This window comes from Ciconia boyciana, chromosome 9 (genome assembly GCF_034638445.1).
Source record: "Ciconia boyciana chromosome 9, ASM3463844v1, whole genome shotgun sequence".
NCBI lineage: Eukaryota > Metazoa > Chordata > Aves > Ciconiiformes > Ciconiidae > Ciconia > Ciconia boyciana.
In genome coordinates, this window is record NC_132942.1 from 4,118,107 (window position 1) to 4,190,195 (window position 72,089).

General features: G+C 40.5%; 1 protein-coding gene across 8 annotated transcripts; it reads right to left on the reverse strand.

The window, feature by feature from the left end:
• Positions 1-6,406: 6,406 nt before the first annotated feature.
• On the reverse strand, positions 6,407-53,782 carry MACROH2A1 (macroH2A.1 histone). 8 transcript variants are annotated; one of them, XM_072872120.1, is made up of 10 exons: positions 53,659-53,782; positions 53,016-53,173; positions 45,223-45,423; positions 31,675-31,781; positions 29,961-30,158; positions 27,259-27,369; positions 20,662-20,761; positions 15,080-15,169; positions 11,713-11,887; positions 6,407-7,143 (listed from the first exon to the last, which is right to left on the reverse strand). In XM_072872120.1, the coding sequence occupies exons 3-10, from the start codon at positions 45,392-45,394 to the stop codon at positions 6,978-6,980; spliced, it is 1,119 nt and encodes a 372-aa protein (XP_072728221.1). In that variant the 5' UTR covers positions 45,395-45,423; positions 53,016-53,173; positions 53,659-53,782; the 3' UTR covers positions 6,407-6,977. The 8 variants fall into 8 exon arrangements, with proteins under 8 accessions (XP_072728221.1, XP_072728224.1, XP_072728222.1 ...); XM_072872123.1 differs by lacking the exons at positions 20,662-20,761; positions 53,016-53,173 and adding an exon at positions 19,073-19,163 and having other exon boundaries at positions 27,259-27,366; XM_072872121.1 differs by lacking the exon at positions 53,016-53,173 and having other exon boundaries at positions 27,259-27,366.
• Between the last annotated feature and the right edge of the window lie 18,307 nt (positions 53,783-72,089).

The following is a 72,089-nucleotide window of genomic DNA, read 5'->3' on the forward strand; positions in this document are numbered from 1 at the left end:
AAGAAGACTGCAATCAGTGCTGGCTCCCGTTATACTTGGAAGAAAAATCTGTTTTGCATATTCCCTGTGGCTTTAGGATGAAAGCTGTAATGTATTTCACTCTTAGGGCCCTTTCTGCCTCTTGCCCCATTGCCAAGGTGACCCCACAGCCTTCAGCAAGGCTTGGGCCATTCATCAGAGCTACTCGTCTCTCCTAAACTTTCCTGTATGCTCAGCAATTGCTGAAGCACGCTCAAGCCTCATGAAATGGGGGAGGAAAACCCAGAGTTGATTACTTTATGAAACATACATGTTTGTAATATTGCATACTGATAGGTTCATTATGAATTACAATTTGCTGAATAAGAGAATTCGCGAGGGAGGGATAGTGCACGGAGAGAAAAGAAAGAAAAAAGGAGGAGGGTGATTTTTATGCCTATAAAGGTGTCTCCTGGGCATAACTGGAGTTGAAGACCTACCATTTCCTTCTAGCTGTTTGGATTTACTTGCAATTAAAGCCTAGTGGAGCTGTCAGAGGCTGTTGACAAATATATTATAACCAACTTGGGTTAAGCGAAAGTTACTTAAAATTAATCCATCCCTGCACAATACTCCTGTTTCACTTCAGAAGAATGTGCCAGGAGGAATAAGTACAATCCTGACCATGTTCAGAGAACCTCCTCAAGGTGGAAATTTGCAAATAGGGCTACTGTAGTATGTAATGAGAAGCTGCAGGGCTTTCAATTATCCCACATAGTCTGTCTCTTTGCAACTTGACTGACAGCTAATTATACTGGTGCCATTTTTTTGGCAGTGGAATTTAATCTCCCAGATGGAAAGCAAATCAATCTGCCCATCGCTGCAGCTGAGGCATACTTTGGCTCAACTTTAATTTATTCTCCTAAGCCTAAGAAGGCTAGTCATTTCAAGGTACAAAAATATCAGATTTCTTCTGTTAACCAGGCTGGTGAAAAAGTGTGGAAGAGTTGGGATTTCATAGGCTACGCTGTGAAATGTTGTTGCTCCTTCCTTTGTATTAGGAAACAGCGGTATCATCTCCCCTTGATTCCTGTTCGTGGAATCTGACAAGGAAGAAGCATTTACGAGCGGGCTGCTAGTGATAATGGTTAAGCATGAGTTGTGGAGGCATTAAGTAGGATTCTATGGAGGAATGAACTAAATCTCTGAAGAACTCGACACAAAAAGGAATCGGTGGCAATTTTCAGGCACTTTAGCCAGTGTGCAATAGCCCAGTTCCCACTGGGTTTCACGCCAGGGATATAAACACAATCCTTCTACTTACCTGCACTCTTCAGGCCTATCAATTATGCTGCTTCCTCCGAGTTGCTGTTACAACTTCAGGTATTACTGTCCTCTGCAAAACCATCGTAGAGCAGAGTTTGTGACTAGTTACCACAGGCTACAGACCTGATTTTCAAGTACCTGGGCACCCGCAGCTCCTGTCAATACTATTTTTCAGGCTAGAAAACCCAATTTTAGCTAGGATCAAGGGGGGAAGGGAACTCACAAAAACTTGGTGTTAATGAATGCTGGAAAATCAGAGCCTTATTTTTCTGTAAACTTTTGCCTGTTTGGCTAATGCTGTTCCAGCCTGTATAGGGGTATCTGTTTTGCTGTGTTATCTTTCCTTTTGGGGTACTTTCTCTGAATTCTTAATCTCTTAGATTATTGGATGTATGTACTCTGTTTTTGGAGAGTTTACAAATAGGAAGGTTCCTGACTCCCCTTTTTACTGAAAAAAAGCATTTCTAAAAGTGCTTTCTTCGCACCTAACGAGTCTGATTCCAGCCTTCCTCGCACTTGTACAAACACATAGCCATTTTACTGACTCTTCCTTAGTACACATGGAGGCTGAAAGATTATCAGCTCTCCTATCTATTAATACTTATCTTTTTATATTCGCACATCATGCTTATAACTAGTTGATGCTGCTCCTAATGAGCCCTTGAATGACATTTTATAATTATGATGAAATCTTGTACATGGAAGCATTTGTTCATGACAACTCTCTGGGGAACAGATGTTCTGACACTGTCCCATCAGTGCATTCGTTACCATGCTGCACGTCGTATTTCTGCAGTGTGATAGTTAAGAGGGAGCCTACGCAATGCCCTCTTAATTTGTAGCAGAGAAATCATTCAATAGATGATGGGACTGCTAATTAATCTAGTCCGTGGGAAGAATGATCAATACCTGGGGAAAAACAGTGCAGGAGCAACTGAATGGGGGCTTGGAAAGTAACATCCTGTGTGTCTCGTAGCTGACGTTTGAGGTTATAATGCCACTTAGAGATGCTAGCTACAGGCATTTCTCTGAAAATGTACGTGTAGCAAATGGCAATCCAGCATAATCTGGAAATAACCAGCTGAATGAAGCACTACGAGGAAACCCACCATTCTCACCAGATGCCAGACCTCTCTTTGTAAAGTGCTGTAAAACATTGGCATGTCCTAACGGCTAGAAACTGGGACCTCTTCCGGTGTAACCTTGCCAGCAGGGCTTGCTTTACCCAGGGGATGAGTTTCAGGGCACAGTTGTAACAGTAAGGTGTAAGAATGGCCACCGCCTTCAGGGTAGGGACATGGGGCTCTGGGACTCTTTAGGTGGAAGCGATGGTTTGAGCTCGGTACCCGCTGGCAATCGGCACTGTCCATAAGGCAATAAAGTACGCTAATGGGGAGGGACCATACTTAGAACACAGGCAGCTGCATTAGTGGTCAGTTTCCAGATGGTTTAAGATTTATTTATTGAAAATTAGATCATTTTTAAAAACAAATCCATAATTTACTAGCCTTAAACAATTATTTGTTCTTAATTATCCTAGAAGTTTAAATACTGATGACAAAATGTACAGCAGAAGACCTAAGACCTCAGAGCCAAACGCAAGGACTGCAGTGCGATCCTGCCTATTGCTTGTCTGGAAGTGGGGGGCAATGGGCTCCCCAGGCTGCGAACGGGGATCGGAACGGGCACAGTCCTAACGCATTTCTGTACCTCCCATCAGAGATTGTCCCTGCTTGGCCACCTCACTTTTCCTGATGCCCCAATCTCTGCTGCAGTTGTACCTCTGAATTTGCCAAAACGCTAAATCCAAACTTCCAAAAAGTTGACATCCAGAAAGAAGCTGAAGGAAATGCAGCAGGATTCGTTAGTGAATCTTAAATTAATTGTGAAGTATGGGGGAGGGCTGATTTCAGTGGAATGTAACATGAGCCTGAAAGTCTAACCTGTCCATCAGTGCACTAATCATCCAGAAGACACATCTGCATTACTGTTAGCAAATAATCTGCCCGTCCCAAATTGTTTTAGAAAAGTAAAGGTTATACAAATGTTGTTATTCATTGCTCTCATTTTTCAGGATTAAAAAAACGGACTTCAGGAAACAAGGATTCAAAGAGGCAGATGAGCTACAGCGTGGGGATGAACTCTTCTTCTTCAGGGGTGGGAAATGACCCCAAACTTGTATTTTTGCTTACTTCTTCTCTGGGGCACAGTACCACTTCTGTCAACAGCTAATTGCAGCTATAACCCAGCCTGGCAACCTGACCACGAGTGGGGCGGGATAATTATACCAGCTCCAGAAATCATACAGGCTGACAATGTAGAATGAGAAAAGCTTTGGGATGAGGACAGGCTGTAAAATCAGAGGGCGCTTCTGAAGTTACGCAGTTTGATGCACCCTAAGGATGGTGTACAATGAATCTTCTCTTCTGCTGAGGAAAAAGTCAGTGGACTAAAAGCCGACTGTTAGTGGAGAGCAGGATTTGAAATGGGGAATTGAAAACACATTTTGGCCACAAAATGCTTTTAACCTTTAAAGTATTTACTTTAAAGTATTGAAACGGTTAAAGAGAGAATGTCCATTTCAACTGTTGTTTTCAGATAAGATCCATAACGGACTTGCCAATAAAAGAACAAGCTGTAAAGGCACTTTCACTGAGACTTTCCATACGTGGCCTTCCCAAAGTGTGATTAATTTATTTTTTTGCAAATGGAGCTTGCACATTCAGCTACAACAAGCGAAATGCTAGGGAGATTCCCAAAGCAATGTTGTCCTGGCCGCAGTGCACATGTCAGCAGGAATTTCTTCTCCTGTTTTTCCTGTTATGCACGTAACCTGATATGTTACCTTTTAGGTTCTTGAATATATGCCATAATCTACTCGGGCTGCCCTGTGTGGCTGAGTTCAAGCTTGCCCTGGGCTCTCTGGCTTTCTTGACAGAGCCTGCTGGATTTCAGGACCTCAGAGCAGAATTCTTCAGGCTGTGGGAAAGGTGGGCAAACGCTGAGAGGCAGGGCCGTGTCAGAGACCGGCTCGCTCCTCCTCCAGGCAGACTCACCTCGCTACAGGTGCGGTGGGGACCAGCTGTGCAGTGGGTCAAGGTCACTTGTGGAACAGGCTGGGTCAAAGCAACAGAATCGGGGTATTCTCTGAACACACTGAGGGTTTACAGGCTTTTGAATGGATAAGAAAGAGGGGGATGCTCTGGCATTTGTACAGAAGCAGAATACGGTGATGCCCCCACAAGATCAGGTTCAACACTGTTAAATGATTTTACACAGGAGCAAAACATGGTCCATAGTTACGAGTTAGAATGAGAAGAGAGACTTTCTGAAAGCTCTTGGGCTGTGGCCCTGCCTGCCACGGGAAGCACAGCATTCTCCTTGTTCAAGGTAATGTAAAAAAAAAATCCTCGATAACTGTTTTTGGTCACACTGGGCCATGGTGCTGAGAGCTCAGATTCTCGTCAGGTGGGAGATGTTCATTTTTTTTGCAGAAGGACCTGAATCCAAGCAAAGCAAATGGCACATCGCAAGCAATCCCAATGAAATCACGGGAGCTATTTATGGAGCCGGCAGCTGAATAAGCAGATGAGATGTGAGGCCAGAAGAAGCAAGTCCATGTGATTTGGATTACAGTACAGTTTGCTTTGGGATTTTCTAGTTGAAAGACAAAAGGTGGCTCTCCCAGCATGGTGTAACAGTGTAAAAGACACATTTATAAAATGCCACTGGAGGCTGTACTTTTAACTACTTTGAAAATCCTTGTGGACAAACACTTTTTTCTCTTTCCTGTTGCTGACATTAAAATTTTGAGACTTTAAAAAAGTGAGACTTTATGCAGTAAATACTCCAGTACAAAGAGACCAAGAAGCTGTAACCTGTACTCATTTTGATGTGTGCATTCCTTCTGTGTTAAAAATCCCCTTTGGTGCTGAGAAAATGAGGGCCCTTCTCACACCACGTGTTTCCTCAGGTACCTGCTCACCCATGCTTTTTTCTATTTTTCAGTCCTTTTAGTGACACCTAGTGAAATTTCTGGAAAGTGCAGTTTCAGTTTTCTTTTAACTGTAAGAATCAATACAACTGCAGTTCCACAGACTTCACAACTAAATGCTGAAGTACTGCACCTTATTTATTGCCACTTGAAGGGCTCTCCGAAGAATGATACCAGATGCATTTTGGCCATTGAAAAATGTTAAGTTTGGACCATACTATGGGCTCAATACCTTAAGTATTTGAGGCACAAAATAAATTTACTCTTTCCTCCTTCTAACTTTGTGTATGTGTTTAGAATAACACTGTTATTTTAAATTTTGACTTCTGTTGTTCGTCTACAGCAGTCCACTTGAAAGCTGCAAATATCTGGACTTCTACACAAAACCCCAAACTCTTGCAGGAGCTTAAGCTGCACATTTTTCATATTTGGAATTCCTGAGCTTACTGAAAAGTCAGTCAGATTTGGTCCGCTCATTGCTCTGGATCAATCCAGAGTGGATGCGAAGTACTCTTTCATCAGCAAATGACATTTTCAACAGAGATGGAAAACGTATGCTTACTATCTCGAAAGTAGGCTAAAGACTTCAAAGGAAGAGCTTCCTCTTCAGAGCAAGCATTCATATGTGATAGCTTTGAACATGTAACCTCTTCTTTCTCAAAGTACAAAACCAAGTGGCTTCCGTAAAGGTTTATGTTGGTATGGATTTCAGCTGTGCAAATGATATGGCAACCGATACAAACCAGGCTCATAAATATTTGGAAAAAAATACAAAATGGCTTGAAACAGACCAACATTAAATGACTGGAACTAGTTCAGAAAAAATCCTAGGTCTTGCTTGATCTAAAAGGCCTCAACCTCCCAAACTCAACAGCCAATTAAGTCAGATTCGGAACAGGAAGACCTGAAGCACCCACTGGAAAGTCTGAATGCTCACAGGAAAAAGATCTGATTGTGAGTTCCACGGGGCACGCACCCATCCAGCCAGCACAGGTAAGAGGCCCAGCATCTCCAAACACGTTTCCAGGCCACTGGTTCACGTCTGGTGTTTTATCATCCCCCTCAGAGCTAACTTTTCAGAATGTAGAAAATGAAGGCTTAAGGGAAAAATTAAAGTACACCACCAGCAACAGTTCAAACATTTTACTAAATCAATTCACACAATTTCAAAATTGTAAATATAATTAAGGACAACGGGGTTTCTGTATTTTTTCTTCCAGATTTATCATTAAGACAATAAACAAACACAAATTAGGTTTATAGCATCTGTTCTTTTAAAAAATGAAAGGAACGCCACTCGATGTATTGATAAAGCACCACAACACAGTTACAAAATAGGGTCGGCCTGTTTCTTTCACAAGTAAAAGACTACATACTCCTAACGGCTTTCTGCTTCAATCCATACTTCATTAAAATAAAACTATAAAATCTCCTAGATTACACTAAGTTCAGACGATGCCTGGTATACAGTGCATTAACAGCAGTAATGCCAACTATCAGTGCCAACATAAAACATTTTAGAAAGTAAAAACAAAACAAACAAAACCCCCCCAAAACAAAACAAAAACCAACAAAAATCCCACCTTTATTCCCCTAGATGAGCAAAATTTAAAATAAGGGATGCTCTGCTTCACAATGAGTTAAGGATTTGGGGAGGACGATGGGCAGAAGAGGGGGCTAGGACTGTAGCTTTCTAGGCTTAGTTGGCATCTAGTTTGGCCATTTCCTGCACATATATCCCTATACTCTCACTGTCAAAGAGCACGAAGTACACCGTCTTGATCGAAGAGGACATTGTTGACACAAAATAGCTGGAGATGGCTTTCAGGATCAGCTGAGCAGCCGTTTGCTTTGGGAAGCCATTTCTAGAAGGAGAGACAAAAAAAAGAATGGAAATCAAGACTTGCTGAACAAGCTTTCGCTGGTATAACCTTGCAGGGAACGCTCAGTCTTTTTTCTACCCCAGCACGGTAAATAAAGCTACAAAGCCAGTGTTTACAGTCTGAATTAGAAGCTACAAACTTGTTTGTTTAGGCAAGACTTAAAATGTTCAAACAGAAGAAAAGCATTCACAAAATATGAATACAGAGTCCACACACATTGATGGCTTGAACCTTACAATATCTGATGGGTCAATTATGCTCATTTAACAGACAAGTAAACCAGCGGCCAGTCAGGCTGAAGTGTTCAGGAAAGCAGCATATACGTTCAGAGTTGCAGAGTCAAACCCATCCTGAAAGCAAACTGACCATTAAAGAAAAATAAAAAGGGATAGAGAACTTGATATAGAAAATGAAGCATGAAAAGACACAAAGTACAAAATGGTTTTACCACCATCAATGGTTAATAATCTAGCACAAAATTTTAGAAGTTACTTGTACAGCCTTGCTGCAGACCGAAAAGAAAGAGAGAATGACTTCTGGTAGTTTGGTAGTGAGAAACGATGCTGGCAACACTCTTACCATTCCAAATGTGGTAGAAAAAGTGAAGCAGGCTGCATGAAGGTGAGCAAATCTGCTCTCCTGGGCCACAGCGAGCCTCATGCAGATGGGGTCAGTCTAACTTTACTGGGCTTGGAAAGCCAAAGTAGCTGTGTCAGGGCTGAGGACAGCCTTAAGGGACTCGATGGCTTTTCTAAGCCAGCCTCAGCAACACTTCCAACGCTCCTTACATCCTTTTTGATTACAGGCTGATTCAATGTAAGTACAGTCCTAAGAAAAATATCTTGAAAGACATCTGCCTGGTATCAACCAGAGAGATTTAGAAACCAGAGGCCTTTCTACTCCTCTAGCAATGCCTAAAGAGGGTCCTGCCTCCTTCTTCTGGAGAAGCCACAGACAAACAGAACAAACCCTGCTGCTTTCTCAGATGACAAAACTGCAAGACTGAATTTCAAAGCTCAGTGCCTCATCTGGGAACCCTTCTTACAAGCTTTTTCACATTTTTATCTAGCAGCCCTTGTCTGAAAGTGTAATCTAATCTTAAAACAGGTCAAGCACAAGTAGAATGGTCTGAACAAAGCCATGACCTGAACTGCGAGTTTTACAGGTCATGGCAAACTCCTGAAATTACAGCTGGTAACCACTTCGAATGTGGCCTAAGCTTTGCCGCGGTATTACTCGTGAAGTACTGCTACCCACCAAGACTGTGGTTTTGCCCTAGCCAAAGTCTGAGCACTCCCCGAGCCGCAGGGAAGCGTACTGCAGTAATCAGCCTGAAGGCGATGGGACACGATCACTCTGTTACGAGGAGGACCCAAACAGAATTTGAAAGAGCCCATTGAACATCACTTGGCTGCCTGACATGCACTTACAGATAAGTCAATACTCCCTGTTATAAAGTGTGTACTATTAATACTACTAATAATTTACGATTACATAGATGGCTGAGTTTCTCAGGAGTTTTCTCAGCAACGCGAAGAAGCTGGGCTAACTTCACCTCTGGCACTAACAGGTGCAACATCACTGAACATTTGCTCACTGAAGCACCAAGCTCTGATAATAGAATGCTGTTGTACTCTCCCTCTCATTACATGCTGCAAGACACAAAATGAGAAAGGCAACTGCCTGTGTCATGGCCCACGTACTGCACATTACCCTACCATAAAATATACTCCGAGAGCAATTCTGTGGTACTGCTGTCTGTAATGTGATATCATACATGCTGCCTGAAGATAATTCTTGTGATATTTCAAAAATGGTGACATGAAATAGCTCATGCTGTTTCTTTCTGTTCTGAAAAGGCCCAATTTTTTCTTTTACTGAAGAAGAATTAAAAAGGAAAAAGCATTGTGGAAAAAACCCTGTACTATTCCAAAGCCAAACGAGCTGACGAGGGAGAATCAGCTGTGTGACAAGTTAATCAACTGAGAGCGTAGTTTTGACATAGGAGCTACTTCCTACTGTCAGCTTACATAGAGAAAAAGACACAGACTCAGCGTGCCTCCACATCTGATCACTTGCTAGTTACTTATGAATGCTGCACCCTGGCATATATTGAACAGATCTTTGAGGAATTTTGCTCCTGAGCAGGAATTGTCATGCAGGCCAGCATCAAAATCAGGGTATACACCGCTTCTGAACTGCTCACAGGGGACTCTGAAGTCCTACAACTTCCACTTCAGTAGTGTTCCAGCAAGGTGGTCACAACAGGGCAAATGAAAGAAGAGCAGCCTGGTCAAAGGGAGGCATGCACAAAGGGAAGCCGATTAAAATAAATTGTTTAGGACCACTCCCCAAAAGAAAGGAAAGAGAGTAGAAAAATCAGAAGAAAGGTGCTGACCCAACGGCCACGTGTGGGCTGCAAGAAACAGAAGCCTCTTGCGTCTATCTACTGGTCTGAGATAAATTCTTGTGAAAAGGCAGTTTGAGACTTTAGCCAAGCTAGTGTCAATTCAGATCAAAGTCAGCACCTCAGAATGAAATCCCTACTCCGAGGATGATTTTATGTTCAATCCCTAACTCTCCTTTCCCTGTTCTCCTGCCGGCCCTACCCGACTGAACTCTAGGCTACCCCTGTACAACACCCAACTTGTGCTTTCCACAAATTGGCTGTAGCTGAGCATCTGGCCCACTGAAAGCTACAAGTATGCTATTTTATTTCCCCCCGTGATTTATTTGAACTGCCCTCATGTAATCCCATTCCTCAACTATAAAAGAGAATGAAACTGTTTATGTGGGTTTATTGGGTGATGTCTGCTTGACAGATGTCTGTACTAGAATAGCTGCATACATGTGGTGTCTTTGGCATTTGTTGTCTTTAAAAGCTTTACTTTTTTTTTTAACGCTTCTGACTTCATAAAAACTCAAGTAAAGAGTATTGTCAGACTATATTCTGCTCTCTCAAAAATTAATTTATGCTTGAATATCTCTAAGAGAAAAAAGGGAAAATACACGACCTCATGTATTTCTCAAGGCCTGTTGATTCCTCTCCATCTTTTAAAAGCACCACTTCAACTGGCTTGAGTGAGAATGCCGTGCATATGCCAAGCTGAGAACTCAGCCACAGATCTTGCCTGTCAGTAACCAGACTTCATAACAGAATGTGAATCTCATGATTATTCAGGGTTTCACCACCTTCCAACACCAATCAGCTACTTTGCAACAAGGGCTGGGAATGGTTCTTTGCTGGGAGCTATCCAGAAAAGAAAGGGCTCTGTGGAAGATACTGTACATAGCCTCGCTTTAGGCACCTACATAACCAGTTCTGTGGTCACTCTACAGTCCATGGAAGAATACAGTTTCTCCTAAAGAGCAATTCAGAGCTTCTCTTTGTACTGACTAGCCTGTGAACCTGGCAGCTAATTCAACAGGTTAGTATAAACCCTCCGCTGTATCTCTCTACCATTCCACAAAGTTTGCTCATGTTATCGCCTTAAAATGACACCCATGCAAATTAACCTTATTTGGAGCTTTGCCTGATGCAAGTCGCTTAAATTTATTATCCTAGTGAAACTTCTGTTTCTTTATTGTCGTTCACCCAAAAGCTCAAATAGCACTTCCTGCCCTAACCCACAGAATATGCAGGAATTAATCTAGTGTTGCAACACGGCACAATGGGAAGAATATTCTTGCTGTGCATCAGCCAACTTCTTTCACAGCAAATTCAAAAGGGGCAGTTGTTCAGGGTTAAATACACAACTGTGTAATTCAGCCTAGATTTGGCCCTTGGTCTTCATACTGAGCCATCATTACGGGCCAAGTGTTCCAAACCCAAGAGCCTCAGATTAAAAGCATAGTCCGTATTTAAACTCTTAAGAATGAGATCCAACTTTCAAAGGCACTGAGCATCCTGTACAAAGCCAAAGGACCTTAAGTTTAGACTTCGGCTTTCAGAAACCTTGACAAAGGCTTTTAAGGCCTTTTTTTTCTGAAAGAGTCCCATGATGTAAACTGCATGGAACTCAGCTTACGGTTTCGGGTGAAAGCTTGAAGTGACTCTGCAGATCCTGAGAATTCCACCTCAGGTTTGCTGCTTAAACGAACGCTAAGCCATGTCTTCCGGCCATCCTAAGACATGTTGTATTCAGTAAGTTTAAGTATGCACTAAACCTAGGTATAATAGATCCCTTTTCTTCATGTTCTCCTCCACATCCCCAATTTATATGAACAAATTGATAGTCTGAAAAAAGTCTTTTAATATCCTCTTAAAAAGTTTGGTTTATGCTCTTGAACCTATTCGCATGCTTTAAGGTTCTGCAGGGATCACTACTAGACCTGCCAAAGTTGAACTAGTATTCAGGAGAATACTGCAGGCTCCATGCGCAGCTTGAAAGAACCTAGAAGAAACATTTCATTCAGGGAACTGATCTAAACACACAAGAATAAAGTCAGCATTGTAGCAATGGGTTCTGTACATGAGAAGGGACTGGAACACATGAGATGGCACTTAGACAATGTGACCTATTTGGCATCGGGTTTGTGTAACAGCCTTACCTGCCACTGCCAATTGAAGGAAATGCAATTGATTTCAGCTTCTTTTCATCAGCCAGAGCCAAGCAGTTCTTCACTGTCTTTTCCAGCAGCTCCTCGCATTTGTCTGAGCCCCAACCTGGGCTATTACAGTGGATCACAAATTTCGCGGGCAATCCGTGGCCAGCACTGACAACAGCTAGTAAGAACCGAAAGTGAAACATAATTGCTTTCCTCTCCTTAGGATTAAAAAAGTGCATATGTAATTAAAATAGCAAACAATTGACAGACATTCCTTTAGCCCCAGTGAATGTTTTAGATTACAAATCACACAGCCTTAAAACATAACAACATGATTACAGAGACTTTGTATTTTCCATTTCCAGCTGCACTTCGCTGTGGTAATTTATAAGTCATAGCTATAATCGAGCTTATTTTAGAGAGAGCAAGAATTCATGGCCGACGTCAAAGGAAACACACGTATATTAGGGATTGTGCAAACTTGTGTAACGTGTAAGGAGAAAGGCAAGTAATCTGTTAGAATGCAAACCCGTTCAAGGGATGGTCTTGCTTTGGTTCAGGTTATTGCAGAGCTACAGTAAATATCAGGATGCTAGACAGTCACACAGAGTTATGACTTGTGTGACCTTCAGCTACTCCTGCTAAAATCACAGTTTGTTTAGCGAGCTTCTGATCACACTGCAGCCAAACTGGATCAGTTCAGAGCTATTAGTGCTCTGCAAACTGGTAAGGAAGGCTAGAAAAGAGGTGAATTAAGATTTTTGCTTTATTTCCAGCTTTGTGTCTGAGTAACTGAAGTAAAGAAGACATTTTGTGTGATTTCAAGCCTTTGGGCCTGGTCTTATTCGAGCTTTTTTGTGTGGGGTTTATCCATGCCCACTTAAACAACGCTGGTTTTAGTTTATCTCCTTTATCCATTCTCGACAGACAGTTGAAGAGGATGCATTTATAGATTCACAATGTTTGATTCACACTGTTTATACCAACAGGCAAGGCCTCGTATGTACAAAGAAACGGAGAAGAATTTTTACCATGCTAAACGTATATTATCACCACGATACTACCATGGATGTGTGGGGACTAAGAGGATGCAGCACAGCCTGCCTACAAACTACTGACAGCCAGGGATTCTCCAGACAAGGGGCCTTTGCTCAGCAGGAGAACACATTCTGGGTTCACCACTTCCCATCACAGACCAACAACAGACCGTGCTCTGCCTGCCAGAAAACAGGATAAGAGGATCACTGCCATTTCTGAACCCACAGGTCTGTGGTTGCAATTAAAAGCTTGTAACTTTGGTTTGTTTTTAAAAAAAAAAAAAAAGAGGGAAGAAAAACACCCTAATCACAAGCTGAGGGAAGAAAAACAGCTAGTCGAAATCTCACAAGAGCATACACCGAACCTTCATAAAGAGTCAGTCCCCTAATATGCACGCTTTGGGATATAATCAGACGCAGCCACAAAAGTGTAGGTATAAAATGGCAGCTTATGTCTTCAAAACCAATAATAAAAATACCAGTAATTTTAAAAAAATGAAAAAAATCAGGTTTGTGAAGGTGCTTAGAGGCCAGAAATCCTCTACTCCATTCTGGAATGTTTATGAGGCATTTTGTTATTTAAGTATAGCAGAAATAACTCTTGGAGCACAATCATCACATATGGATACTATCCTGTAGCTGTTGCAGAAAAGAGAAAATAGACTTTGTCATATGGCATTGTGACCGGAGGTTAATCAGAAGAGTACATTTTGAAGGACAATGGAAGCACAAGCATTTATGTTCTTACGGGTTCATAGATTCTCAACATGTTGAATAGCCTCCGTGTTAGGCAATACTAATTTGTCATAATGTGCAACTAAAATGTTGGCAGATTCAGAATACATCATAAATCCAAGAAAAATCTATTAAAAGCAGCTGACATATCTCTAGTCAGATGTGAAATGTGGATATCTTCATTCTAAAAGAATAAAATACTGTATTGATACGCATCACCAACTTTAATATTTCTCAGGGAGTGTTCTCTAGGGTAGTCATTAATTAAGTCATTAGGATTCTGTTGAGGACAACTGTTAATTACCAAGAGCAGTTGTCCCTTACTTCAAATGCAAATGCTCTGACAGGGGAAGTAAGTTACGCTTTTGCTGTAGAAAAAGAAAGAGGACCATGGCCACGTTCTGTGCTAGTTACAATTATATTCCAGGTAAGGATCCTGGTTATTGGTAGATTAAAGGGATACCCACATAATTGAGAAATCTGAAAACTGCGTATCAGTATGATTGAGAAATTGATGTGCACCAATTCTTCTCTAGAGTCCTCCAACAAGTCCCTAACAGCCAGTTTGTGCCAGTGTAGTGTAGAGCTCCCCGCGGGGTAAGACTGCCAAGCAGCCCTCAGATCTGAGGGATGCACTGGCGGCTGAGAAAAAAATCTTTTCTCTCCAACTTGCAATCTATTTGTAAGCAGTTTGGTCTGGGCTGATAAAGAATACTGTACAGAAGTAAGCAAAAAAAAAAATGAGTAACTGGTTGTACATATTTTTGCAGAACAAGAATTCCAAGAAAAAGTTATTAAAAATTTTAAAAAGCAAGGAAAAACACCCCCATGTATTAAGCACCAGAAGTAAACAGTTGTAATTTTTCCTGTCAGAGCTGAAGTCTTACATCTCCTCTTCAGCTTTAGTCAGAATTCGTTTACAAAACTGTGCACACTGTATTTATTTTTATAGCATAAACACAGATGGCAGAATCAGCCTTCTATATGAACAACATGTATCAGCAATTTCACAGATGGTGTAAAATTATATATCGTCATTACCAGACTTTATTACTCACATAGTAGATTTTTCTCAGATATTACATAAATTTTGATAACTAGGCATCAAAAAGTCATAAGCTTTTATAGTGATGATTTTGGCACCGATTAAACAAAGTACCCAAGCAGATGCTTAACTTTAAGCATGTGCTTAAGTTCAGTGAAAGTCAGCGGCACTTCAGCAAAGCAGATGTTTAACAGGGTTGGACTCAACTGTTCTGAAAAGCAAGCATCTAATTAATTGCTTTTCTGAACTGTGCCCTTAATAATCAACATCCATTGTGTATGCGTGTACCTGTGAACAGACTGATTTTCCTTGTAATACTACACCACTACGCCATTTCCCAGATGCCTTGGTAAAGGTTACTTAAGATGCAACGCGTGTATTTTACCTTTGGAGAACACAAATATCGTGTAACCCATAAAAGTTGTCTGCAGACAGCATGAACCCAAGCGTTGTACTAGAACGAGCCTGGCTGACTGCAATGAAGACCGCCGCCGGCAGCGAAGCCAGTGCCCGCAGTGTTTTGTTTGCAGGTTTCCGAAGCGCAGAACCTCACCTCCAGCTATGTCCAACGGCCCGTTCTTTTTGCGAAGCTCAATGACAGCTTCCACAAACTCCTTGCCGCCTTTCTTTTCCAAAGTGCTCCCTGAACAGAGAATTGTTATTTTACTCCTCTGACCCCAGGTTTCCGCAGCAGACATGTGACTCGTCATTATTTTTTATTACATCATTCTAGAGTTTTCTGCCCAAACATTTTTTTGGGGACTGCAAAGTAAGATCTAAACCTTTTGGGACTTCAGAATTAGCTAGTCATTAAAAACAACAACAACAACAACAAAAAGAAAAAACCAAAAAAGACAACCCTAACAACCCAAAAACCTCACATTGGTATCCCTTGCTAACATTCTCAGACTCCGACTTTAAAGTCAAAACATCTGACATGACAGCCCTACCTCCTTCCTCACCATGAGCATCCGTTAGTGTGAAATGTTCCAGAAGAATGTGCTAGCTCAAGAGCGGTTGAAGGTTCACAATTCCTTCCCCTAAGGTTCATTTCCCCTCTCTCTTACAAATTGTTTTAAAGAGCCATTTGCCACAATAAGAATTTGAAACTCACCTGATCTTGGTCCCTGACCCCAACAGGTGGCACCAGGAATGAAACAGTCTCGTGAGTGCAGCGGGCTGCTTTACTTGGTAACTGCCCAGCTTGTTGAGCCACCTTTAACCAAGAGGAAGAGCCTCAGAAATAAGGAGAATCTCTAAGGAACATATTCCTCCAATGAACTTCTCTAACTACAGCTAAGGAGCTGGACAAAGTCATTCTGGGAGGAGAAGAGCTGTGCAGTGTTTCAGGGCAACCAAAAAGTATGCTGTTTACAAAGGCAGTCCATCACTAAATGGTTTAGATCTTATTTTGCAGCTCTAGTTTTAAATATTAATATAAAAAAAACAGCCCAAGAAAGCATTTTCCTAACTACATAAGCATCCCACATAATTTTGCACTGTGCGTATTAATTATAAAGGTAGATAAGTAAAAAGCAGTGGTATCATAAAGGCTCTGATTTGAGACATTACTTTGAAAACTGATTTCCAAAAATTCAGAACTAGGATCTCTAAAGATCTAGACATTTATTTGGTGAAACCCCTTACTTTCACTGACGAAGAAAGAAAAAACGCATTTTCTGATGGAAGTGCACATACTGTATGCTCAAGGAAGCAGAGCCCCTCCTCCAAGATTCAGCTTACTGAACAGGGTTATAGCTCTAAGAACTAAGAGGACTGCAAGAGATGCTTTTGTTTTGACACCATTGCTAAATTTCTTCCAAAATGAAGATTAAAAGTTGAAAACAATGCATTTGTTTGTTCATTCAAAAATGGACTCTGTGACCCTGCCTCTATTTTGCTATTGGCAGTTTATTGCTTTTGGGGTACAAAACCTGCCGACAATTAAAAAATGTACGCCTTTTCTTTTGCCTTTTTCGTAACCAATTCACAATGGGTGTTTGCCAAAAGCTGGATTGCAAGGCCAGGTTGTGTAGGTCAGAGTGTAATTTGCTCTTTGTGCTCATTCAGGCTTTTTTATATAAATACTTCGGTCTAAGTTTATTCAAACTCCTCACTAAGAATTTTCTGAAACTCAGAGTTACCTATCCCTGTGCAACTGAGCGGAAGGCACCATCTTACAAATATCTTGGAAAAGACGGTAATGGCTTTATTCGTAGCAGCAAGGTGTCTTAGGAGAGTGTGCTAGGAAAGGAGATCCGCCCCAGAACAGAGGTGCTTGGAAATGCGCTGCCCTTCAAAGGCAGCGATACGGCAGACAGCACGACACGCGGTGCCCTGTGCCGAACCCGTCTAGCAGCCGCGGCTGACACCAGGGTCTTTTAAAATCACTCTGACAGAGAAGGGATGGGAAGGAATAGTCTTCCATTCTAGTTATATTCTTGTTGTACGTATTTCCATATCATTCCTACTTATAGTTGTATATATTCCAGTTATATTCCCCCGGAGTCCATGAACTCAGATCAGTCCTAAAACCCATGACATTCATAATCCTTAATTTCTCTTGTTTCAAGGCAAAACATAATTAAGCCTTGTGCAGAACCCAGGAACAGAAAAGATCTATTAAGTAGGTCATTTCTTTGCCATTGCAAAGCTGTTGTACATTTAATGGAATTTAGCCTAGTTTGGTTTAATTCAATCCAGAAGGATCAGCTTTTTCCCTTCTACTGGGAATTAATTTATAATTAAAAGCAATGAACAACCCTGTCAGTTTATTTCACGGAGCTCTCTTCTTGCAGACCTGGTACAAAGAAGAGCAAAAGTAGTATTTGGTATGAACCAGTGAGGTTTTCCGCATTTACTCCTCAGTTATGTTCTTCTTCTGATTAATAGTGGGGGTTTATATTGAAATTATATTTCAGAACTACGTTGTAAATTAGCTTCATCTGGGAAAGGACATACTGTATTTAACCATTTTCCACTACATTAGCAAGTTTCTTGATGGAAGTCTTGCTTCACAGCTTCAAGGTTAGTAGCTTATTTGCTCACAGGCATAAATATGTGCCACTCCCATGAGAATAAGATCATTATCTCATGCTTTCCAAGCAGGCATTGGTATCAGTGTTGAAAACAGCGTTAGCAGAAATTTAGGCTCTAAAATTCTCAGGGTAAGCCCCCAGTACATTTAAATTGTTAGGGAAAAAAACAACAAAAATTAAAAAAAAAATTTAGATGGGTAAAAGTTAATCATTGGAAGCTAAGCATTTGTGCACTTCTATTCTTTCTTACAGCAGTCAGAGGCAACAGGAACCTACACTAAGGAACGAGCAGTGCAGCTTCGAGACACAATTTTCTTTGTAGGGGAGCAAAGCATTTCTTTGTCGAAGGGTAGGAGACAAGCACATTAGCTAAATGAGTCTGACAGACTTTAGAAGCATATTCTTCAGATACAGGGTATTACGACACTTTTATTTTGATGTCTCTGCATAATGTTTAGCCAGCCAAGTCACAGCTGTCCCTGCCCAACAGGCTATACAGAGCTACATTCGCCTGCGTGTTACTCAGAAAGCAGCCCCTTCAGAAAAAGCAGGCGTTGTAGGACATGCCAGCTCTGCAGCAGGACGCGTGTCCCTCCAAGCCGGTATTGAAACAGGGCCTCAAGCATGGAGGGAGACGATTCGCATAGCGATGATGAGGTTAAGATGAGATGTAGAACAGAGGCTGGGACCAGGTGACTTTTTTTTTTTAAGTACAGTGGGTTGTCACCCTTACCAGCAACTTCTGTATTCAGCCCAAATTCCAATTTGCCTTCTCAAACTACCAAGGCAGTTCAGTTAAAGTACTGCTACCCTGTTAGCAAATCCTTCAAAATACTGTACGCAGAGAGGGGTATCGCTAAGATAAGAGTTACTCAGGGGACAATTCAGATACTGAATTGAGACGTCTGTCATGTTTTCTACCATGCCTTCTCTCATCGGTGTAGCTTAGATGACCGACCGCCTGAAAAATGTATGTAGCGTCACTAGCTGTGTGCTTGTGGGTGTGAGGACCGTTGAGCAGGGCTATGAAGGTAATTGGTCCATAAGGTAAAATATGAAAAAACTAACCAATCTTAAGAGTTCAGAAAATACAGATGGGCTAGATCCAGCATGTCAGATGTGAACATCTGAAACTTGGCATGGAGAGGGTGTACTGGAACTGGTTAGAAATCTAAAGATCAAGACTCAAACCATATTCAAACCAGGCATTTAACATGTCAAACAAACAATGCCGTAATTCATTTTCCTTGCTCACATGCCTGCATTGAACGTACTGTTCCTGCACTTCAAATTTTGGCGGTGCATTCTATTGTTACTTCTGAAAGTCTGATTGGGTGATAAAAATCAAAAATGCCTACTGAGTTTGCAATTATTCATTTCTTTTTATTATCAGTCAGGACTGCTGGAAGTGAGAAATGAATGCAAATCTGCATAGCTACAACAAGCTTGTGGCTGCTGATTGACCATGCACACACATACAAACTCCGCAGCACTGAACTTTCCATTACCTACTTCACCACCGGTGTAGAAGTCAGAGTTTGTCGGGTGAACGACAGCATCACTGTCGATCGTGGCAATGTCAGCCTGTACAACTTGCAACTACAACAGGTAAACAGATGTATATCAACCACGTTGGACAGAGACCCAGCACAGGCTCTACATTTACACATGTACCAACGTCCATATTTTCCTACCTTTACATCTCCAAACCTTGCGCCAAAGGAGTATGCTGAGTTGTGTGTGCAGGTGTGTGTAGAGAAAGGGGTGTAGGGAACAGGAGGAGGAATATTGAGTACGACATGATCAAATAAATGTTAAAATGACAAGTCAGAGCAATCACATGAGATCATTTCCAAAGTTTTAAAATCAGCTAATACCCCATTTCACTTTGCAGAAACCTAGAACAACCAGTTCCCCACAGAGCATGACACTAAAATACGGAATCTGTTTAAAAAGAAATTCAGGATCATCAAGCCAAACAAAATAACTAGTTTCTCCATTTTGTCAGCATCAATAAGCTGACAGGCACTAATCTTCATAAGTATAGCGATTCATCATTTTGTTTCTAAAAACGACAGTCTCCTTCATATGGAGGAAACCATGTATTTGCAGAAAGGGTTGTACTGAATTTGCTTTAAAAAATATAAATGATCGATCTTATATTTTAGAGGTAAGGCATATTTTCTAATTATGTGTTGGAATGGCTGAGATGTTTGTAAAAATATACATACTTCTGAGAAAGGCTGATTTAAAAATTAGCCTTCTTAAATCTTTTTCTTGCTAAATTACTTGTGTACATTCCCATCGGAAATGCAGTAGTAGAATAATTATGAATTGTATTCCATTAAGGAAGTTTAACAAAAAGATGGCAACAGGTGTAATCAAATAAGAAGGGAATGCAGTACACAATGCATGAAAGTTAGTATTTCTTTTACTTTTGCTGAAGAACAGACTTCTGTTGAAGAAGGATTTTTTTATTTTTTTTTTAAATCTGGAACAAGACAGAAGCTTTAAAAGCCATACACCATCTATGATAGTATCTACAAGTTCATTGTTGGTATAATATCAGTATTTGTTTTCAGCTGAATGTGAAAGTGACAGGGAGTAACTGAAGCATAATGGAAACGAATTATTTGACTGAATTAAACATGAAATCAAGGTAGGAAAGATTGGGGGATAGTTCATTATTTAATCATTCCTCTTTAAAAATTTTATGCCTACTCTGGGTATCAGAAAAAACCCCAAGATTGCAGTTAGAATGGAGAAACTGCTTATTTTGAAAACAACCTGACAAAAAAGTATTTTAGTCCTCAAAGTATCCAAATAAGAAACCCCCCAAAATAGCTAACAGTCACATATGATCATTATGGAAAAGAATTTAAATGATTTGTTTTAACTGAAATCAACTTGAAGACTAGCAACAGCTGCAAGTATTCAGATTTGGTGAAAAAGTATTTTGAATATAGTTCTTCAACAAAACAGAACCTGCAAGATTTGAATTTCTGCTCTTATTAAATGTATGAAGCCCTAGAGAGTAAATTCTGGGTTCCATAATTTCCATGTGACCGTTAGTTGTGTCAACCCATGCCCCATTTACCTAGGTCATCTTTAAGGTCAATGTCAGCATTGGTAGGATTGATAATGGCCTCCACCTCGAAGCCGGCTAAATTACTGATTTCACTGTGAATAAGGTTCAGCTGAAAAGAAAAGCATGAGGTGGGAAATAACAGGACAGCTGGGAAATCACAGAGAAGCTGCAGAAAAGTGAGCTTTGCAACACAGATGGAGATAGCATCACTGCAAACAAATATGCAAAATAAAAGGCAGGTCATAAAGGAGGGTTATTATCCAAAAAAAATTCAAACACAAGACTCAAACACTGTTCCCGCTGGGAGGACATGAACGTATCTACTAACAAGCTCTATTTTGGTTTTATGCTGACCGCTATTTGGGATTCCTATTTTGGCATTACAAGAGGGTATTTGTTTCTCCTCAAAGTATAGATGAAGGACACCCTAATCATTTCTTAAGCATCAATTACAGGAATGTGCCATGACCATTCAGCACTGAAACTGCATAAAAGATGCTGCTTCTCCTTCTTTAAGCCAGCAAACATGAGCATATCTTTGAGAAAGCACACACTTGTCTCCCACGATTCCTCCCTCCTAACAAGGGGACATGTTTCTTTTTCTTTCCTTATTAGTGGTCACCGTATTCTGTATTGCAGGCGCTTCAGTTTTCATTTGCACAGTTCTGCTGCCTTTGTGAATGGCTGGTGAAGTACCGTAAGCAGGCACTATTATGTGCTTATTGCTTCTAGTTTTTATTTTATTTGCTTTAATTCCTTTTGTCATTTATGATAATAGATATTTTAACCCCACCCACTAATGCCCATTAACTCCTCTCATTAACACCCCTGTATTTAAAGCATGCTTCTCAATTGCTGTCTGAATCGTTACAAAATCAGGATTTCTTATGGGCATACAGTAAGGTGAGGAAGTTAGCACAGATATCTAGAGATTAACCTCACATCCGCACTACGTGCTCTTAAAAGAATAAAAAGAATTAATGAAATATGAGGAAGTGCAGATTTCAACTTCTAGCAACACATTTTGAACTTACAAACTAGTATATAAAATAAGAAGTCAATGAAAAGACCACCAATGGTAACAAACTGATCCTGCCATGCCATACTAGTGAGGATGTTTTTTTGGACGTGCTTAGAGGTGTAAAGTGATAGCACAATTTGCTTACTACTGACAGTTCGAGTGTCTCATCATAGTATGGGACCCACACCACAGAAACGACTCCGTACAATGAGGCAATTTGATGCGAATGCCAAACTTGGCAAAAGTCAAAACTGCAGTACGCTGACAGGTATGTGAGGAAGCTTATAACCAGGGGTTTGTGACACTGCTTTGTAGCCAACGTTGGGAAGTCTGATTTCACATGCACCAAGTTTACTACTGCCAAAACTTAAAATACTTCAAAGTGCAAAAAATTTTCCAGACTCTGTCATATGGGGTAATACATTATCTACATCATAAATGATGCTTCTATCTACAACATACATTTAAAATGATCATTTCAGTAGCTGATTTGGCAATATGGAAAGCAACTTTGAAAGAGAAAGTTCTCATTCATTTATGCAAGTCCTGAAGCCAGCTGCAGTTAAGCCAGGCTTTCCTTCTAATCCAAAGCCTGCTGGGTTCAACCTATGGAGCATAACATATACATTCAGACATGGCAATTAATCTAATCAATAACTGAATTTTGTCTCTTGGTTTGTAATCCACATTCTGTAAATGTTACTCTTCAAATCTTCTCCTTGTGTATGTAAGTTTATTAATGGAGAATATGAGCCAATTCATGTAACCAATACAAGTGAATGGGTCATTTAAGGAGGCCAACATCCATGTATTTAAGTTTTATGAAAAAATTATTTCCATTTCATTCATGTGATTATATGAATTGACCTTCTTTCTCTTCTTAAAAGCCTGCAATTTCATATAATTTGCATATGTTGCTTGAGTAAACTATGTTCCCTCAAAATAGGGTGATTTTGGCTAAAAATGAGTGTAATTCAGCCTTGTTTTAAGTATGGGTCTGTTCGGGAATTTGTAATAAAATCTAAGAAAGCTTGCTTTCCAAATAGCTTAGAATCCTTTAATACTTCACACGTGGCGAGTCATTCATACTTGAGTTTGAGTCTTGAGTTTGACTACAAGCAACTGCTGTTTAAAAAAAAAAAAGTCAACCCAAATCAAACCAAAATGTTAAAGAAACTTTATGAATTTTGAAATAAAAAAACAACAACAAAACACATGCACACACCAAAAGACTGTTTTGTGGAGATTTTAGTATGTTCCTAAGCATATATTGTTCATTTTAGAGGTGACTCTCTTTGATCCCTAATTCTGTATTCCACAAGTTTTTGCCCCAGATCTATTGGTTGCAGACCATTTTCATTCCAGACCTTTAATCTCTCTCTGCGCCTACTCATATATGGGATTTACATAGCAACCAGCTGGTAATTAAAGTTTCAATTTAACAGCAACAGCAAAATGCATAAAAAGCTGTCCATCACTGATAGCATGTGTTGGCAGCTAAGTATTATTTTGCTAAATTTTGCATTTACCTTTGCATTTACCTAAATTTTGCATTCAATGCACTGTTAGCTATCTGATTGCCAAAAACAATTAAAAAAAAAAATCAGAAGTTTTCCTGTAGAATTAAATCCTCCAATGAGTAATTGCTCAATTTTACTACCCAACAGTATGAAGCATGTATTAGTCAGAAGAAGTGATCCCCTAAAGGGACACTTTAAAAAAATAAATAGGCACAACTTGCATATACATGTGCAACAAAGAATGGACATAACTTTAGGTAACATTTAAATTAAATGTTAGTTAGGTAAAACGCAGATGGCACTTAGCACATCCATGAGTATTTTCTGAGCCAAGCCTTGCATTTCTTATTTCAGACAAAATTACCTTTAAAGTCTTGGAACTTTTTCTGGTATGAGTTTCATACAGAAAACTGAAGATGCCTGTTGCAGACAACAAGCTGAGGTCTCTCTGAAAGTCCAAACCCTAAGGCTTAGGCTTGAGGTCTTACAATTCTGCCTCTACTCCGTAATTGTCCCAGGAAAAACAAACTAGTTAATGTTCAGAATACCACGTTTCCATTGGGATGTCACTTGTAGGATGTGCAATCATTTACATACTAACTAGATTTTAATACTTAATTAATGTAGCACTAATACACTTCTACATGTATAACTGAAGGGTTCTTTGCCATTTCCTGACCTCTAAGAATTCCTAGCTGAATGTCAGCACTTACCTAAAGATATAATGCAATAACAGTACTTTTTAAAAACTGAACAATACCCAGGTTTGCAACACTCTCATTTGTGTTTTCAGTAATTAAATCTGGGGATATTAGAAGGATGAAGAGCCATTCTTGCAAATAAAACCCTTCCCTTTCCCTTCTGCAAACATGGAGCCAAGAAAAAGGTTTTTCCCATTAAACACTTACAAATGACGTGACACTAAAAACAGGATTATTTTCTTCCTTCTCTGTATCTAGTAAATTATTTCCTGATCTAGCAGATAGTGGTTTTGCAGACCAAAGAGACATGCTGTAAAGGTGTTCAAGGATGTCACAGGCGGTTTGAGAAATACCAATTGTTTGCTTGGGGTTTTCGGTTTCAGGTTTCTGTGTTTGCACTGTCGTCTATTAGGAACACACAGAATGTGAAAGTATGCTGAAAATCTGCACGTACAAAATTCAAGAAAAATCAAATAACTGTGATTAATATGAATATTTTTGCTTTGCAAATGGAAAAGCTCAAAATGTTTTAACATATTAAGCTTTCCTACCATCCATGTGAAGGGCGTAACTATCTCCATTTCGCAAATGGGGAAGGCAACAGAGAGAGAAGAGGTGATTTACAGTATCTCTGAATCAGCCAAAACCAGAAGCCAGGAGTCATGGTTTTCAGGTCTCCAGCTGAACCACCTAAACACACTGAGACTAGCAGATTTTTCCTTCCCTCAAAATGCTGTTTGAGGAGAGTGAGGCTATCCTGAATAGAAGAAAGGTCCTCCTCCAAACAGGCAAACACCTTCTGCCCTCATGTGCTTTGGAAAAAAGCAACATGCACGAGTCTAAGGAATCAAACTGAAACACTACTGTCCAGAATCACTAGTGAAGAAAATTCTTAGTTCATTATGTTTATGAATACCATGTGGCACTAACTTAAGACACCTATGACAAAACAGATTCTTTTTCTGTTAAGCAGACTTAAAGCTTAGATAAATATTTAAAAAATCAATATTATCTTTTTAAACAGCAATTGCATGTAGAAATAGCTAAGCAGAAGCATTTAACTGATTCAAAGTCACTAGAGTTTTTGTAGATAATTGTTGTATTTAATTGGTAAATTTCCAAAATAAATAGCAGTTATTTGAGACTTCCATGTGTCACTTAAATAATTAACAACCACCACCATCAATGAGATCGCAGTCTGCTAAACCTGCACGTAGCAGCAGACATCCTGTCACACTCAGGAGCCTCCTGGCCCATGCAAAACACACCTCAGGTTTAGGAGAGAGGACGCATTCAACTCCCATCGATTCCATGACTGAAAATTTTATCTTTGCCTTTTTTATCACAAGAAAATCAAAATTATTTTGATAATTTTGAAAATGCATGTTTTGAAAATAATTTCTGGGGAATGGTCCGAAAATATTTCTAGGAATAAGTCAGCATAATACTTTTTTGTTGTTGTTTTTATGCTAAATAAAATCTCTTTGATCACTACAGTGCAAAGTTTTGGTGTGGGTTTTTTTTTTTTTTTCCATTTTAAGCTTTTCACATTTTCAGTCTTAACAGAAATGCTTAAAATAATTTAGGTTGGTCTAAATGTGCTATTTTGGGGGTAAATCAGAACAAAGGTATATTAATATATTATTTATCAGCTCAAACAAGGCAAGATTTTCATTTTTAACTCACACATAATAGGACACAGAAAATTCTTCTATTTGTTAGACAAAGCCTACTTTTCTTAGATTTTTACACTAACCATTTACTGCCTCTAAAGACAGTTTCTCACAGGGAATCGAAAGCAAAATATAATCTGTGCTAGACACACCTCAACGGCATCTATGCATTCTCTCGCCCTCAGAAAATAATTCATTTCGAGTGCTCCCTCACAGGAGACAAACAAGTTTTTGTTTTTCTTTTATTTTTCTTTTCATTATGTGTACTGTGTTACAAATAAAGGCTAACACCTGGCCCCTCTCACGTGCAGGGCTAACTGACAGTGACCCAGTATGGGGATGGACATGTCATACCAGTGATTTTTTCAGGGGGCTACACTCCAAGGGAATGAGAAAGCCAGAAAGTCCATTTCCCAGTACAAGGTACTCACTGGAAAGCTCTATAACAGACACTGGCTTTGCTCACCACAGCTTAAAGCAGTCCTGGAGCTGATGATTCTCTTCCACTGAGCCCAACAGCAAAGCCTCATTGATTTGCTGGGTCAGTCTTGTTGGAACACAACACTAGGTGTTATTACAGGTTTCCTACGGTAACTAAAAGGAGCTCAAAATCAGGTCCAACAGAATTTTGGACGTTACTTGCTTTCTTGAAACAGTAATGTAGTTTATAAATTTTGGGTTCTAATTTAGTCATCAAAATGTTTTTAAAAACATGTTCAAAACCACCCCCTTAGCAGTAGTCAAATAACAAAAAAACCTACCAAACCAACAATCTAGCTCTAGCTGTAAAATTAAATGTGGAAAATCAGAAATCTTGCAAAAAATAATGTTACTCTCATGCATGTTAAACTTAGCAAACAAATTGTGGAAGGATAAATGGAGAACAACCTCAGTATGAAATTAAAATGAGTCAGAGGAGATACATTCCACAATGGACAATGGCTCGTCTTTTATGACTTAGAACACAATGATCTGATTACTGAATGATAGAAGAAAGATGCAGTTTTACTTAACAAAATTTTGTATCACGAACTAAAGGCAGGTTTCAAGATAAAAAACCAAATTAATTTAATGAATTGTCTCTTTAAATGGATCCTCTCTTTAAGCAGGTATGTATTTGTATTAAACCACCCCATGTCCCAAAGCATATTCACAGGGAAAAAAGGATCGTTGACTTCTAGCTTTTCATAAAAGCATCATTCATTATTACACAGCATTAACTTTTGTAAGCAACAAGGCAGAACAAAACATAAAACCACTATTATGAACAAATGTCTAAAATAGGTTTTGATAAAAACCTGTAAATCATTTACATCAGCAATGAAGTGGGCTGCCCATTGGAAAAAGACATTTTATCCTTAGAATAATCTCATCTTTGGCAGAAACTTAGCTGTAACAATTATGCTGTTTATGAATAAGGCAAGATAGATTACAAGCACACAGGCTTTCCTTCTATTCGAGTATTTAATTATGTGGCCATATGAAGACTCATTTATGTATTTTTAAAATGTTCTAGAAGTTGTTTCAGAGAATTTATTTGTTCAAAAACTAATATCATATACCTCCTCAAGTGCTCAGTGGGGAAATGTCCATTGTACCTAGATGTTTTGGGGAAAGGGGGGTGGTGGAGGGGGTATTCCCTAAGCAGCACTGAAAAATAGTTATTCATTTATAAAAATGCAGGAGCATACCTTCTGGCCAAGAAACAGACTTTTGGTGGACAGGACTGTGAAACCATCTGCAGGAGTTCCCTCTGTTGTACTGTCAGCACTGGCTGATTTGCTCACTTCTCCCTGCTTCTTCTTCCGAAAATATAGTTAATTAGTTAACTCAAGGCTGAGAGAAAAACACCGTTTAATAACACAAAGATATATGACATGCCATAAATGCTTACCAGGCAATAAAATGCCAGTACAAACACTGGCGTTTGGATTTTATCCTTTAGTCTAACTAGAGCGACTGATTACAGCTGAAGGAATCAATAGGAAAAATGACCTCAACGTCTGCATATCTACATAAGCCTTTTCTTGCCTATGACAGTACAATTCAGATGACAGTCATCTTAAACGTTGCAGGAAAAAATACAAACAACCCCCAGTTTTTAACAGCTTTCTAATGGCTTGTGTGCAAAAAGATAATGTATCTATTTATATGTGTGGGCAGACATTCATTCTAAGGTAAAAACTGACTTGTCAGAGTTCAAATTTTGTCTCTTTGAAGGGAGGTGCTCCCAGATTTCACAAACTTATTTTTAGAAATACTGCTTTGAAATCTGGCCGTCCTTAGAGCCAGTGTCAGAACAATACATCTACTTTCTACCTGCCTAGTAGTAGGAAATGGGCTGAACAATTTGCTCTGTCTTAACATGATCACCTTCCTTTATCTCCAGTAAAACTGTAGGGGGAGGAGTTCCCCTCAATCACCATTCCTTTTTTTTCAGCTCTGTTACTCAAGTAAAATGATAGGTTTCAGGAATGAATTGATTTACTGAATAAAAATGAGAATTAGGAACATTTTGAAAAGGATGCTTCATGAAGATAGTGAATTGACTGCCGTGGTTATAAACTCAGTTGGTGCCAAAAATAATTCAAAAATAATTTTCAATAAAATTACTACTTATGATTTCATATAAATATTTGGTGCCTTAGCAATACCTATGCTGAAGCTAAAAAGCACACCTGGAATATTAAGCAAGCCACTGTTCTCTTATTGTCCCTTTCCAAAGTATATAAACTAAATCTGTGGCTGAGCAACTAAAATGACTTTGATGCAAGAGTATATTGGTGCTTTTAGAAGCTGTAACCATGCTTTACTTTACACAAATGTTTCGAAAATTAGATTTTCATGGCTCCTATTTCAATTCCCCAGGAGTTTACTGTTAGCCAAATACCAATATAGTAAGCAGACAATACAGTTTATTGTGTGGAAGAAAAACAGAACCCCACAACAGACTTCCTGCTTTTGTAATCAAGTAGGGGAAAAAAAATTCCAGATTTAGGGAAATTATTAGGGTATGGTTATTAGAAGCACTGCACTTGAAATGTCAGCTACTAGGTGTTCTAAGAGAGAAAACTAAATTCAACAGTTCGAAAAACAAGAGTGAAACAATCAGAAGAGTGACCAAGTACACAATAACAGAGACATACAGGATGAATACAGAAGCTTTGTTTGACCCGGAAGACCGCTTTTCACATGCATTGTCCTTTTCACGTGAAATTCATGTACTTTTCTTCCTACTTGCATAACTTATTGCTTGACTGTAGTTGTTTTTTGGGGGAAAAAAAAAATCCTTGGTTACACGCGCACACGTTAGAAAGATTCCCTACTCCTACGAACTGAAACTAATAAAAAAGGAATGAAGGAATGTTCTCCTTAGCTTAAAAAAAGATGTTATTCTTAGTTGCCTAGCATAAGAAAAATCACATTTTCGTCCTCTTATTCTTCCCCTCACCTCCACACTTCATTTTGAATTAGTTTAATTAATTTATACGAATTAAAAAAACCCAAGTCTAAATATGGAAGAGTCTCATCTATAACATACTAATAACAGAGAGGGACATTTGTGGGTCTTCAGCTCAGCCAAAGAAATTCTCTGTAGCCACAATACAGTTTCTCTGATGCTGCAAGAAACTCAGCTACCTGATCTAGCAGAATTGCATCCTACTTCAGGAGTATTTCACACTCCTTGGATTTCATCAAATCAACTAACTCAGAGGAATCTTACACTAAGCTGGAACAAAACAAAACCCATTAAAAAAAGCCAACAAACAACAGAAAAATACAACACTTGAAAACAGGACTCTGACATGCTAACGGCTGAGGACTTTATTACAGTGCAAGTGACTTAGGCTGTTGGTTTTCTTCAGTATTTACAATTGCGAAATGCTGCTTTAGTGTGACTTCACATTTGAAAAAAAAAAAAATCCAGATTCCCTGTTTCTTGCAGACAAATATCAACACTTGAACAAAGTCCAAGCAAGTTTACTCTGCCTAGCCCAATGCAGGTACCTGCGCAGTCACAGCAAAGCTACCCCTGCAGTTGCTACATGAGGTCTCGTTTGCTCACCAGTAAGGTGTAACTAGTATAGCCCCCATACACCCTCTTCTGCCTCTTGGTGCCTCCAGCCTGTACCCGCCTAACAACTGTTTCGTACAAAGAACAGAGTATTTACAGCTTGTCTGCCTATCTTGCAGACCTGTACCACTTCTGAGGGTTTTCAGACTTCCAGCTGCACTAGGGAGAGGGCAGCACTCCTCCTTCAGCGTTTGCTTACACTGCTACTGAAATCACTATTGTTAACAACACATGGAACAGAAAGTCTACCCTACGTGATGCTCCCTACAGCTACTACTAGCAAGCTTGTTCGGGTTTAAAATAAACAGATTACTCTACCTTGGATTTCCTTGCCCCTTTCTTGCCGCCTGTTTTCTTTGATACAGTTTTTTTCTGTGATGGAGACTTCGCCTTCTTTGCTGGAGGCGGAGTGATGATGGCTTCCAGTTTTCCTTTTGATCCCCGCTTCTTTGCCAACAGCTCTGGGTGAATATTGGGTAACACTCCACCACTGGCTATGGTGACCCCTTTCAATAGCTAATAAAAAAATAAAAGTTGTAAATGACAAATTTCAGCATTTACTCACCAGTAAATAGAAAATGGCATTTACTGCAAACTTTGTACATTGCCTTGAGTTTTAACTGGCTCTTGTACGTTTCTCAACACATTAACCTTGAAGAAGAGAGACATGAAATGTATGAAATGAAGTCGATCACGTACTAAATTTTAACTATCAAGGGAATATGTATTCTTCTTGCATATATGCTTGTTACTGTCAATATCTCTTGGGCTCACACAAGATCTGTTTCTGTGAAGCCATGCAATGAAGGCTGTTACCCAGCTACTAGAAAACAGGACAGCCCCAGCCACAGACATGAGGGCTTTGCAGGGCAGCCTCCATGAGGGATGGGACCCCAAAGTCCATGGTACAGGACTGCAATGGGTGCCACGCTGTGGAGAACACAACATATGTCCCAATTGCTGAATTTTCTTGAAAGGGCATTTTTTAAAACAGAAAATTTTTTTTCTTAGAAAAAGAAACTTCAAATGGAGGGTAACATTTATACAAATCTTTATACCTGGAAGTCTTTCTTCAAAAAAATCTTTATGTAGTTGAAGAAAAGCAGATCAATATTCAAAAGTGTGCAGTTCATTCAAGCCTTTAAAAGCAGAGGTGAAATATATCATGTTCTGTATTTAAAACCACTTTAACCCATTTTTTATACATCTAACTGGGACTAATTCGCTATTTGGGAGGATACAAACGGTGACATCAAAGTCCCTCAGGTACTCCCACCTTCTGATTCGTGTTTACTGCTCCCCAACCACAACTCAGTGAGGCTCCAAGCTTACAAAGGGATGATGAATGGAAAGTATTATCAAATTTCAGACAAAGCCAGAAGGAGGTTGGTTTGGGGATTGTTTTTTTTTCCTGCTCCATCATGATACACAGGTTTGGAAGAAGTATCTTTTCAGATGTGTTTTTACAGCACCTCACACAAAGGAACATTAATCCTAGCCAGTGCCTCTGGCTGACACCACAACACTGTAACAATAATGCCCAAATACTTTTTGGCTAAGTTAAAGGCATCTTGAAATCTGCAAAGAACACAGACTTGCAACAGTTCCAGAGCTCTTAATTCTGTGGTCACAATGACAGACTTCAATGGGAACAGGATAGGTCCCACTGAGTCCTAAGCTGCTTAAGGGGGGAAACAAAAACAAACAAAAAGAAGCATCTACAAGATTTTCTCCGTGTCTCTGCAGAGTTTATGACAATGACCCACTCTTAACAGAAGTGGTTGTAATAGCGTGAGCAAACGTCCTATTACATCTCCATTCCATTTTTACACATTTTAAGAGTCCTGAAATACATAATTAAGCTGAGTGCTGTAGTTAGTTACACAGGCATTGTGCTAGTGAGTGAATGAGCTCTTTCCTGGTGGGCTACTCAATAAGCAGAGGTCTTGAGTTACAAGTCAGCTATATGGAAAGACAATTTAAAAAGCCCTAAAGGAAATCCTGGCCCTCACACGGTGGAGTTTTTTCTTACCTGATTTAATTCTTCATCATTTGCTACAGCCAACAGGATGTGTCTAGGAGTGACTCGACCCTTCTTGTTGTCCCTTGCTGCATTTCCAGCCAATTCAAGAATTTCCGCTGGGGAAAAAGTAAGCCCCTCTTAATTACATTGTGATCATTAAGAAAAATCAATGTGTTATTTAGCATCCATATAAAATAAATCTGAATTATATAATGTTATTCCTAACTGCTGTAGAATGCCCTCAACAGACATCTAACCCTAAAATTATTGTTGTCTTTTTATATGTCTAATCACTGAAGGGTAAATGCACACTTGAAGTCCTGTGGTCTAAACTATATTTACTTTTTTGTCCTTTTAAAGCAGTTCCCCTAGATTCATGACTTTTCAGTGTTCTTCTCAAGGCTACTGTGTGTTCAACTCCTGGGATCCCTCTCCTATCAGGTGAAGGAGTACTAGATGTACAAATGCTATAGTTATTTTTTCCTCAAACCTGTCATAAATGTGAGTCCTGGCTTGCATCGCTTCTACTTTTTTATTACTGGAAAATATGCTATTCTCAGTTTCTCATTTTTAATGTTATGCAAGCATGTAAGCACACATCCAAGTTAGGACACTAAAAATACAAACTCTGCTGCTACACTGACTTAATGATTTTTTTCTCCCTTTGAGAAGAAGTTTCTGTCCAGAAAAAGTAATTGATGAATGATGTTTGTTTGCTCCTAGTAAATTATCTCCTTAGAAGAAATTTCCAGTCCTGACAAAATACATTTAACAGCTGTGCACATGATGGCTTTTACTGGAATTCGGAAAGATTAACTTGCTCCCTTGCAAGGATCTATGAAATGAAAGGCTAGAGCATTACCTGCTAACTTCTCTGTCTTCAACTCAACAAGCCTTAGGTAAAGAATGCAATTAATTACAAGAAAGTCTGGGGAACAATTAAAAAATGACATGTTTATCTGACTTTGCAATTATGTGCTATTGCTGTCTCCGTTATACATAACCTTTCATCTCCCTCTGTACAGACTGTGTTTCACTATTGCTTTTGGTACATTTCCTTTTGCAAACCTGGTAACGTTTGGCGAAAAAGATAAAAAAAGAAATGAAAATACCTTTTTTACATCTATTACACACTAATATATTAATATTTAACATTATAATAGGGTATGGGATTGATTTCACGTTTAACAGCTGAAAGCTCTCCCCTAAGCTTGCTTTAGAGGCAAATAGAACTGAATTAAGACATTAATCTGGAAATGAAAAAGACTAAAATCAAAGCTCACGTGACCACATGCCTTTACCATAACACATAGTAAATCTTAAGTAATACTATCTAGCACAGACTATGGCTTTTCATTAGGCTGAATTTAACATGATTCTCCAATTATTTTTCACCGTAAGTCCCATAATAAGCTAGTTATGACACCTACTGGAAAACTTACAGCTGCTTATGGATGTTCTACAGTTAAGCTTCATGGAGGATTTTGGTAGGCTTTCACTATTTTTGTGTTCTTCAAAGTGCACAATTAACTTTATTATAGGGTGAGATAGAATATTAAGTCTAAGCCCCCAAAAGTAACTCAACATTTCATGCTGACAACAATCGCTTTAATTTATTTTTAAAGAAGGATTAGCAGGGTAAGGTCAACCTGACTATGTTTTCCACACCTCCAAAGAACTCAATTAAGCTGGCATAATCCTTTTCACATACTTCTCAAAAGCCACAGCTCAGGCATGTGAGGTTTAGCTTGCATTCAGCACTGCATACAGCCGCCTGTTGTGACAGAAGACCTGTGTCACCTTCCAAGGGACAAGCTGTGCTCTCGGTTACACCCTGTGCATCCCCGCTGACCTCACTAAGATTCTGTGTCACTGTAATAACGCCAGCACCTCCACCTCTCTAGATCAGGAATTGTTTTGTTTGTATCTCAGACTTTATTACTGGCTGAAAAGCATGGGAAGGATTTGCCGCAAACAGCAGACTACTTTTCGGTTTGCCGCTGCTTCCCCCACCTCCGCTTCTTTACTGCATCAGGCACTGCTAAACAGTTGGGCCGTGTTATTCTCTGCAACTGATCAGCATAACTATGCAGACAGGTCATTTTGGAACTAAAGAGTCTAAGAAAGTGTTATGCCTGTAAAGCACAGAGGAATGTTTTATTTGTTCCTCATAAAACTAAAATGTCTGCCTTGTACAGTGGAGAACTGTTCTTGTAAGTGCTAAGCCCTCTTCCTTGGACAGGAAACTCATTTTGAAATTACAGTTTTCTAATAGTCCTTTAGGGAAGTTGAGGTACCCCACTTCCTTTTCAGGAACAGAACGTTTTGCACTGGCGTTGAGGACCACAAAAGAGGAGCTTGGGGAGAGGGAGAGAGGAGGAGGAGGGCATGGTGGGTGGAATTTTTCTTCTGGCCTTCTCCTCAGCTCTCCAATAATAATCAAGTATTGCTTGTGCACGCAGAGAGACCCACAGCACAGAGAACAGCAAAACTCAGCTATGCACACAAGTCTGGTCACAGGGGGACTCTCCCCTGTTTAAAAACAGAAGATTAGGAGGTATTCGAGCTGAAGCCAACATAGGCAACAATATTTTGATTTAGCACTGACAGAGACAAACCTAATCCAAACCCAACAGATCAGAGCACTTACAAATGCTCGAAATGAAGACTTTCTGGATCTGGATGGGATCTGGACTACTTGCCTGCATTTTGCTTGCAGCCAGCTTTACTTTCACATCTGTTTTATGCTACTTGAATTCTAAAGATTTAAATGGTGTTTCATCCATGTTTTAAACCAATTTTAAATTAGATGAAAAACTAACTCTCTCTGTAAGGGAGCTGACTCAAATTTCCAGAATAATCGCTCTGGATTTAGGTATAGAGCTGGAAAGAGTAGTCGGTGGGAAAAGGTATTCAAGATTGAGATTGGATCTGAATTCTTCAGTCAGACCCATCTTTGGAAGTCCCATTCTACCAGTTTCAAAGGTTTGAGTCATTGAAGAGTTCTGTTTCATTAAAGGTAATCTTCCAACAGTGGGAAAAAATAGACATTCAAAAAATCAACTCCTGCAACTGAACAGAGTCAAGAGAGAAAGCTTTGCCGGTAAGTGTTGAGGCAAAAGAAAGTGATAAGAGCTTCCATGACATCGGGATTCACTCAGCTTGTATTTATCCAGCCAGAAGACCAAAACAAGAACATTTTACAAAAAATCAGGCCTCACAAAAAGGATGTAAGTTGCATAATGTCTATTCCATTCCTTTCATATACTCAAGGCATTTCCTCCCTAGAGAATAATTACACCACCACTGCTCAGGCAAAAGGCAACTATGAGACACAGTTTACAGAATTACCGAACACCAAAATCTCTATTTTTTTTTAAATGAGGAAAATATACAAGTTACTCAATATTATAAGCTTTTGAAGGTATAATTCTTCAGTTACTACATATTGAAATCTTAGGTTAAAATGAAGAGATACTCTTTGTATTTGCACAAATGACTTTTTCTGTGCTTTTGAATAATTTCAAACAAAAAAAGCAAAACAACATGTACTGCTTTAACTGCAGATATAAAACAATCCAGTGAAAAAGCTGTGAGAAGTATATAATTAGGAAAGAAAAAAATTAAGTAGGAATGCCATGCCAGCACGTGGTATATTCACGTATGGACAGCTGTTATGTAGCAAGAAAAGGGATGGATGCCTTAGAAATCTGACTACAACATGAACATATCAATTTCATTTAAAAGACACAGTTATGATTAATATTTTTCTTCTTTTCAGTCATCATTAAAGTAGAAGGTTAAAGTGGGAAGAGAATGTCCTAAAAGTTAAGAAATTTTTGCTTAAAATGTAACTTAAAGGTAGTTCTCATTTCTATCAATTGAAAAATTCCTTTGTAATATTTAAAACTAGGCATATGAATATGGGTAGTGAAAACTGGTCTAAACCTGTTCTCAGCACTTGAACCAAAACTGCTTTTCTTCTGATGAGGTTTTTAAAAGTTCAGTTAAATATTTTTAAAGGAGAAAAGAAAACAGGTTGTATATCTTTGTACTTAAGCCTGAGATAAGACCACAGGAAAAACTGTTCTCAAGGCATTTCCTACTCAAACACAACCAAAAAGTGTTAGAAGTCTCCACAGAAACCTCATCCTGAAGCAAGTTTTCAGGGCAAGTTCCTAATCCTTTACTTGCAGAGACTCTGATCTCTTGGACATCCTACTAAGTTCCCAGTTTCATTATTTGCATTTCCCTGTTTCACAGTGATACTGCTCTGCCTTGAATACTGTTGCTTTGGTATTTCACAACACTTGCAAATTTTGGAACAAGAACTCAACACAAGGTTAAAATGAAACAAATTACTATTACACCAAAACAAAGCAGGCACAGTAGCAACTGCAGACCTGGATGGAAATAAAAGCAAATGCATTCTTCTCCCACTCCTGGAGAATGCTCTTGGTCATTTATCCTAATTTTCAAACAAAATATCACTGGTCATTACTGAATAAAACTCCTTTAAAGCCTAAATGACAAGGCCTTTAGCTTATCAGGCATTCCAGGCTCTACTACTTTCTAAATATAAATACTGAGTTCAATCTGGTCTGAGTTCATCCCCAAAATGTATTTTTTCTTTTTTTGGTTTACATCTCAAGCTACAACACTGCTGTTGCATGGAATCCCTTTGTCCACCTTCTCTTCAGGGAGATGAAATCATAGCTTTGAAAATTAAACTCTTAACAACTAACAGGTGATGTGTTGACACAAGGCCAATTTCTGAACACGCAAGTTCCAACAGGAACAAGTCAGGGGTTTCTAAAAAATTTTGAAGCCTCTCCTCAAAAGAAAATTGATAACAATATCCAGAAATCAAAGAAAAATGAATGTTGATACAATTCCACTGAGAAAACATGTATTTGCTACGAAGCCAACTACATGACAAGGAGTCTGTTTATTGTACTTTAAATTAATCATCCTTCCATCAGCATTTTATTGACTTCAGAATCATTTTACATGATTCCGGAAGGTTTTAACCCAATCAACCCCAATCAACCAGGACCGTTAAGAGTTTCCTGCATTCTTCTCTCTGTGTATTCCACCCAATCCCCCTGGAATCTGCAGTTGCAAGAGCGAAGGTAGAATCATTTAACAACACTTTCCCTCTTATGCATTCCAATAAAACAGTTCTCAACCTTGGTTCAAAGTCATGGAAATTTGATGCAGTGAAAATCAATTCAAGAAATTTTACTGCTTTGAACAAGCCTTGATGAAACCTCAACTCTCAAGAGGGCAATCGTTCTCTTAGGATGCGATAAAAAAACCAAACCCTTCAGTCTTTAGTGTCTGAACTGTATCAAAACTAGGCCCCTTAAAGGAGAAACTGTTAACTTTGCCAAGTTATTGTAAGTTTTGCATTTCTGTGAGGCAGATGACAGACTGTTGTTTACATAAAACTCAAGTTCAGGCCACAAAAGCCACTTCCACTTAGAGCCTTCTGATCTGACTCACACTTCTTTTCAGCTCTTTTCTACACTTTAATACCATCCATTATTTTTTTTGTAAGAGATCCCATGTTATTTAACTTCCTAATTTTTTAAATCTTTTGGTTAACTATTGATCTGTAAAAGGTAGGTAAGTTCACTTTTCTGGGAAACCTGAAAGTGAATTTCAACTCAAATGTTATTTATTACAACAATCACACCCTGAGTACTAAATTAAAAAGCGATAGCCTATTTCTTCTCCACTGACTTAAAGAATCCTGATCTAACTCAAATTAATCTTTTTTCTTTTTCAGTGGAGCTTCCTCTACCTAGCACTTAACACTTTGCTGTTGCTCCTAACAGTTTACATATGTTTTAGAAATGCACTCAGACATGATTAATATAACTGCTGCCAGACGTTACTTGATCAAGTGCAGCATGCATGCTTTGGTCTGGCTGTTACAGAGTATGGGAGACTACTCATGTCTTAAGAGTTGGTCCTAGCTTAGTCTTTGACCTTTGCAGGCACATGTTAGGAACTTGCATTTCCAAACATTAAAGAAGTCAAGCGATAGATGCCAATCATCTACTGAAACTTAGTGAACATTAACAACGTTATTAACAAAAGGAGGAGAGAATTTCATATTGTAATTTTGGACTTTACTGAAGTGACTCCAAACCCTGGGCTTGAAAGAGGAAATGGGTATGTCTATCAAGGGTGCGCGTACTGGGAGGAAAAAGAGGAATAAGACATGCAAGTCAGTGTCAAAGGCTTTACTAAACAATGACCAAAGCTGATGCAATCCATAATGATGTGCTCTCATTTTTGTAGTGTACTCATGTCAACATGATCTGGCAGATGGTGATAATGGTTTTATTAGATACTGCCTCTGACAGTGAGGGAAGTGGGATTCAATGTTTATTACTGACAATATTATGACTCATTAAATTGCTGTTGTCTCAAAGCCTTTCCCCCACATCAAGTCTTTTTGTATCAAGTTAGCAAAGGAAGCCATAATAAATACAAGTATCTGTAGACAAATACAACTGCTATTATTTAGAAGAAAAGTATTTGCAAATATTTTCCCCCACTACTTTACAGAAGCAGTATAGGAGTGACTATATAGATTTTTCAAAAAAAAGGTGTTGAACATGCTATGTCTGGAGAACAAAGCGTGTACAAAATTCTATTACTTTGGGTGTTCTGTGGTAGGTGAACGTATGGACTAGATATAACTTCATTGGAGCAAAAAATACATCTAGCCTGATAGCCTGTCCCCAGCCAGTGCCCAAGAGCAGCTGCTCAGGAGGATTAAAGGAACAGGCAAACTTAAAATGCTGTTTTTCCAGAACATTCCCTCCGATTCCAGCCATGTGCAGGTTAGTGGTTTCCCAACTTAGAAATGCCATCTTTGTGTTTAGTCCCCCAATGGATTTTACTTCTATGGATGTGTCTAATTGTTTTCTGAAACCATTCAGAATGGTTTGGTATCCATTTTTGATATCCATAACATCTTGGGATAACAAGCCTCACTACATCACAGACATTTTTGCAATTTGGAGGAAAAGTACCTCCTGTTTGTTTTTAAAATATTGTATTTCACTGTATACCCCCAAATTTATTTTTCCCCAATGAAGTTTATATTGAGGATGGAGCATTTCATCTGACTGCACCTAAGAATCCACATGGAATTTCATCCCTAAAAGAAATTCAGGGATAAATGGACTGTGGAAAAAAGACTGAAGACCAAATACATAGCAGGATCTGAACTCAGGCATTCTTAAATAATCCTTATGGAAAAAAGAAAAGGGAAAAAAAATCATACTTACAATATTTGATGTAAGAAATCATGAAGTTTGAGAAAATCTGAGGAAAGAAACTGCTTGCTAAATACTGCACACTACTCTATAGAGGTAGGACGTCTTCCTGCTTTCTAGCTATTTGTGCTACAACTGTCAGTCCCAGGAATAAAGGGCCAAAGAAGAAAAGACTTAAGCTTTACAGATTCTTTTGTTCATCTCAACAAGAGATACAAGTTAAGACAAAGATAAGGGTAGAAAAAGATGTGCAGCAAAATCAGCCATATTTTTGTTTTACACTTCACTTAAACTTCATTCTTCAAAACAAAGGGGGTGATACCAATATTAAACTGAACAGGAATTTACAGAAGTCATTAATTTGTTGCGACTTAGCCAAATAAATACATGTAATGACTGTTACTAGAATAAAAAGTACTTAATTCTAGATCTAAAGATATTAAAATATAACTAAAATTTAATGTTTTGAAGGGAGAAAATAATTCAGTGACCATGATGTAAAAAACAAACCAACCCAGGCCAGCATTTTGTACGTTACCACAATATGACACAGGTCACAATGCAAATTCTGAGGCATATTTACCCCTCTGAAATAAGTGTCTATATTGACATATCAGTTAGGGCTTTTATTATGAGAAAGTGCTTTGGCTTTTATTGTTTTTCATCAAACCTAATCTGTGTAGCTTGGAGAATACATCAGGACCCTAATCAGGTAAGTAATTTCATATTGACTTAGCTTTTGTAACTCGGAGATCCACTGAAGTTTATGGGACTACGAGATAAGATAGGCACACACGTGTTTACAGGGTTGGAGCCAAGGAAGGGCTTATCAGTGAAAGAAAACGCTTCATTTATATACATTTGAAGCAGATCGATTCATGCATTTATAAGTTCAGAATGAACGTTGGTCACTCAGTTGGTAACAATGCAAAGTTTTATATCTAAAGAGGCACTTCTTACAAGTATAGCAATTTTAAATTGTGACAGTCTCACTTCTCTTAAGAGCACGACGCAAGTCTTACGTAAAAGAGGAATGTTACAAAGGAGCTTTGCTATGCCGATATTTTTGAAAGGTCTCTGCTCGTGAGGCTATTGCCATAAACAACCCTGCTGTATTTTAGGTCCAGTATTAATCCATATTAAAAAACACACTGTATCTGAAGAGGTAGTTTCATGCTTGCTCAAGTAAGGCACAGGTCCTACAAGCCCCTAATTTATTTCAAACCTGTTTTGGGACACAGTTTGTGGCACAACACTGTAATAGGGATTGGTGTTTCTAAGGCTGCCTGTTTAAATAGAAGAAATATCTTGGTAGTGAATGCATGTTTCAACGGTATCAAAAAGATACTGTCAATTAATTCTCTTCTTAAATTTCATTACTCCCTAAGGACTGTTATTTATGGTAGTCTCAAAATGCCTGGAACTTGAATCTGCTTTTAACCTAATGCTTTTTTACTGCAGACCTCTGAGCTTCCCTCTGCTTCCAAGCAGAAGTTCAGCAGTACATCTGCTTTGACAAACAGGGCAAATCATTGTTTTCCTCTGTGACCCTGTAAAAATTTTCAGCAGCAAGCAGAACACAAGAGGTGAACACCAGTTCAAGTTGATCAGCTTGCACATCGGAAAGTGAGCATCTGAAGTGAGCAGTTAAACTTACTGCATTCAGGAAGGACTTTCATTTTGCAGCCAATCAGCAGCTGGCTTAAGAAAGTTTTCCACATCGAAAATTAATCAAGATGAAAATGCAACGAACTGAGCTCCAGCACATGAACCTTCATTAAGGGATTCTGGTGACATCACAAAGCCTGAAAACAAAAACTCCGGTAAGCACCAGAATGCCTCAGATGCAATTATAACCGTGGGATTCAAAAGGTGCTGCTTCTACATTTTAACAAAATACATGATCAACAGTACACAATGGGCAATAAAAATCCAGTTGAGAAAAAAATCTAATGGAGAAAACAGACATTTAACATTTTCTCCTACCTTACTTCAGTATGTACAGAACAAATATAAATCAAAGTCTCATTTCTTCTGTATTCCTGTTCTCCTGCTGTTTTATAAACTTCTCCTTCTCCTCATTTGCTATGACATTTTGGCAATTGAAAATTATTTACAGTGTAGAGAAGACGATGGGGGGCAGGGGGAGCAGAAATCACTTACAGGCCTGGTTCTTGCTGCCTTTAAATATGCTCAAGAGATTTCTATTTTTTAAGGGCAAAGGAGTATCTTTTTCAGTTAGTAAGAAAGTTTGGACTATATTGTAATTTGTGCAAGCTATACATCTGAAGGGAACATATCTGATCGCATGTGTGGCTGGACCAGTTCTGACAAATACAAACCATACAACTTCATCTGAGTGGCTGCAATGCCCCAAATGAAGTCCGTGGCCGTCCTCTTGACTGACCTAGAATTTTTTTTGACCTAAACTGATACTGATGAGCTACTTTGCAGAGAAAATAGGATTGGATTGCAGTTTTCTGAAGTACATATTAGGGAAGATAAATAGGCAATGAACCATTGTAAAACAAGTGCCACAATAAGGAAAGATGACAAAAGGAATTACTAACACTGAACTTCTTGCCAGCTTAAAGTGGTTGATAATGCTTAAAATTAGTTCTGCAGCATAGCAGAAATTAATCATATATTCTGACTATTCCCTGCAAGATAGGCAGCACTGCATGAACTGCTACTGCAAAGAAGGAAAAGAAGTAAGAACCACGCATTATAGTTCTTCAGCATCCACACTACTCCTCCAGTGTAAAGAAAGGAAGTATGTCCACTTGCTTCAATATCAGTAAAACTCAAAGGTACTTTCTGCACGTTCACCCATGAACACACGCTTGCATCCTATTTACAGTGGACATTACACATTATTTCCTTAGATGAAAAGCAGGAAAGAATAAGCAGGTGGTACGCTTAAGAAACCAAACTGCATACACTGGGTGTGCTGATGAGAGAATTATTTTGTAATATTACTTGTAGGTAACAAGAACCTTTAGTGAATAACTAAAAGAAAGAGAATACTCATTGTGCAACCTGTTTATATGTCAAGTATATTGAAATGTAAGATAAGGAAAAACACTATTAGCTGAAGTCCAGAAGACAAATTGTACATCTAATAATACAGTAGTTTTATTATGATTATTTTTAAAGTTACTATAACAGACAACACAGGGAAGATGTAATCCAGCCAGCCCCTGTAGAAGAAGTTCTCAGAAGCCAAGAGACTGAAAAGCAGCACAGCAAAGATGCGCAGTTTTTAGTTCACAGCATCTGAAGCAGCCAGACTAATTCCTGTGTCCTAAAACAGTGCATGTTCCTGCTAGCGGAGCTGTACCATGTATAAACATGCTAATACAAATGTACGAGAACAACATAAATGTAGCTTGAAAAAGCACTTTGTCAGGCACAGACTGAGGAAAGGTTTAAATTACAAATGGGCCCATACACTACAAGAAATTATCGAGTGTGTATTTTTATTTTCTGAGGAGTAGCTGTACATACATGGTTAACAGTAAGTTACCTTCAAAGTACAGGGTGGATAAAGTCATAACTACAGATGGATCCAGAAGAGAACTCCAAGTCTGAACAGCTGGAAGCATTACGGAATTTCAAATCTCAAACTGAACCAAACCAAAATCCCAGATCTGAGCACATTATGGGCTAATTTCAGGTTTACATCAGAGTTAAACTTTAGCAAAGGCCAACAAAATTAAGCACCTCATCTTCTAAAGGATTAAAGTCAGTGCCATATTCTGCGCACACATGAACTAGTTTTCAAACCTTAGTAGGTTCCTTTCTATTAGGTCACGTCTCTGCCATTTCCCCTCCTAGTTGTTTCTGAAGTTCTTCTTTCCTACAACTGCTTTTGATATTTTACGTTTTTCCTCTCCTTCCTGGATGCACAGGATTGCTTTTTTGATTTAGCCAATTTATTAGCATGCCACTTCACATGGTCTCCTTCCTATTATGTCACGTTCCTGCTTTTATTTTGAAACAGTTGAAATGCTTTGATTTAGTCTCAGATCATGTGCTGACATGAGCATCTTTAAAAACTCTCCTGGAGAGAAGTCAGGGTTTCTCTGGTTTTGTGAAGTAATAACTGCCAAGAGGTAAAAAGAACACAAACCAAAAATCTCCAAGCATCCCATTTCAAGGGAGTGTTTCGGAATTATACTGAAAAAGATGAATGACCTGAAGTTCAGAAAACATACTGAGCATTAAAGGCTAAAAAATTACACTATATAAAGTGCAAAAAACTTACAGAAAGAGAAGGGGACCCATCCCACCCCCCCGACTGAAACAGTCATAAAACATAAAACTATTACTAACTTAGTAAGGAAAGAAAAGAGTATCTGTGCTTTTGAGATGCATCTATGTACAAGAGTGAAAGAAAACCCTGAGATACAGGATACTAGACTTCTGGGTGGGGAAGAGGGAGAAGCAACAGCTTAAAAATATTTAAAGGGAGAAGAAGGTACTTTTCCCCTTAGCTCTCCTTCCTCCCTTTTTTCTTTTTCCTAAAGAAGTGATGTGTGCAACTTTTTTTTGGCTTTTTTTGTTGTTAATCTCCTCAGACCATTTCCCAGGATGCACAGCAGTTAACACCTTCACTTCCCCTCGCCTATTCTTAGCTGCCTAAACCATCACTGCCTCAGTAAACACTAAATCAAACAGTTAACCAATAACATGTGCTGCTCATTAGCAGTGCCTTAAGCTCACCTGTATTGTTCTGTTTCTTTAAAAGGGCGGCATTCAAAGCACCCTTCACCCTAAGAAGCATTTTATTTGAGTTGTTATTGCTGTAAGCAGGAACCTAACTGAAGGAAATGTTAATTTTTTAAGGCCATCTATGAAGTTTAAAAGCATTCTTTTGAAGAAAAGGCCCAAATAAAGAAAACTATGAACATGAACAAGTGAAGGAAAAAAGAAAGGATATTCAATGGCTGAGAAAATTCAATAATGTAATATGAATACCTCACAGAAAACAAGCACTCTACTAATTATTCTTAATGTTACCAATCTTCATCTTTAAGGGAGGAAGAAACTTTACAGAAAAAAAATCAGCCTATTTCTGTTCTTCAATGTCAATATCCATTATAAGGTGTATCTAAAATTGTCTTAAGAGTCAGGTCACTTCAGTTTTAAATACTCCCAGCAAAATTAAACCACATGCTTTGCTACTTTGTGCTTAAGCCAAAGAAAGAACAAAGTGCATCTCTTCCTCAGAAACTCAGTGCACCCTTATAGCTTGAAGACTACTGTCCCTTGAAATGCTTGTATCTGCTGCAACCAGAACACTGACATAAGCAGATGCACTGTAAAAAGAAACACTACTATGAGAAATGAGATCCAATTCAAGCTTTTCCTTAGTCATGCTAATAGAATCTGTCTCCAAACTCTAATCCATCTAGCACTTGTGCTTTTTGCTAGATCCCTAGCTTATAGGTATATGCTTGTAAGTCAAATCTGGCCATGCGAATGACTGAACTGGTGGTTTTTTTCTTATCCATTTTTTAAAATGTATTTTATTTTAAGCAAACCAATATTGCAAAAAGCTCATATATTGATGTTATTACAGTTAGGGTTAATTTTCCATTAGAAGACTACTTTTGTAATGTTGTTTGTGGGGTAAACTTGCAATGTTTTAAGTCTTGTTTGACAGGAGAACTGCTGTTTAAAGATCTTTACTTGCCTGTCTAGTTGTGTATGTCTTTGGGCTAAGCATTTTCTTCCTTTGAAACTTCTTTCTAAATGAAGGAAAAATAATACTTTCATCCTCCAAGATGGTACTGTGAGGATGAGATAATTATTTAAGGTGTTCTCATTCTGATGTGATGAGAGAACTGATGTGTTAGAGAAAGGAATACAAATGTAAGCAAATAAGCTATGCTGATCTGGGGCAGATGAACAGAGTGCGCATTTATACACAGACTCAACCAAACAAATTGCAAACAGCATATGTAGTCTCAAAAATAATCTGCAAATTGAACAAAAATGTTTAAACGATGCTGTAAGTAATCTCAGCCCTGTGTAAACACTGAGAAGCTCTCTATTTAAAAGGAATGTATACGCTTAACAGACAATTAGAACCCAAACAAAGCCATCAGAGGCATGTGTGATCAGCATAGCATTTACTTCAGCTATCACTTTTTGAGTCATCTATACACCAGAGGATCTTTTTCTTTTTTTTCTGTGCAAATTCAGTTTGTATTATTACTTTCACTGCTGCTATTTCACATTTTTCAGCAAAACCTACCGGTCAGATATTCCAGTACAGCAGCCATGTACACTGGAGCACCAACACCAATTCTGTACTTCGGGTGGCCTTTCTTAATGTAACGTAGCATTCTTCCAACAGGGAATATGACCCCAGCCTTTGCGGAGCGGGAAGTCTTGGTTGACTTCTTCTTTCCACCCCTGCTGGACATTTTGTCTGTATTGGGTCCGAAACAGCACTCTATATATTAAGAAGGAAAAAAAAAAAAAAAAAAGAAGATAAAAGGTTATCAATAAGCGCTGATGCTATAATACCATATACTGAATTTCAAGTCAAATCAGTATTTTGGGGTAGGCAATGCATTATGGTGCCTAAAACATACACACAAGTTGCCTTTTTAGAGTAAAAAGAACCTAAAATAATTTTCCATAGAATGTTTACTTGCCATTGTAATCTTGGCATAATTTTATACAGTAAATATATAAGCCAGAGAAATTATTTCCTATAAATTTGCTTTGGAATTACTTTTCTGAAATTCCTAACAGATTATACCCAGTACCATTAATGGAGCAAACAGTGACAACTACCTCATGTAAAACAGAGCTTCTGCATTAAAGCAGAGGATGCTTTCTGCAAGGAGACTGACACAACCCTCTGCTCTCTGGGAAAAACTCTTGGCTGGGCATTGGACAGCTGTGGTAGGACTGTTATGCTCATGAATAACTATGTTTCCAACTAGAAAAAACTGTATCCAGTAAAGCTTTCATAAGGTGTATTCACCCTCCGTAAAAAACTAGATTTTTCAAGCATGCGTGAATTTACAGAACAAAGGCCTATGCATGGCAAAACACATCTCCTGTACACTACATGTTCTATTTTCAGAAAGATCTGAAATGAACCCCTTGAGATTTGAACCTACCGGAAACCAGCTATCTCCACATCGAAGACAGCACTGCTTCAACATGCCCTCTAGGAATCTGATGAACTTCAATCTGCCACCTTTCCTTAACACAGCAGTGGTCTGAACACCCAGCAGATATCTGACAACTGTATCTCAGTTTATCTCAGTGAAGAAACCTACTGGTGATACAGCTGTCAAACATATTTTTTTCTCTCCGACTTCTGCTCAGGCTGTAAATAGAAGCTGACAAATCCAAAGAGGTGGAGGGTTTACAGGCTCTCAAGGTATCTTTGAAGGTTTAGGCAATGCACTAGGTTTTGAAATGAACTCAGAGGAAAGGAGACAGTCCCCATTTCCCCCTCCCTCCCTCCTGCACATCTGAACTCCAGGGAAGCCAGCAGTATGCATCAGTGATACACATACCTCTGTGCATCCTAGTCCTTCCGTGCTGCACAAATCCTACCTAATACAAATTCGCTGGTGTGTATATGTACTCCACAATTAAACGTCTTTAAGCCTGCTTTCCCATCACACTATTTCTCTGCTTCCCTTTTTGTTTTTCTCTCGTTTATTCTGAATTCTCTCCTTGTCCTTATGAACCTAACTGTATTTGCTATACATCTGAATCCACAGCAACCGAGTGAGCTCAGAATTAGGCAAAACAGGTTCACCAACCCCACCTCTAAGTTTTGCAACTTCTGTTCTGTGCTGACATGTCCTGCAGTCTTAAATCTCAACAAGTCACTGAGATTCAGACTACATAACTGTCAAATGAAGACCACTCAGGATAACTAAAGAAACATGAGTATCAAACACTTCCTTTCCTTTCCACTTCCACACTCCATTCACCAAAGAGTCTATACTTGCATAGCACATTAAGCAAAATAAATGCAATGGACTCACTGCTTGTTAAAGGTAAACAAAATAATGCCATCTTGGTAGCTCAGATGAAAGTCACACTACATTTATGAAACTTATATCAAAAAACAGACAGGAAACTTTGGAAAGGGGAAGCCATCAAAAGGGCTCCTTCACCTTTCCTCTGCTGTGAACTCAGCTCTGTAACAACTATTATTCTGCGAAGAAAAGGACAAAAGCCAATTTTCTTGCCTTGAGAAACTGCCTAACTGGAGCTCACAACTGACTTCAAAAACCTTCCATTTAATTGCATTTTCTCATCTAGTTAGCTCTGTCTTTGTTAGCAGGAAGGCTGGGTGTGGCTTTGAGTTGGCTAAGGACTTTCTGCCAGAAATTATTTTCATAGTTCATAATCCATTTTCATCAATACTACAGATGTTTAATCTCACAAATGTTAAGAAGTTCATTGAATTAAACACCAGGGAAAGCAGGCATGAGAAATACCTGTGCTTCTAGCTTCCCCCGTAATTCCTTTGGTTTGTAACTGGTAGGTCAATGATGAAAAACGTAATTTTTCTAGGGAAAACCTGCAAGGCTTAAGCAGTAAACTTCTATTAACCATTTGGCTTATGACTTTATGGGATAGTCAGAATAGCTGGAAGAGAATATGGAAATCCTTACTTCCTGATGTTGGGTTTTTTTCTTTGGGAAAGTGTCATCTAGCCATCAGCTGCTGTAACATTTGGATCAAAGTATGAGTAAAGCATGGAGCAATACCAAATTACTGCCAAAGAGCCTTTGAAGGAGCTGGAGTAAATACAGCTCACCCAACCTAAAAATCCAATGGCAGACACACATGGATGGTCATGCTGTAGCTGGTAACAGAAAAAGATAAAAGAGCACTGCCCTTTCATTTTTAGTTCCCAGAAAATGACTATTCATAGAGAAGTAAGGGAAGTGGTTCCTTCATGTGTTGAAACAAATGTGTACTGTATATCACTGTCTCTGGATACATATCATCTATCCAAAGCGATGCTAAGTGTGTTGTCAGCACACTGTCAATTGTCATCAGTCACGCTAAATCAACCTCCCTTATATCGCAGTTTCCAACCTCTTTCATCTGGTGTTCAGAAGATGTTCTTCCCTTTAACATACTATTTCTACTTAATACCTTCAAGCCTCCTGCCATCTGCGGCTAACTAACAGCTACCCATATATAAAATGGTGTATTTTTTTCTTTCATAATAAGCTTTTCACCACTTCTGCAAATTCTAGAGGTTAATTTCCCCTTTTATTTTATACTCCCAGTCACATTTCACTCATTAATATTTAGGATAACCCTGGACCTATCTTGACAATTAACCTGATCCTCTCATACTGTACATTAAAGAGCTTTCTAGCTGTAAGTTTATGTGTGAGGAAAAACTTTGCCTGAACCAGAAAGGTGGGGGGGCTTGCATATTGAAAAAAGCAAGAATTTCTGGAACTTTTAGCATTAGAGGTAAAATGCGATGAAGATGGAGTTTGAGAGCTTCCTGTCTCAAGGATCCCATTCCTACAACATGTAGTGAATCACTGTATCATTAGATGTTGGGGCTGGAGGGAGGGAAATTCCAATTAAGTTTCAAGTACTGCTTTTAATTTTGCCAACCATGTAATTTGGAAGGGGAAAAAGCCTGGCATGGAAGACCTTTTTCGGGCATAATTACGGATTCAGGATCATTACTTTGCAGAACCTGTTTGTCCTGCCTTTGAGCTGAGGGATGGCCCAACGAGCTCTCAAAGTCTCTTCTCTACTTCTAGTTCTCCATAGCAAAAGAGAAGGGAAAGAGGAGTGATTTCACTTGCAACAGCCACAAAAAAATGTATTGAAGTTAAATGTAAAGAGCACAGCAATAGATCAAAAACCAAAGAAAACTGTGTGCCTTACATGTTCTCAAATGGTTTATCTCTGTAACACCAGAAACTCTGGAATGCTGCCAACATTAATGAACCAGAGCTGTTTGCTGAGTCACTGCTAGCCAGCAGATGAGGGAGGAAACCAAAGGGAACCTTATCACATGTGCCCTAGTTCAGACAAGATTTGAGCAGAATAATTTAAAAAAAAAAAAAATCACAGTCAATGACAGTCAATGGACCAGTCCTTTCCCTTCTTTCCCCTCTCCTGCCTTTGCAATGGAATTACTGAGAAACTTTACCAAATACGTTGCCAAGTCTTCAAAGATTTGTCAATAAAATTATTTCATTTCAATGTTTGCAAAATTATCACTGTGATAATCAGGGGATATCACTGAGGAGTCAGCTTATCCAAGTACACCTTTGACTTCAAGTCAAATTTAATGCTATATTCTTCAGTGGCTCTGCTGTGCTTGGACACAGATTGCCCTAGTTGCAGAATTTAGCACCTGATTCATAGCCTTTTGAAAACCCCTTAAAGACTGTAGCAAGATTCATAGCGCTTTCTAATATCTCAAAATTCACAGAAATGAGAATTTGATGGTATATTCATTTGGCTCACAGCAAATATTCAAGCTACAAGGCTCTTCTGCTGTCACGTCTTTGCGAGCCAGAAATATGTTTTCTAACAAACAAAATAATATTAAGGTGTAGCGATGAAATCGGCATAATTAACATTTTTCTGTTTGAAATTGGCTGTAGCAACTCTGGTTGGCCATATTTTTTTGTGTGAAGATAGATACTCCACTAAAGCACACTTTCAAATACCATCTTCCTAAAGCGCGCATAGGCATCTGTTTGTCTGAAAGGTTTAACATCACATAATTCTGAAAGTACAGCCTGCACATCCCAGTAAAGTGATACCTAATTTCCAAATACCAGTACTTCATTAGCTCAGTCAATTTGACACTTTCATCAAACAGCAGTAATAAACCCCCCCTGCTATTAATAGTTTTCAGGTACTGGTTCTTAATGACTTAACAAATTACTATGAATGCTACTGCTTCCAGGCAGGGACTGCTCTGATCATGGGCTCACATTGGTGCATTAACTGCACTCAGCAAAGAGATGACTAAATTTAGATCTACGTGATCACATCAATAAGTGTAGTGGAATCCAGGAGACCATTACTACAATAGGATAAATACTAAGACTTAGTAATTATTTTTCTCTTCTTTCCAGTACAAAGACTAAGCTGGACAGTTCATTTTTGTATCACAAGATTAACTGCAATGCTATTTTCTTTCCATTGCTTCAAAAGATTAACAATGTAAGTGCTGCCATTCTCTCTTAAATCTATTTATGTACTATAATAATAACCGCTTGCTGAACTCTTTTTGAAAAGGTGCATTTGAATTTGCTTTGACAACTAACTTGCTCTGTTCTTGGCTAATCAGAAGCTAGTCTGGCATATTTGTAAGATGCACTGCTTATAGAGTCAGTATAAAATGGTCTCTAATAATGCTTGCCTAGCACAACAGTGTCTCAGTCTGTGACTATGGTTTCTAGGTACGACAGTAATAAAAGAAGAGCTAATCACTCGGTTATGGTTTGATCCAATGTGATTTCAAATTTTAGCTTAAATGCTTTATCAAAGCAGTAACTCTTTGTGGTCTGAAACAGAGGAGTGAAACCAGTTGTGAAACAGCCTTTCCAGCACTACATTAATTTCCCATCTGAAAAGGTAGCACCATACACACATTTATTTTCCCTTGGAAAACTGAGAGAACATTCCTCATCTAGGAATGCCCTATAGATGTATTTCCTATTGAAGATTAATAAGACTAAAATTCCCATAGTGATAACATAAAGGATGGGAAAAAGAGGAACAACATTTTGACAAAATCTGTGTGCAAAACAGAATACTGTTGCACAATTGTATTCAACTGGCAAAAGTCCCTCCCTCCCACAATGGGTCTGAAACCCCAAAACCTTTAAATATCCCCCCCTTAATGTGCAAACCTCCACTATGAACAGCTCTGGGAGCACAACAGTTTTACCTGGGCATCCTGCCACCAATAGTCAGGAAAACGTAAATACAATTGCCTTCACTGACCACTGCTGGGAGTACTAGCGTGAAATGAAGCCCATTTGTGCATGATAGCTTTTTGTATACTAGGCGGGAAGCATAAAATTTGATACAGGACCTTAAATCACTGGACCATTTACAAATTCAATGTTCAGAAAAAAATGTTTTAAAGAACATTTTGAAAACTTCTTTGCCCCTTGACATTTTTGGAAGAAAGCAAAAACGCAATAAAGAATTCACGTGGATGCTTCCAAGGCAAAATCCAGATGTAGAACAAAATTTAAGATAGATGCTATACTGCTGAGGGAAGGGAGTGCAAGAACTCGACCCACTGGAAGGCCATGAATGGCATGATTCTAGCATCACCCCTTTTGGAGCAAGGACCACGAGCTGAATCCTGCCCATCCTCTCTTTAGGAGGGGTCTGGGTAAGGAACTACAACCTCTTCATGTGTCTATAGCCTCTCTCCCTGACAAGTGAGCAAGCACTGCACTCTTTCCACAAATACTGAACGTCTGTTTTCCGATTTTGCCTCTAAGAAGCACTGAGCTGAGAGAACCTAATGCTCACTGCACTGTCCTCTGGGTCAATATTCCCTCTCCCAAGGAAGGCTCACTCTGGAGACTCTTTTTTCCTCTTGTGGCATCAGTTCTAGATTACTGCTCCTTTATCCCTACTTTATAACCTTGCAGGGGCAGGACTACCTTCTATGCAGAACAGACAACAGGCCTTGACCCTGGCTGACAAGAGTTGTACAAAAATACTTCTGAATCTCTTTGAGAGCACAAGATTTTGACCATTCTTCAGGAATGTGACTATATCACCTATCTTATCAAGAGAATATCTTTTATCAAAGCTCATTGCTATGTATTGGAATTTTACCTGCAGAACCAGGCAACTCCTAAGGACAAATTTAAACATGCCCATTTATTTTAAGACTACGTTTGCAGTGGTGGATTCTTCTTTTTGTTAATGCTGATCTATAAAATACGCAGTGCTTAAGCACTCTTCCTATATTACTGTCATTCCAATCTCACTACTAGTTTTTAGATCAGTTACGGCTTAATCTACGCTGTGAACATTTGCCTTTACTGGCAATCAGAAAGGTTACACACAACAAAACAAAGTTACTCTTTAGGAACCCAGAAGGCCCAGAAGATTTCAGTGTGAAAGGTTAAGATACATACCAGAGCAAAATAACCTGCAACCATTACTAAGTTAACAACATTGTAATTGCTTTCTTTCAGGACACTAAAAAAAACCCCCCAAATGACACAACACAGTGGGGAGTTTTCTAGGGACCACTTGATACAAAATCTCTCATACCCAATTGCATTAAAATATATTTTCCAAAGCAACCGTAATTGTCTTGTTCCCGCCTAAATCTTTTAACTCTGGGCTGTGCCTAAGAACCCGGGTTCTGTTTTTATTAATTGCTCCCTTGCTCCTTAGCTCATTTATTTCTTCTGCTCTTAGGAATGGGGGAGGCAGTGGATCTGCAAAGTTCCCTACAGACCTGTTGCTAAGTGACAGCCACACACAGTCCTGGGGAAAAAATGGTCGTTCGTTTGTATGGTCAAGAGATAAATAACAAGCCTCATCCAAATCTATTTCAACCACCAGTCTCCTTCCATCAACATAAATGAAGCAACCTCAGTTTTACATGACCCTACTTGCATACGAGCCTATTCCAACTGCCGGCTTCAAATGCAAATTCATGGGCCTTCTACAACTTACTTTTAAAGATTACAGCGGAAACAAAAGGATTATAGGAAGATAAGTTACAGAAACAAGTTTTGTTCCCCTTACTGTCTCCTACACACACAAATATGTCAGTCTTCGTCTAAATCCAGGCGCTCCTGTGAGATACCTTGTGCCGAGTCCTAGGAACCTGCATTCACCTGCGTCTTGCAGTACTTGCAGTCCCCTATGAGAAACACCCACACCCAGAGACAGTCCGTATAGGTTGCTCAGATCCTGCAGGCAGACATATTGCAGGCTCTACAAGAAGTGACAGTTCTGAAAGAATAAGGGGCCCCGTTTCTAGCTGAACATTTATTTTTACCACTCTTGGAAGCCTTTGCTCACCGTTTTAAAAACGTCACTTGGCTTTTTTTAATTCAGTCATTCACATGTGGCAGGTAACTTTTATGCCACGGCTTCTTCATCCCAAAGCAAAACACACTGAAAACATGTTCTGCTGCTTTTCACTTGCGCTTTTTGCAGTCTTTCTAGATTATCTTCTCCTGCCCGATGACCCGAGGTGGGAAAGACGAAAAAGGAGTCGGTGCGTGCGTACAAAGGCAGAGAGACGTGAGGGACCGCGGCTCGACACCCCCAGCCCTTCCCGAAACCAGGGTGCCCACCGGCCTCCTTCCAGCCTCCGCACCATAACCCAGATGCGGATTCAATAGAAATAAAACCCCGCTGCCACCATTTCGCTGGGAGCGGGGTGGATCTCCTGGCTTCACCCGAGGCACAACAAGAAGAGACAGAACCGACAGACCGCCCGGCGCGGCCCGGGCCGCCGGTTTTCCTCAGAGAAGGGCGGCGGGGGGTGGGGAGGCGGCGGGGGGGGGGCAGGACCCCACTTCCCTCACAGCCCACCCCTGCTGGTTCGGGGCCCCTGGCACCCCGGGCCGGGTGCCACCCCGCCGCGGCAGAGCCCCCTCACCGACCCCTCACGGCGGGAGGGCCGTTCTTAGGCGGGCGCCCCGCGGCAGTGACTTACGGCGCGGCCTCCGGCGGCAATATGTCTCCCGTCGGCCGGCGGCGGCCCCGCTCCCGCTGCCGCTGCCGCTGCCTCCGCTCCGCCCGCGGGGCCAACGGGAACGGCTCGACGGGCTGGCGACGAGCTCCCACAATGCCTCGCGCGCCCGCGCGTCACATCCCTCCCGCCCCACGCGCGCCCCCCTCCCCGCGTGGCCCCTCCCCTCGCCCCTCGCGGCGGCCGTTGGCGTGGCGGCCGCCCCGCGTTCCCCTCACGGGTCGTCGCCGCCGCCCGCTCCCGGCCCCGCTTTCCCGGGGGGGTGGGGGAGGCTCGCCACAGCGGCGCCCCGGTGGCCGCTCGCCACGCCGCCTGGCAGCGGTGCGAGGCCTCCCGCCTCGCCAGCCGCCAGCACAGGCCCTCGGCTGTCCCAGGCGGGGGGCGCGGCCCTCCGGCCCCCGCGGCAGCTGGCTGCCATGCGGGCGCCCGGCCTGGCTATTGAAAAGCCCCGTCCCTGCGTGGGGCTGGGCCTTGGCACCGCGTCTTCCACAGCTGCTCCCGGCCCTCCTCTCCCTGCTCCTAGCCAGGCCATTGTGTGCAAACGCGTTCGCTCCTAAATCTTCAGCGGCGAGGCAGGGTGGGGAGGACAAAGCGGGGCGGTTAACGCCGCATTCCTCCCAAAATGAAGCTTCTTGTTCGGGGAGGGAAGGGAACGAGTGACTGGATCGTTACCGCTGGTGCGAGGCATGCGTGCTCTTTCTGCTCTCGTGCTATACAAAAATGGCTTGCTGCCATTTTGTAAAGGCCCCAGATGGAGCTTTTGGAGGAGTTTTTGCATGGGAGACGTGGACGTCCTTGAGTGCACCTTGCTGGGTCGGGAGAGCCGGGTTGCTGCTGCCCCTTGCTCGCCCGCCCCGCCGACAAACGGAGGGTGCACCTCCTCTCCTTTCTCCTCTCTCCTCCTTTCAGTTGCCTTCCCCGCCAGCTGCCAGTGGAAGAGGGTAGCTGCCACAGCGGGTCTTGGCTGCAGGACAGACAAGTCGTAACAGATTGCCTCTGCGTTTACAACGGTGGGACTAGAGGAAGCTGGAGTTTTGAATGTCATGGAAGACTCCAGACTTGCCAATGCTCCCAGACCCTTCTGCTGCTCCCACCTGAACGGAGCATCCTCTGTCTTCAGTGCCCGAAGCAGGATGCCAGCCCATAGCCTCTTCCCCACTGTCCCTTGCTGTTCTTTCACGGCTAGAGCTATGACAGATGACAGTGGCACAGTGGCATAATATCATTGCAACTACTAACAGCTAGGAGAGGCAAGGAGTTTCTCTCTTTCCTCGTTTTCTCATCAACCACCCTGAACTCCAGTGCTCCTTATTTTGCTCAGTATCAGCACATGTTCACGGTACCTTTGTCATACAAAAGAGAAAGCAGAAAGGAAGAAAATGGCTTAAAGGAAGAATGAAAACCAGGGAACTGGGGACAGCCTGTATAAAACATGTGGGGCTGGTCTGAAAAACATCCCTTCAAAAAGCGTTTCTGAAATAAGAGGCGAGAAGAAGTAGTACGCACAGGGCCGCGTGCAATGCATGTGGCCTACAAAAGCAATGCCATGTGCAATTCCACTAGCCAAGCTCAGGCATTATAATTGTGGTGTTCTCATCCATATAAATGGCCAGGCTTGGTCTGTTTTTTAACGCAGCTAAACTCTGCGTCTCCCAAGACATCTCGCCTTACGTCTCTATACAGCATACGGTCAAATGCGACCTTGGCCTGACTGTGCTCCCCGGGCGCTAATTGTAACCTGAATGCTATTCAGACAGGCAGTTTTGCCTGACAAAGACTCCCCGCTAAGTAAAGTGCCCTATAGACCCTGCTTGCCCTTAACCCAAGGATATGGATACAGTACTTACTGGGCCATCTGCCATGGCTCGTCTTCCACAGCTGAGGACACACTCTACTTTCCCTGTGTTCCCATCCACACACACCATCTCCCTCCCACCTCCTCCTCCTTTGTGTTCACACCACAGCGGAGCTCTGCTCCCTTTTTCCTCGCGGGTAGTGCTGCCCACGCAGTAACCCTTCCCGCGTGCGGTGCAGAGCACCGAACAGAACTGGGCCTCCAACGCTTGGCTCTTCCCACTGCGTTTTGCTGTCACCCACACAAGCTTTATTTAAAAAAAAAACAACCCCCAAATATCTCTGTTGACATGATGAGCTGCAAAGGCCCACGTGGAGTTTAAAGAACACACAACATCGTCTAATGGGGTTGATACAAGGCTACAAGGTGAAGGGAGCTGACCTAGGAGGGCAGATAGAAGGAGTTATCTGGGAAACCAGCATAGGTCACTTTCTATGCTCTTCTACCATCATCATCCATTTTGTCTGTTTTTTAAGAGGAGTCTCTGGATTTTGTGCTTTTGAAGAAAGCCTTCAAAACACAATTGGTGCGAATTTCTGGAGTGAGAGCTGCCTGAGTGTGACAGGTAGGCTTCACCCCCCCTCCCTGCTCTGCTAAAGATCGGGGCTTTTGACATGGCCATCACCGGCTTTTCGCGCCTTTTGCGCTCTGCAGTGCCCCTGGCACGTACACACCCGCGGCACAGGGAGCAAGAGAGGCAGGACCCCCTGGTCACCAGACGGGGTCCACAGGCAGTGAGGCACCTTGTCTTGGAGAAGCTTCTAGATCATGACCAATTATGACCACAGCTCAGATACAACCCAGGGTGTAAATGGGGCGCCGCTGGAGACTCCCTTTGAGAGCGGTCTTCTCGGAGCAGCGGGCCTGTGTTTGGGACCTCTCCCCTTGGGTTGGGATGCTGCCTGAGGAAAATTCCCCGGATTGAGTGCCCTCACCTCCTGTGGGGAGTGATTTCTCCTGGATATGTCCTTGAGTGAGCCCTCAACCCCCTGCCCCTGGGTGAGCAATTTTATTCTGGGTACCCATGAGAGAGAGAGCGTTTCCCCCTTTGTGAGTGTGTGCATGCACTTCGGATCATCATTCTTGTGTGGAATTCTTGCCGTGTAGTAACAATACCCCGACTCACACCTTGAACCTGTTATACGTTAAATGTTACCAGAGTGTTGATTGGCTTCGGTTTACCCCTGTTTCTCATTGGTTTCTGTTGTGTCGTTTTGGCTGTTTTGTGGAATAAAGTTGTTTGAGCTTGTCCCTCATTTGAGTTAGTTTTAGTGTACCTCTGTGACACTGAGTTTGCAGAGGGTCTGAACACTTTGTCCATGGAATAGGATGCTAGCATGGAGACTGCTGTTGATCATTTTGATGTTAACATTGACTGGCTCACCGCCCACCAAAGCACAGATCTACCATACTGAGCATCTACTGGGTCTGCAAAGAGCGCCCATTTTGAAAGCACACAGTGTGTCACAAATATCCTCGGTTTCAATACAGGCTGGGGGATGATGTGATCGAGAGCAGCCCTGCTGAAAAGGACTTGGGGGTCCTGATGGACGAAAAGCTGGACACGAGCTGATAATGTGCGCTCGCAGCCCAGAAGCCAACCGTATTCTGGGCTGCATCCAAAGAAGCGTGGCCAGCAGGTCGAGGGAGGTGATTCTGCCCCTCTGCTCTGCTCTGGTGAGACCCCCCCTGCAGTGCTGTGTCCAGCTCTGGGGCCCTCAGCGCAAGAAGGACATGGAGCTGTTGGAGTGAGTCCAGAGGAGGGCCACGAAAATGATCCGAGGGCTGGAGCACCTCTCCTACAGTGACAGGCTGAGAGAGTTGGGGTTGTTCAGCCTGGAGAAGAGAAGGCTGCGGGGAGACCTTATAGCAGCCTTCCAGTACTTAAAGGGGGCCTATAGGAAAGACGGGGACAGACTTTTTAACAGGGCCTGTTGCAATAGGACAAGGGGTAATGGTTTTAAACTAAGGGAGGGCAGATTTAGACTGGATTTAAGAAAGAAATTTTTTACAATGAGGGTGGTGAGGCACTGGAACAGGTTGCCCAGAGAGGCAGTGGATGCCCCATCCCTGGAAACATTCAAGGTCAGGTTGGACGGGGCTCTGAGCAACCTGATCTGGTTAAAGATGTCCCTGCTCTTGCAGGGGCGTTGGACTAGATGACCTGTAAAGGTCCCTTCCAAGCCAAAAGCATTCTATGATTCTATGATTCTATGTCTAGAAGGGAGCATTGCTACAAAAGGCTGTGAAACTCTGCTACATAAACTACCTCACTGAAACAAACCTTGGCTTAGATTTTATTCGCTTTGCCTGTTTAGTGATGTATTTATTTATATATAGAATGATAAAAAGCACCTTTCTAGAGCTCCACTGTCCTTATGATGAAGATAAACAGTTCATATTCTTACATTCTTGTATTCTTACTTCATTTTGACACCCTGACTCTGTAATCAATTTTAGCAACCTCAAGGGACTATTTGCAGAAGATCATTCTGAGCGATTGAGAATATAAGCACCTAACTTGTTTATGCAGCATAGGTGGCGGAGAAGGAAATATTACTTGGGAGGGGGCAGAGCAGTGTGGGAAGGGTTGCGGCTGATGGTAATCCTCTTAAACTTAGATAAGCGTTTTCACTTTGGGATAGCTATCTTAATTCTGAACGCATCACCTCATTTGTCATTGGTGTTTCTTTGTCACTGTGTGTTTATTATATTGGATATTCAGAATGCATGACCTAGGTTACTTCAGTTTGCTGAAGACCTCTTCAGGATGTGGTGTGCCCAGACAGCAGATCCCTGCTGTTTTCCTTCCACCTTCACATGGTCAAAAGAAAGTACAAATCCTCGGGCACGACCTACTTCTCTGAAGGGGCTATCTGAACCTCTTTCAGCTGCTTAGTCTCCTCTCTTTTTTGCAGGCTATACTACTAATCCATGCTTCAGTTAGCTCCTTACAGTCAGGTTACCATCACATATATGTACCTGTGATGTGTGTAATGCTACTGACATTCTTGCATTCTCCATCAGATGGGCACAGTGACCTTGTACCAAATCCAGTCAGTGCTCATCGTGCTCTTAATGCAACCCGCAGACCTAGTACCTGTCCCAACAGAGTATTAACTGTGATTTCCAGAGTGATTTCCAGAGGGCTGACGCTGGCCTTCCAGCAGATTGCCATAATCCACCGTGGTTGTTAACCGTATTGAGAAATTCCTCACTACAGTACTTGAATGTGTGTGGGACAGGTCTTTACTTTTCTTTCACTTTGCTCTGGTTTCCAGCCACCATAAAGATATGCAGCTTCCCCGTTATTCAAAATTAGCCCATCAAGATCAGGAGCTTCTGCAAGTGAGATCGACCACAAACTGATGCTGGAACCACAGTGTGTTTTGATACCTGTTTTGTGCAGGGTCGGAGCCATTGATCTTAATGATCCCTTTTTATTGTCATTATCTAGACAGAGAGCTGCAGTTTGGTTTCCAGCACACTTCAAAAACTGACAGCTGACTTTGTTGAAGTGAGCTGCTGTTTTACACTCAGCCTTTATCCACCACAGGTGAACAGAATTAATTCCATTTTCAGATAGTCACTCTTTGCTTTGACATCCAAGTCATGACAACTGTGAGAATATTCCCCCTCTTCTGAACATGGAAAGCAATTATTTGCTCCTGCCTCGACGTTCTCAAGGCACCGTCGACTCTATATTATTGCCAGGTGTGTTGTTCTGTAGCAGAAGTGCCAACTGGTGTTAATATGTTATGGTGAGATTAATACTCTCAGGGCACAAGAAGTGGATGTCTGGGATTCATTTCCCAGACTGGTAGACAGAGATAAGTTAGTACAGATAATTTACTTCTTTTGTTCAAATTTTTGTAGGCAGGCTACCATTTATTTTTTTTCCAAAAATGAAATTTGTGCCAGCCAACTTTTTCAAATATCTATGCCATTTTAGTAATTGCTTTCTTCTAGAAAAATATCGACTGTGGAAAGTTTTATCAATGCTTATGCCCCCTATCAAGAAAATGCTTAATAGCATTGAAAATGTTTTAAATGAAGTGTCACTTTTTTTAAAGCAAGGCAAACTTTTTCCATTTTAAATCTGGAAAATGAGAACCACTATGATAATTGCACTTTTTAACCCAGGATGTGAAGTCATTCATACAGCTAATGGATGCTGTGACTCAAAAAAATGCCAAAATCTGTAAAATCATAATCTGTAGATTAGGGATAATATTAACCTGCAATATAATGCATTTCAAAACCTGCTTCTTCCATATAAAAGCTAAATACTAGTTTGAGTTATAAAATCGGTAGCCCAACAGCAGTATGCCACAGTGACATCAGGAAACGTAAATGCTTGTTTTCCAGCAATATGGAAGAAGCGTGCTCTAAAATAAAACTGAAGCACCCTGGAGCACACAGAGAACAGGCACCCTTGTCTGCCTCTCGTGGAGTCAGCCTTCTGCTCTGTGCATAACCTGACTCCAGGTTGTGCATTAAGCACAGCAGTTCATTCTCTTCTGGTATTCCAAATGGCCTCTTGCATGACTGCATTTTTAATGTCAAGTGGCTGGGGAAAGTTCTGTGTTATTGTGCAAAGAAAGTATTAAGTCTAAGAGCTATGATTTATATTATTAAGTCAGAGGATTCAAAATTACATCCCATGATGATGTGCTCAATGGTTCCTGGTAGCTGGTAAAAAGCTTGGTGGATAGTCATGTAGTAATAACTCATATTTCTTATTTTTAGTTATTAAATCCCGTTGCTTCCCCAACATTAATTTTCTGTGTAAGCAATAGCTATAGTTGCCAGAGGGATTTTATATAATTGCAGATGGTAGGAGACATAGTTGGTAATTGCAGAAATGCAGAGGGAGATGTCCAGGAGATGATCTTCTATTAAGATGTGGCCGTTGCTATGGAATACTTTACTAACTGCTGTTCTGCATGAGAGCGTTATGATACATCATTTCAAATAAGAGGTTATTTTTAAAGCGGACCCATTTCTTTGCCTGCAAAAGCAAAATCAGATCACCTCTCTGAGGAATATTAATTAAAAAAGCTCCTGCGCTGGACAACAGACATGATATAGAATGTAGTTCAAGAAGGAGTCAAGAGAATTAGAGTCCACCATAATACCAGGCAGCAATGAAATCAGGGGCTTCCATATCCATCTCATGAGACAAACCCTACTCTTTAAATTAAACAAAACTTCTGCAGATATGAAGATCACAAACTGTCGCAGCAAACAAAAGCTTACTAGAGGCTAATGTCCTCAGTTTAAACTGAACTTCATAAATTCATTCGTATCAGAGAGACCATTGTTTCTTCTCTTTATTTTGAAGTATGTTCTCTGTGTGGAGAGAGGGGTACAGAATGAAGAAATGATGGTGCTGGATGCTTGTTTATGATGGACACAGAAATACGAATTGGGCCTGCGTGTTCATGTCAAAAGTAGTGCCAGGTGACGTGGTCACCCTGGGCTTCGCTGAAGGACCCAAAGAGCTCGGTAGCACTGGGAATGTAGTAGATGTGTTGCTTTGTAAGGACAGTTTCTGTCTCCGTCCCTCTTTGGGAAATGTTATAAGGATAGGTTAAGAAAACAGTCATGAATTGTAAATTTAGTAACGCTGGCTCAACAAGATTTGCCAAGTCACTACTGTCACTCTGTAACAGTCTAGCTCTTTGTGGAGTAGAAGTCTGAGGAAAAGCTGCACATGAGGACAATGGAAAAAAATTAATTGAGTAATAGACATGAATGACAAGTTCTAGGGCATGCTTTGCTCATCGTAAAAACCTACATGTTGAGAAGTGTCTGCGCAATGACTGGAGCACATGAAGTTTTTCCCATGGCATGGACAGATAAAAACTTTAAAATAAGGAGGAAACAAAGCAACATCTCCCTCTACGGGAGTCACCTGTATTGCACCCCCAGGCTCTTGGCAGCTGAAATCTCTTGCAGTGCTGACTACCTGTCCGCTGGGCCAAGCCTTGTCAGCTGCTCCTGCTAATTCCAGATGGGCTGACAGCGAACAGATGCTGAGGGTATGAACCATAACTAATTATTTCTAACTAAAGTGTTGGTTTCCTGACAACTACTCAGAACTTGTGCTTTTAAAGAGTTTACACATGTTAATGAGAAACGCATTGATTGTTGCTGGGTTTTGTGGTGTTTTTTTTTTTTCCTCATGGGCTTTGCAATATGGTTCTGCTTACATGGGCTGCTTTTGAGGGGGTAACGAGCATGTGACTAGCTGTACATCACCAGGTGAACAGGTCCATCCTTCTGTGCCTTGACTGTCCAGCCCTTCTGCATAGTCCCTGGAAGAAGAAGGAACCACGTTGTTCTATCCATTACAGAGGGAGGAAAAAGTCACTATGCTGAACCTAAGCAAAAGTCTAGAGATGCGAGACAAACTTTTTTCTGTCATCTTCAGGTTATGTCACTAGACACAATGAGAATAAGAGGTGCCTGTAACATAAAAATACTTTTTTTTTTTTTTCCCAGAAAAATATTCCTTGTTGCTTTATTTACATAAAGCCCTACAATTCATTTTAGGATATGTTATTCCCTTCTACTTGCTTCTTGGTAATTCATCTGATGACATTTTTGTCCATAAAAAATGGCTTATGGAAAGTACTCGGGTGAATATCTGTGAGAAATATGGCAGGATATTTGTTTGGAAGTGCTTAGAGGGTCATTCTGAAGCTTGTGGATCAACCAGGCAAGCAGAATTAGTCTCAAGTGTCAGTTGACCTGTCCCACAAATTGAACTATGGAAAGTGAAGCATTCTCTGGGTGATAGTTGTGGTGAATACTTTCCAAACAATTCATACAACCGAAATACACTCACATAAACTGTTATTGGAATAGTAAATGAATATGAAATATGAATATGAAACAAAATGAAAATCTAAATCTTCCTGTGTACTATTTTGAGAAGAAAATAGTTAGTGTTTGGTGACTTCCTGAGTGTACTGATTATTGTGAATAACCCCTATAGCTTGGGAATATGCCTCTTAAATTAATTTTTGATTTCCCTATATGCTATGCACTGAATTCTCAGAGGTTTCTGTCTCATTAATATCATAACATTTTTCTAAGGTCTAGCTAGTTTTGAGAAAATAAGAGATGTGTATTTTTATGCTAAATTACCCTTATCACACATGGAAGCATTTACTAGCGCACAGCATTTCTCCTTGAATGTACCTCATATTCTTAAACTGCTCTATAGATTGTTTTTCCACTGAAGTTGCTTTGTAGGTACTAAAACAGAGAAGAGAAAACAAAATCCTAATTTGCTTTCAATGTATGGTTTTGTAAAAACATAGGCATGCAGGAATCCCAACAGAAGTAAATGTCAGCTTTCTGCACCAATCCCATTATCCCCATTACCATGCGTATGCATCGTGCTCTGCATATGTATGTACAATTAGTGAAGTCCACTGTTACACAATTACTTGAAATATATCTGTGGAAACTGGATTTGGCAAACAAAGCAACATCTGGTCACTCAAACCACTGTTTCAAGCCGTTTTCATGAAATATATGCCTTTTTTCTTTGAACTGAGATGACATTTGTTGCTTCTCCTTAGACCCATTTGTGTTTCAGAATATTTCTGGGCTGTTCTGGCCAACATTTTCAAATGTGATTAGTGATTTTGCAAATCAAATCTTTTAGACATGTATCCATTAAACAGAGCTATAGGCATCATTAATCACTTTAGAAAGTCTTGCCTAGTGTTTTTCTTAGTGGGATGTATCATGACATCTTTCTTAAGCCCCTTACCACTGAAAGGGGAGCATCCTTAAGCACCTTTACCATCTGTATGTGAAGACATGATGCCATTAAGGAGCTCAGCCAGCAGGTGGAGTTTAAATTGCATTTAAACAGCAGAGCTTTAGACTCTGATTAAGGCTTAGGTGGAACTGTGCTACTGGAAATACCTCCTACTGACAGTTCTGGAAGAGCATTGGGTCGTTAAAGCTTCCATCGGCTGTCAGACCATCGCTAGTGCAAAGATGGCACGTACGGTTTATTAACTCGCTCACATTGACTTTGGAGTAATGTGGAGGAGTGCTAAATAATTGTCGCTGTGTAAATTAATTTTTAAAAAAAGTCAGCTGTCTATTTCATATATACCTGAACAGACATGAAGGGAGAAGGAGCACTCAGATGAACTGAATTTCCAATTCAACCTTTTTTATTTTTTGCCTTGATGGCAAAAAATAGGATTAGGTTAGGATTAGGGTAGGATTTGATGGCAGTGCTTCACCAGAAGCTGCATTAAGCACTGAAAGAGATGAAAGGGTCAAGAAATATCTGACAAAAATCATAATGCTGCATTGGTAGCAATGGGAGGTAGATGAGAGAAGGGTTTATTGCATCTGTCACTAAGCTTTATTATGAATCTAGTGCTGAACAACAGCCAAAGCAAGAGAAACTAGAGCTGGCCGGCCCTTCTGAGCAGGATATGGCTATGGCTGGCATCTGCCCGGGACTGAAGCCAGACTCCAGGGCTTATACCTCCATCTTAGAGATGAACTGTGTGGTCTGGCACCACTTTATCTTACAGTATGAGTTCTGGCTTAAGGTTAAAGACAAGACCTGATTTATAAATGCTGCTATGATAAGCTATTCTGTTCTGGAGGCAGCAGTGATAAGCTATTCTGTTCTGGAGGCAGTTTCTGCTGTTCTCCAGAAATTGGTGTAAGAAGTGTGTAAGACTGCAAAGAAAAACAATGGGATTTGCTTTGGCTAATAGAGATGTAAGCAGTACTGGCATCCAGGGAAGTCCTTATGTCACAGTTTTCAGGGAAAAAAAACCTGAAAAATAAAACATTACACCATGCTGTGGTGATTTGAAGGGTGAAACTTTGCACCTTCCTGACAGGAATGGGTTGCAGAACCTCACAGAGATGCAGTCTGTAAAATCTGAAGTCGTAACTGGACACAAAAACAGGCAGGAGCATGCAAAGAGGAAAGGAAAAGTGAACCAGACGGGCAGATCAGGGCCTGCCAGGTTACCCTGACTTCCTCCGAGCTAAGCAGGAGAAGAAAGGGAATTGGCAGCCATTAAAAGCACACGATGACACAACCCGATTGCTGCAGAGACAATGCGAATTACAGGCAAAACACTGAAGCAAAATATACAGGCTGAAATTTCAGTTGTAGAGGCTACAGAAAAACTACTGCTTTAATCTAAACCAGGTCTGTTCCTGAACTGGTGACACTAAACCTGTGACAAAGGACTCAAAGGAGAGATGCAAAGCACCACAAAAAGCGTGTTCAAAGCAGATGACACAGGCTGCAGAAAAACTGCTGGAAAATGCCCAGTCGTTTGGAGGAATTGAAATGTCTTTCAGGTCCTTGCATCTGAAAACATGCTTGTATACTCAAATCAGTCAGGGACCTGCTCAGCAGAATGCCTTAGAAGAGAGAAGGAAATAACGAGAGCTATAAAACGAGCATCTCGGCACCCATGGGAGCTAGGGAGCAGATGGACAAACTGCACTAGACCCAAGTAACATTAAACGAAGCCCTAGCAAGAATTTACTACCAAATACCCTCAGTTCAGTGAACACATTTCACCTGGCAAAAAGGAGAATTTTCTCCATACTAAGTGCCAAAAAAAGGAAAGTTGGCAACTGATGCTGGAGAAGGAGCCGCCGTGGCCACGGAGGCTGTCATAAATAACGCCGGGAAGCATTTCAGGAGGCAGGCCATCCCTGCCCGGGTGGTCTCAGACAGCGAGCCCTGGTTTATTCCTGCCGTCTCGCTGGCTGCAAAAATTAACAGTATTTTGCTTGCCACCTTAGAAAACCTCAGTAATCTAAAGGCCTGGGTGACGTGCTTGGTGCCATAGCAGAAGATTGGCTTTGCTGATCTAAAGATCTGTTCCAGTCCCGGATCTAGTGTTTCAGTTTCACATCATCACTCTCTCATAGCTCGCCAGGAGGCAATGCTGAATCAGCAGCTCACTCCACAAAGACTTCTTAAAGAAAGCTACAAAAAGCAAAGAAAATATATGGCGTTCCACTCTGGAAATGATATGCTATAAAATGCCTTTCCAGTTTCCCAGTGCAATGCTTCATGCCTGATGTCAGCATACTTGTGTACTTCGGTGCTTACAGTCCCAACATTATTATACCTGCCAGTATGGAAAGGAGTTGCAGACATAAAGGAAGAGAAATGTGCAAAGGATGAAGGTTGCGACTACTGGCAAGCTATAAACCTCCCTAAACTATAAATGGGAAATTCTGCCAAGATCAGGCTATTTCTTTTTTTAATTAAATAAACTTTTCTCGTATTACTTTCTTCAGCCTCTAAACAAAAATCTAGCTGCCAATGTATGGGGTATGAGACCAAGGGGATGCACCTGAAATCAGATGGGATCCCACTAGTAATGCGATGCTTGGATTCCCACATATTAACTGCAATATTTCCAGCACACTGATTTTTATTTCAGACATCAAAAGCAATGAACAGGCATTACAAAAAGAGAAGAAGGAAGGAATTCAGAGTCGAGGATGGTGATTTGCTATATAAGATGAAAGAAGGGATGGTGAGGTGACATGTCATTTTACCTTTTGAGTTGCGTCTGAACCTCCATCAATCAATTCTGCCATGAACTCCAGTTTTACTCGGGTTTGCTGTATATTCTGTGTGATCTTGTCCTTTCCTGCCAGCATACCAGCTGCTGGGAGAGAATTTACTGTTAGAGTATTGCCAAACTGGCTCTATTGTAATGTTTTTCAGTGAGGGTCAAACTAGGTTTGGGGATTTTACATTTGCCAGGGGGGAGGAGTGTTTGGACAGACACCTTGTAGGGCTGAAACACCGCAACCTGTCTGGGTGCCATTGCACCCGGAGACTTCTAGGAGAGGCCAGCGGCATTTTTTATATGTGCCGAAAAAGTGGCAAATTGCAGTGAGGCTGGGAAGAGCAAGCCTTCACTTCATTAGTCAGTAAATTACAACAGATGGTTTTAAAATTACTTCATCAGCAGTGAGGTTTTGTTTTCTGCAGAGATCCATGCCATCACCTCAATCCGAAGACAAAGCAGACAGTGGGTGTTTTATTATTATCATGTCTTTGCTGACTTATAGCAGTCAGAGGGAATGAGGAGGGAGGAATGTAAGATGGGGAACTGGCCGTGGGAGAGGATTATAGAAGATCATCACCTTTGGTTTCTAAGAAACTCATGTTTTTTTGTTAAAGGGCCCTTGTTTCTGTGCAGGAGCTCCTGCTCCTGTCTCATGTAGCTTTAAGTGTGCAGGAGACCTATGGTAGCAAGTCACCAAAGGCTATTGCTTTTTTTAGGTTATTCTCCTCAACGTGTGTTCGTGAAATGTTCACCTCCTGCTGCAAAGAGCAGTGTGTGTTACTGTCGCTGCGGCGTGCGTGTGTGCTGTTCCCTTGCAGATGGCTGTGCTGTAGGTTGCTGTGATACAAATGCAGCTCTGCTTTGCAATGCTTCTTTCCTTAAATCCAGGAAATAGCTCAACGGCCACCAAAAGCAGTTGTTCAAAAGGCAAGGGGAACCCTCCAGTTTTGCTGTCTGACTGGGTTAACTACTGAAGTTAAAATGAGGAGGTTGTGATCAGTTTGCAATATGTAAGAATTGCCATTGACTGTTTAGAAGAGGGGATTATTGCGTGAGAAGCAAATGGATATAACATTGCAGCTGGAATGAGCAGATTTAAGCTGCAAGAGGATTCATCGGAAGAGAGTTTGCTGATTTTATCGAATAAAGACCTCTGTCAGATACACATCCTGAAGATGTGTATTTTCTCATTAGGCAGTACTTGCTGTGTATTGCATGAGGTATTTATTATTTTGCTTTATAAGTAATATAAATAATTTTTCAGTGGCCTGGATTGTGTAAAACATGCTGGAGTACCGCATTCTCCCTGGCTCCTGGACTCCTGTTATCCAGACAGCATTAGCTGGGCTATATATATTCCTCCAGAAGGTACACAGGAGACATGGTAATATATTAAAACACTTAAATGTACAACCCCAATGACCGTATTTTGGTTATCAGACAAGCTAACATCTGTAAAAGCAGAGTTAATGTAATTAAACAAAAAATCATTGTTAAAATAATATAGAAACTTGCAGGGAATGTAGCAGAATGTGAACACAACCTCTGCATAGGGCGGTGATGTAGTGTGATTGTGTCTAGGACTTAGTCTGCACTTTCAAGAAGAAATAAATCCTGAGTGTAGCTGCAGAGCTGCCAGGGAAATGGGAATGAAGGGATTCTGGAACGGTTTCCGCAGGGTCTGGCAATAAATAGTAAAGAGGGTTAGAGAAATTATGAATAAGTCCAATATTTTACTGCAAGTTTAAGGGTGCAGGAGGAGGAGAGTGGCATGACAGAGGTCACATCCCATGCACAGCCAGCATGACAGGAGGTCTCTGGTTTGCTCAAAAGCTTAAAACAGTTGAGTCCTGCTCGGCTCTTTCTCTTTTTCTGTATGAGCACCAAATCCAGTGAGGCCTCACTGCAGGAGGTTTCGAGTTTCATCCATTTCATAGTCTGGTTGATGCCCATATATGAAAATTATTAGGAATATGAGCTGATGCTGTCCACATCCAGCTGGTGAGTAATAGAGGTGGGATTTTTATTTCTGGGAAGTATCAGCCTTTCCCCATGAGCCAACTCAATTCCAGCCTGTGCAATTAATGTTTTCATCAAAGAGGTTCAGATACGAGTAGGAGCTAGTGCCTTTGGCATCCCAGAGACGCTCATTATGGTTTTAGGCAGCTGATAGCAGGATAATGCATGTGCAGCAAAGATTTTCATATAGGTATCAGGAAAACACAGGGACAAACTGATTTGTTAAAGAAGCAAATAATCCAAGTCTTCTCTTCGTAAACCTCTCAGCAGCGCTGTCATTCAGAATGATAGTCTAAAGCAAGTCTTTCTCTGATGGCAGGAGGGAAACCAAACTGCATTTTCCTAATGAGAGAGTCATCTCCTTTGTGAATCTGTGAAGACATGTTGCAGTTCCACCCTTCGGGAAGCAATGGTTTGAAGCACAGCCTTTTTGTTCACTGCGGGTTGACAGCCTTGCCACACATTGTTGTGTTTTTCCAATTTGGACTCAAGAAGACTAAAGTAAACCAGAATAAATCTGGAGAACAAGGACACTGGTTTTCCCTTTTTTTTTTTTTTTTTTTTTTTTTTTGGCTCATTCCTTCCTAGAAACATTTATCATGTTATGTAGAAAAAGCAGAGAGCTAGCATTGCTTCAACTTCAAACAATTAAAGGCCTTTTTGTGGCAAGCCTCTACTGCAGCGTCAAGCACTTATATGCAGCAGTTAACTGCCTCTGAATGGCATTTGAGCATTAGCAGAAGAGTTACTTTATGATATTTTTCTTCAGATCAAATTTGACCCCCCAAAGAGACTATTAAAAAAACTTAAACCCAAAACATGCCAAGGTTTACAATAAATAATGGAAACAACTGAAAAGCAAAGCAGAACAACATGAAGGTTTTCTCTACATGTCTGTAAATTAATGCTCCAGAATCCCAGTGACTGGCCAGATGTGCTGTCCAAGAGGTGGATCTTTGCAGTTTGACTCCAAATTTTGAACACATCACGGTCTAAAGCTGTTGTACAAATGGCAATAAAAACAACTTACTTTGGTGTGGTCTCATTTTCAGGCCAACAGTGAAGAGTAAAGGACACATTTTAAACTGTCTTTGATTAATCTAAACTGTCTTCAAAAATCTAAGCAAGCAACGATGCTAATTGGAAATACACGGCACCAAGTTGTCCATTGGGGTAAACTGGCACAGCTCCACCAAAGCGATGCTGCTGCACCCTTTGACAGCAGAAGACAATGTGCTCGTGCTATTTTACCCCGGCGACACTTTGAAGGTTGCAAGCCAGTCATGTTAAGGAGATGTTCTGTGCTTAATATGGTGCAGATTGCATCCACTCCTGTCTGCACTTCCCATGCGTGACCTACAAATGCTGCAGATTCGGTCCGTGCTCAGTCACGTCTATGAGTCCATCGCTGTGGTATGGAGGCACCGGCAGTGCTGTACATCAGCTAGTAGGCATCGGTTCCGTGAGAAGAAAATTACAGCTGTGATTTTTATTATCGCTTTACCACAACCTCTTTTCCTATGATTCATATTGCCTTAAGAGATTAGTTTTCTTTACCATTTAACCTTTCTCAATATTGCTGCCTGAACCAAATTTATGTCTAGGATAAAGCTATGTCCTCTTTTTATTGAATCCAGGTACTTTTCATAATGAAACTAAGGTCATGTGATCTTTGATTGTAGTACTTTGAATTCTTTATTGAAAATGTATATTATATATTTTTATGACATTAATTAAATGTCTCAAAATAAATGACAACATAAAAAATAATTAACGTCTCTGTTTGGCTCATTATCTCTTCAGATTTGATTTGTGCTCAGAGAGCTGGAAACTCATCTGACCCATATAGATTTAGATATTTGGGAGCACTGCCTCATGGCAAAATTTAGGACTGAAGAGAGAGGGCTCATTTCACGAGTATGGTACTGTATTTTTTTTTATTTGCTTGCAAGTTCCCTGGGTAAATTGCATTCTCATCTATACAGGATGTTATTCCACCTTCATCACCAGAGAGTATCTGAGTGCCTTCCAGCTAAGCATTATGTGATCCAGCTAACATCTGCCATGCTCATTCTCTCTTTCATCCTTACCCAAGCGTGTGCATGTTTTGTTGTTGCTTTTAGATCTACATGCTGCCATGTGTCAGTGTTACAGAAAGTCATATGTGCATCAAACACTCTTCTAAATAACTTGCATATTGATCCTGCAAGACCCCTCTGGTTTATGGCCTGCGATTCAGAAAACTGAAATAGGGGTATGAAGCTATTATAATCTTGCAAGACAGAAATAATTATAAAATCCATCAGGATTTCATTATCTTTATGTATATTTTTATATTATTCCAGCATCTTGGAGATCTTTAACCATGAATTAGGCCATTTGTACTAGAAGCTGTACAGTCTGTACTTTCAAATCATTTACAATCTAATTATAAGACAACAGATCTTGTCTTTTGATACATTAAACCACCCTATTAAAGAAAAAGGATGCAATTGCCTATTAAATCAATTGCCAAAATGCAATTGCCTAAATAAATTAAGAGGAGTTTTGAATGTCAGCAGAACTAGATTTCTGTTAAGTCTTACAAGTAATTCCTATATGGGTAATATTATTAGCATTGTTTTTATTATTCTTCATAATAATATGCTGTACAAACAGACAGAACTATGCCCGAAAGGTGTTCAAAAACTCTTTCTGGTGCACAGCAGGGAGTTCAGGTATTGTTCAGACTCCAGTTCAAGCCCTGCTTAGGGCTTCATGAGAGAAACCATCTGATGAACTATTTGCAGTGGAATATGGAAGCGCTTGAAAGACAAGTCCAGTGTTAAGAGGACGATTGACATTTATTGACTTCCTGCACCATCTAGTGGGGATTAAAATTAATTGCTCTCATTTTAGGAAGACTAAGCTGTTCAAGATGCCTGTGGCTTCCTCTCCTGGGCACTGAGAAGAGCACTGGAGGACCTGGTTCTCATCATCCTTTGCACAACAGGACCAGGCTTCATTGGGATTATCAGTGCCACCCAAGGCAGCATATAACTGTTATCGGAGCACATTGCATCCAGCGACACATTGGAGTCAATCCGCTTGAACTGAATGGGCCAAGAGGACCGTTGGGAAGGGCAGACCTCAAGGAGCATTACTGGTGTGTCATTGAGCTGTGGGCGTATGCAGGACCTTGGAGTCAGGCAGGTCTCCTGGCCATGGGAAGCAGAGAGTATAATGAAGACCCAGAGAAAATAGCTGCACACTGTTCTGATAGGCTTACGCTGTGGTTGGGGCGTTGGGATGAATTTCAAGAGGACTGAGTGTGATTCCTCCTGCTCTCTCATGACCTGGTTGGAGTTACAGCTCTGAGGCTGTCCTGAGTGACTAGGACTTAGGAGTAACACTTTTCATCAAACTTTAAGTTTTTCAGGTTGCTCAGCAAACCAGAGGAGGAGCCAAGATCAGATCCTGCAGGTGGAAGCAAAAATCACTGCTGTAACCTTAATATAAGGCATTTCCTTGAACATAATTTGCTTAATTATCAGTGAACAGGATGACATTAGGTGATTACACTTCTAATTTTCTGTTCAGGAAACAGCAGCCAGCTTTTTTCTGTTGCTGGGCAACACAGATATGCTTTGAAATTTGGTTAAAGTAGTGAGTTATAAACATTTTAAAATAGACATGATATCACTACAGAGGCAACCCTAATTGCTATAAACAGCCAGGAGGCTGGAAAATCCCACCTACAGAATATAGTTTATGAATTTAAAAATTGCCCAGGCTAACTGAAAGGGAGGAATATACAGAAAAGCTTGAAGAAGGGGAGAGAGATCTCCTCCCCTGAGAAAGAATGCAAATTATTTTCATAGAATTGTGTTTGTTATTCCTGCTGCAGTGCTTGTTCAGTCAACCCATTACCCTTC

Coding starts and splice junctions, on each gene's coding strand:
- MACROH2A1 (XM_072872119.1), bottom strand. CDS start 45,394: ATGTCCAGCAGGGGTGGAAAGAAGAAGTCAACCAAGACTTCCCGCTCC. Junction 30,159..31,674: donor ATGATGAAGAATTAAATCAG/GTAAGAAAAAAC, acceptor TTTTTTTATTAG/CTATTGAAAGGGGTCACCAT. Junction 11,888..15,079: donor GCCGTTGGACATAGCTGGAG/GTGAGGTTCTGC, acceptor GGTTCTTACTAG/CTGTTGTCAGTGCTGGCCAC.